At 37.6% G+C, this 63,684-nt stretch overlaps 3 protein-coding genes and 3 long non-coding RNA genes across 7 annotated transcripts; 3 read left to right on the forward strand and 3 right to left on the reverse strand.

The window, feature by feature from the left end:
- Positions 1-2,670: 2,670 nt before the first annotated feature.
- LOC105220562 (tax1-binding protein 3 homolog) lies at positions 2,671-3,626 on the reverse strand. Of its 2 annotated transcripts, XM_011197008.3 has the most exons (4): positions 3,565-3,626; positions 3,413-3,490; positions 3,236-3,364; positions 2,671-3,184 (listed from the first exon to the last, which is right to left on the reverse strand). In XM_011197008.3, exons 2-4 carry the CDS (start codon positions 3,464-3,466, stop codon positions 2,996-2,998), a joined length of 372 nt encoding a protein of 123 aa, XP_011195310.2. In that variant the 5' UTR covers positions 3,467-3,490; positions 3,565-3,626; the 3' UTR covers positions 2,671-2,995. The 2 variants fall into 2 exon arrangements, with proteins under 2 accessions (XP_011195310.2, XP_011195309.2); XM_011197007.3 differs by lacking the exon at positions 3,565-3,626 and having other exon boundaries at positions 3,413-3,558.
- Positions 3,627-6,804: 3,178 nt separating this feature from the next.
- Positions 6,805-8,003, forward strand: LOC105220060 (uncharacterized). The gene is made up of 3 exons (XR_852272.3): positions 6,805-7,440; positions 7,497-7,660; positions 7,725-8,003. It is a non-coding gene; the product is annotated as an uncharacterized LOC105220060 (long non-coding RNA).
- Positions 8,004-9,793: 1,790 nt separating this feature from the next.
- Positions 9,794-11,856, reverse strand: LOC128921626 (uncharacterized). Its single transcript, XR_008471056.1, has 3 exons — positions 11,531-11,856; positions 9,893-11,469; positions 9,794-9,835 (listed from the first exon to the last, which is right to left on the reverse strand). It is a non-coding gene; the product is annotated as an uncharacterized LOC128921626 (long non-coding RNA).
- A 22,908-nt stretch (positions 11,857-34,764) lies between these two features.
- Positions 34,765-36,237, reverse strand: LOC128921452 (uncharacterized). Its single transcript, XR_008470896.1, has 3 exons — positions 36,087-36,237; positions 35,492-35,900; positions 34,765-35,394 (listed from the first exon to the last, which is right to left on the reverse strand). It is a non-coding gene; the product is annotated as an uncharacterized LOC128921452 (long non-coding RNA).
- On the forward strand, positions 35,192-38,456 carry LOC105220062 (myosin-M heavy chain). Its single transcript, XM_011196459.3, has 5 exons — positions 35,192-35,336; positions 35,391-35,927; positions 36,914-37,406; positions 37,465-37,516; positions 37,739-38,456. Exons 1-5 carry the CDS (start codon positions 35,192-35,194, stop codon positions 38,075-38,077), a joined length of 1,566 nt encoding a protein of 521 aa, XP_011194761.2. The 3' UTR covers positions 38,078-38,456.
- Positions 38,457-57,529: 19,073 nt separating this feature from the next.
- On the forward strand, positions 57,530-58,406 carry LOC128921483 (uncharacterized). Its single transcript, XM_054229256.1, has 2 exons — positions 57,530-58,050; positions 58,107-58,406. Exons 1-2 carry the CDS (start codon positions 57,613-57,615, stop codon positions 58,308-58,310), a joined length of 642 nt encoding a protein of 213 aa, XP_054085231.1. The 5' UTR covers positions 57,530-57,612; the 3' UTR covers positions 58,311-58,406.
- The last annotated feature ends 5,278 nt before the right edge of the window (positions 58,407-63,684 follow it).

Here is a 63,684-nt window from a genome sequence, read left to right on the forward strand (position 1 = left end):
ATTGGTCACTTCTCTGCTCGCTACCACTGGGCGCCTGTCAAAAATTTTACATGTGAAAGTAACAACAAAGTTATCTAGTTGAATTCGTGCAGGAGAGTATGCGAATATCTCATTAAAAATTCAATCGTCGCTTGCTGAGTGCTACCAAGTTTTGTTTTACACATTTTAGAACCATTTTACTATTGTGAACGGCTCAAAGGACAAATTACTGTCAAAATAATAAACATTGTTATACACAAATGAAACGGCAGGCGAAGAAAATCCTAATTATTTTTGTATTGAATTCATTGAATAAAAAACTTTAATAAAAATTAAATTTGTTGCAGAAAACAGAGTTGAGTGCGACCAAGTATAGACAATTCGATTTCAGTGCTTCCAGTTCATATACAAATTTGGAAAGTTATTGTTTCAAACAGCTTTTGTTTCAAATGTCATCAAACAAATCACATGCAATAGGTCGAACCACGGAGGGTCGAACATTGATTTGGTTATTTCAAGTGCACTTGTGCAGCAGTACAATATGTACATATATGAAAAACAAAACAAAATTATAGTACAGCAGTAACGATAGAATCTAACACTCGTGTGAATGTACTTTTTAAACAAGTTAAGTAAAATGTTAATTACAAAGCGTTTTGCTCACATTCAGCCACTTTGCTCTAATACGTTTTTCCATAATATTTAAAAACATTGGTAAATTTCGTCAGACTTTTTTCACTGGATTGGGGATAATTACCGTCAGCAAAGAAACGAAGAGTGGCGCATAATTTCGATAAATGTATGAAATGCAGCCCATGCTCGCAGACGTTGTGGAAATGTTCTCTATCTAATTCAATTACAACGTATTGATTCAAAATTTCGTTTAAAGTTTTTATGACGGTTAGATATGCATTTATGACCTAATATACGTAACTTTTTAAATAACTTCCTTTGTACGACTGTATATCTATTGTATTCGACTAATTTTCATCATATATCCGTTTGTTACGTTATAAACATGCCACGAAAGTGATCTAACGACCCCAACAGTAGAAGCTATTCCTCCATATAGCACTGAATTTTATATCTGAAACAGAAATTACCAAAACTTAGCAAGAAAAAAATTAAATAGGGAATGTTTGTAGGTCTACACAGAGAAGTAAGTGATGAAGCTTTGTCTACATGGTCCATATTTTCCAGGAAACCATAAATCGTAGAAATACTGAGACATAATGATTTCACTACGGAAAATGTGTGTGAAAATTTGTGTTTGTACTTTTAAGAAAATATATGTTTTGATCTCAGAAGAAAACCTGACGTGTTATTTTATTTTAATTTACATATGTATTATTGTTTAGTGGCCCTAGTACATTAAAAATTAGATATGAGTTTTCCTATGAAAGTGTTATCTATCAAATCTTCACATTTTTAGGTAGGCAAGCTTCAAATAAAATTTTAAATTCGTAATAACAAGTTTTAGTTAGGTTGATCCGCAGAATCACACTGGGGGAGATTTTAGTTTCTGGGGCGCCAAGATTTGAATTCACTTTTAAGTAAATTAGCCCAAAATAAACACTGTTTATTAAGTAAAAAAAATTGATATCTCGCTCCGTTTACGAGATATCGAACGTTGAAGTTTGTGTTAACAGCAGCCGATGCGCGCACTTACATATGCATTGATGCAGGTGTTATGCGATTGATTTACATATGTGATTGATTTTATTTTCCAGTGCGGAAAGTAGTTGTACGCGAAAAAACTTTCCATTTCCCTCTCTTTGATAACTCCCGGTGTTGGCTCGATCAGGGTTATTTTTTTGAAGCGCGGCCGAAGACCGCCAGTGCGGAAAGTAGTTGTACGCGAAAAAACTTTCCATCTCCCTCTCTTTGATAACTCCCGGTGTTGGCTCGACCAGGGTTATTTTTTTGAAGCGCGGCCGAAGGCCGCCAGTGCGGAAAGTAGTTGTACGCGAAAAAACCTTCCATTTCCCTCTCTTTGATAACTCCCGGTGTTGGCTCGATCAGGGTTATTTTTTTGAAGCGCGGCCGAAGACCGCCAGTGCGGAAAGTAGTTGTACGCGAAAAAACTTTCCATCTCCCTCTCTTTGATAACTCCCGGTGTTGGCTCGACCAGGGTTATTTTTTTGAAGCGCGGCCGAAGGCCGCCAGTGCGGAAAGTAGTTGTACGCGAAAAAACCTTCCATTTCCCTCTCTTTGATAACTCCCGGTGTTGGCTCGATCAGGGTTATTTAGAAAGTAGTTATACGCGAAAAAACTTTCCATTTCCCTATCTTTGATAACTCCCGGTGTTGTCTCGACCAGGGTTATTTTTTTGAAGCGCGGCCGAAGGCCGCCAGTGCGGAAAGTAATTGTACGCGAAAAAACTTGTCAATCAATCACATATGTAAATCAATCACAAACACCTGCATCAATGCATATGTAAGTGCGCGCATCGGCTGCTGTTAACACAAACTTCAACGCTCGATATCTCGTAAACGGAGCGAGATATCAATTTTTTTTATTTAATAAAAAGTGTTTATTTTGGGCTAATTTACCTAAAAGTGAACTCAAACTAGTAAATCGTAATAAGAGTAAATTCGAATTTAAAATAAGAAAATACTGTTTCGTTGTAAATATTCAAATTTCCACTCATGAATCAACTTTCCATTTTGGACACTTGGTAAAACTAGCTGCTAAACGATTTACTTAATCTTTTATTTATCACATGATTTACATTAAACATTGTACTTAAGATATTAGATTTGCAGTTTTAACCACAATACGAAAATACAAATGAGAATACGAAAAGTTGAACTAGTCTAATAAACTAAAATAACTTAAATTTAAAACGAATATAAAAACATTAGATTATACTAAAAGTTCAAACAAAACCTACTGAACGAAGCTACCTTCTTTGCGGGCTACTAAATATATACTCCCTCCATACATTATTAGTGTTTTTAATGAATTTAAGGCGTTAAATAACCCAATTACTCTTGAATGAAATAATAGTTAATACTTATGTAGAGGTTACTCCTTTTCGGGCAACGAGCATGTTTAGTACTGGATTTTTTCGTATATAGCTAACGGCTTTTTTATGTGTTACCATTGTAAAATCATAGCCATTACACTGTAGAATTTTATCATGGATACGAAGACCAGCTCGGGAAGCTGGACTTTTGTCGTGCACTTCTGTAACATATATCCCCTGCAAAATATCATTGATTAAATTACATTAAGCATAACTTTTATTACATACATAATCTGTATATCCTTGAGGGCTTTTTTTGAAGTCTTGATCTATACCACCTCCTATTTTAAATCCACATTTCAGTATTTCTCGACCTTCTTTATCATAATCTTTCTCTTTATGAAGTGTTATAGGGATCTAAAAGACAGTTTGTTATATACGATATTAAAAATAACTTGTGCTTACACTTAAGCATTCCATAGCCGTGCCGGCCTGATGCTGAAAAGCCATTTTTGCCATTACGAATTCCGAGAAATTTTAATCCTATAGAGAGAATATTTCTTAAATTTAAAATCACAAGATTTTGATACTTTATGTATAAGAATAACACAACTCACTAATCGGTTATACACATTGGTCGATAGTTCACTAACCGTGCACATTCCCATACGTTACCAATGTTGCCAGAGTATGTTCAGGAGGTCTCCGCTAATTACAAAAATTATAATTAGAAAAAAATTCATAAGAAAGTTTTTTTTTAAACATGTGTTTATACTAATACATTGTTGTGCAGATTTCTCAGTATTTACAAAATGAAGAGGAGCTAGCATTTTTAGATGAAATGCCTTCATCATCAAGCTTAGAGAAATCGGATAGGGAGAAAACCAATAAATGCCAAAACTTTTACGAAGTCATTGAAGGCTATGGCTAGAATGAATTCAAATACCACATGAGATTGCGGCGTTCGACCGTGGAATAGTTGATACACATCTATCGACACATATTTTAATTTCATTGACTATAGAAATTTATTTTAAAATTTTATTTTCGGAGAAATATACAAATAGCATTGAGCCCAAAACAAATACTGGTGGAAGAGGAATTGTAGCACCTAGAAATAAATTGTATATTTATATTTGGTACATGAGTAACACCGTCACTTTTCGGCAGCTTGCTAATTTGTTTGGAGTGCCTTCTTCAACTGCTTGGACTAAGTAGCATATTTGTAGCCTCTTGGTTTCTTCCACGTTTTTTACGTTTCCTGCAACTAATTTAATTTTTATTGAATTTTTGTATTCAATAAATTCAATACAAAAATACTTACGTTTTATCTTCGCCTGCCATTTTCTATTTCAAATTTGTGTATAACTATTTTTATTATTTTGACAGCAATTTGGCGTACGCCGATGATATTGATATCATCGGAAGCAACAACCACACGTCACTGTTGACAGTCATAACTTCGAAGTAGTAGATAGTTTCGTCTACTTGGGAACCACCGTTAACAACACCAACAATGTCAGCCTCGAAATCCAACGCAGAATCACTCTTGCCAATAGGAGCTACTTTGGACTGAGTAGGAAATTGAAAAGTAAAAACCTCTCTCGAAGAACCAAAATCAAACTCTACAAATCGCTCATTATTCACGTCATGATGTTTGGCGCTGAAAGTGAAACGATGACAACATCCGATGAGACAACTCTTGGGGTTTTCGAGAGAAAGGTTGTGGCCCTCTAAAGATTGGCAACGGCGAATGCACAGTTCCGATTACTATGGCGCCGCGATCTGAGGGCACCGTTGGAAAGAGGACTTCCTCCCGATTAAAAAATAGGGTCGGCTTTAGTATACCGTCCCACGATTTCGGGGTTAAAATGGATATGGGCGGATAGAGGAGGATCTCCAGATCACGAATATATATAATTATTGCCGCCGCAAACTTATAGTGTCTGAGTTATTTGCAATTTAAGATTTAAAATTAATAATTTTTAACTCGTTATTTCTCACTGTATATTGAATTTTCCACATATATTTTGCACTTTAAATATATTCACACTTCACACATTTGTTTATAAATATTTATTTTTAACTAATTATATTAAAATATGCTGTAAATAAGCATTTTACTTTTTGCACAATTTTGTTTATTTTTACAATAAAAAAGGGTTGCATTCTGACACAAAATAGGTGTTACCATATCACATATTTTGTAAACGAATTATAAGAATCACAATAATGAAAAAGAAAGATTATACCCCAAATACAATAAACATAATGCATGTAATGTGTAATGTAAATTATTTTATTATTTCCCATATTTTGATAATATCCGGTATTGGTTCGACCAGGGTTATTTTTTTGAAGCGCGGCCAAAGGCCGCCAGTACAGAAAGTAGTTGTGCGCGAAAAAACTTTCCATTTCCCTCTCTTTGATAACTCCCGGTGTTGGCTCGACCAGGGTTATTTTTTTTTAAGCGCGGCCGAAGGCCGCCTCTGCAGAAAGTAGTTCTACGCGGAAGAACTTGTTATTCCACCTCTTTGATAATCCCCGGTGTTGGCTCGACCAGGGTTATTTTTTTGAAGCACTTATAAATTTTGAAACCGTGGTATTTTTTTGTAGTTAGAATGTTTACTTAATAACTATTTATTGGGTATTTGTTTTCTTCATTTTGGGAATTTTATTCATTTTGATTATTTTTAATCGATGCATGTGGCAACACTTATGTTCTGTCATCTTGCAACCGTTTTGTTATTTTACAAATAAACAGAATTCTGCATAAAATTAAATGTTTATTTACAGCAAATTTTGATATAATTTGTTAAAAATAAATATGTAGAAACAAATTAATGAAGTGTAAATATATTTAAAGTGAAAAATATATGTGAACAATTCAATATACAGTGAGAAATAACGTGTTGAAAATTGTTAATTTTAAATCTTAAATTGCAAATAACTCAGAAACTATAAGTTTGCGGCGGCAATAATTATATATATTCGTGATCTGGAGATCCCCCTCTATCCGCCCATATCTATTTTAACCCCGAAATCGTGGGACGGTATACTAAAGTTTTCCCAAAAAATATTTAGGGTTATAGGTATCGCAGACGCCTAGTTTTCGAGATATTTCGGTTTAAAGATCAAAAAATCTTAATTTTCAACAAGCAATTTCATTCACTTTAACCCAATTTACGCTCTTTTTTCACTTCAAATATTTGAAATTACATTGCTAACACTCAATAAAATTCAAATTTTACGTTTATTTAAAGTTTTTTAAACAAAAATTAGCTATTTTAAAAATAACTTTTCACTTTAAGATTTATTTGTTTACAATTATGCGGAAAACGAGCGCTGCCACATTGTAGATACCATATATAAATTCATCCATAAATTCCTCTTTTTGCTAAAATTCCTCTTTTTTGCCAAAATTCGTCTTTTTTTATTTAGCAAAATAAATTTTTAAAAATCATACCGAGGACAGTATTTTATTTTGCTAACACTTGTATTGGCTTGACCAGAGAGGAGTTCTACGCGAAAAAACTTCGAACACACCTGGTTTTGGCTCGACCAGGGTAATTTGTTTGAAGCGCAGCCGAAGGCCGCCAGTGCCGAAAGGAGTTCTACGCGAAAGAAAACTTTGGACACCCCGGTTTTGGCTCGACCAGGGTTATTTTTTAAAGCGCGGACGAAGGCCGCCAGTGCCGAAAGGAGTTCTACGCGAAAAAAACTTCGGACATTCCTGGAAAGATTTTTTATATACTTCCTTGATGCAGAAGAGTGTTCTACGACAAAAAGCTATGATATGCTAATAAATAAAATACAGTCATTAAAAAATCTATCATCTATGGTTTCTAACATGTGGCAACGATCGTTTTCCACATAATTGTAAACACAGAAATCTTTTCAGCTATGAGTGTGCTAAGTGATTTTTAAAATAAGTAATTTTTGCTTAAAAAATCTTAAATAAATCTATATTTTGAATTAAATTGAATGTCAGTAGTGTAATTTTCAATATGTGAAGTGAAAAATGTGAAAAAATAGTGTTACAGTGTGTGAAATTCCATGTGTTACTTATAGGAAAAATTGGACATTTAAACATGAATATTTTAAAAACTATAAGTCCAATCAAGAATATTTATATATATGCCTACTCTGGAGAGCCTTCTCTTTCCACCGATACCCCATTTATACAGATCGGAGTTGTCACACCCCGACCGCCAAATAATCGGAATCGTGCCACGGCGAATACCGCAGACGATGGAACGATGAGCTGTACAATTTATACGACGACATTGACATAGTTCAGCGAATAAAAAGACAGCGGCTAATTTCCATAATGTGGAATTGAAGAGGGTGATACAATAATACTTCATCGCACTGCCAATTCGAAGAGCGCAGGTACGCAGCCTAATTGGTGTCACTTATTTTTGCAATATTTTTGGACTTACCGGCACCTCAGTTGGCCGTGCCATTAGCAGCTAAAACACAGAAATTAAAGGGTAAATTTAAGTGTTGTGATCATAGAAATTTAAGAACTTCTTGTATGTTTAATTAGGAGGACTTTTTTGATTCATTTTCATATTGAGGAATCATAACGTTGTTGTATCGCTTTACAATAATAAGGATTCACGGCAATTAGATCAATGGAATGACTACAGCAAGAGCATGGATGTTAAGACTAGAACGGTGCCGTGTTATATTTAGAATTCCTGAAACAAGGTAATTATTACCAACTTTAATTACAAACTTTATAAAAATTCAAATTTTACTTTATATTTTATAGAAACCCTCCTCCCAGATGAATCTAGTACTAGTGAAATTAATGAAAGCACAGATCTTATAAAAACTCCGAAAGAAACCAAAAGAGTCCTCACATAATGTGCGCAGCTTACACTTCCAGACCGCACGGGGTATTTGACATTTTCCACTCTTCCTCCTGCCTTTGTCCGATATCAAAAATTGTTCAAATATTCATTTTCATATGTATATAGTGTAGTACGATAATATATCTATAAAGTAAATATAATAATAAACAACTAAATGGCATGATATTTTCAACAAATATGTAATGTAATGATTTTGTTATTAAATTCTCATTTGGGATTTTGGTAGAACTAACCGAAAACAGAGGGTATAGTTTCTGGGCTTTTGTGGGTCGCAGTACTGACAGTGCACGTGCAGTTTTCGTTCGCAGTTTTGGGTCTTTCATCCGTGATTGTACCAATACCATTCCCCAAATTGTGCAAGAGGTATATATACATTGCTAAATGATGAATGTAATGTGCAAGAAAGGGATGAACGATCACACGTACACAATGGTTTCGGGTACTTTTGTCAATTCGCCCTTAAAAATGGCATAGAAACTTTCATTGAAACTGCGGGTACCGCTCCCTGGCATTTCACCAGAGAATTCGCCGGTACCTGTATTCCAGGGTGGTAACTAGGAATATTGATGTCTGGATAAATCTCTCAAGCAATCGATTTCGATTGCTGATCATACCCTGCAAGGAGGTACAGGCGAATTCTTTCGTGTAAAGCCAGGGAGCGCTACTAGCACTTTCAATGAAAGTTTCTGTGCAATTCTTAACGGCGAATTGACAAAACTACGCGAAACTCTTGTGCACGTGTGATCATTTTCTTCCACATTACATTCATCATTTAGCAAATTATATATACCTCTTGCACAATTCGGGGAATGATCTTGGTGCAATCACGGATGAAAGACCCTAACCTGCGAACCAAAACTACATGAGAATTTAATAACAAAATAATTAATTATATTACATATTTATTGAAAATGGTATGCCATTTAGGTTTTATAATAATATTTACTTTATACATGTATTATCGTTCTACACTATATACCTAAATATTACGTATTGAATAGTTGAACAATGTTTGCTATCGAACAAAGGCTGAAGGAGTAGTGGCAAATATCAAATACCCCGTGCGGCCTGGAAGTGTAAGCTGCGCACATTATGTGAGTACACTTTTGGTTTCTTTAGGGACTTTTGTAAGATCTGTTCTTTCATTAATTTGACTAGTACTATTTTCATACAATTTCTGGGAGAAGTGTTTCCATAAAATATAGAGTAAAATTTGAATTTTTACAACATAAAAGTTGGTAATAATTACCTTATGTTTCAGGAATTCTAAATCTACCCTGCAAGACAGATACCGGCGAATTCTCTGGTGAAATGCCAGGGAGCGGTACCCGCAGTTTCCATGAAAGTTTCTATGCCATTCTTAAGGGCGAATTGACAAAAGTACCCGAAACTATTGGGTACGTGTGATCGTTCATCCCTTTCTTGCACATTACATTCATCATTTAGCAATGTATATATACCTCTTGCACAATTTGGGGAGTGGTATTGGTACAATCACGGATGAAAGTCCAAAACTGCGAACCAATACAACATGTGCACTTTCAGTACAGTTCTTGGTACTATCACGGATGAAATATCCAAAACTGCGAAGGAAAACTGCACGTGCACTTTCAGTACTGCGACCCACAAATGCCCAGAAACTATACCCGCTATTTTCGGTTAGTTCTACCAAAATCTCAAATGAGAATTTAATAACAAAATCATTAATTATATTTCATATTTATTTAAAATATCATGCCATTTAGGATTTATTATTATATTTACTTTACACATGTGTAATCGTACTACACTATATACATATATATAACATATTGAATAGTTGAACAATTGTTGCTATCGGACAAAGGCTGGAGGAAGAGTGGCAAATGTCAAATACCCCGAGCGGGCTGGAAGTGTAAGCTGCGCACTTTATGTGAGTACTATTTTGGTTTCTTTAAGAGATTTGGAAGATCTGTTCTTTCATTAATTTCATTAGTACTAGATTCGTCCATTTTCTGGGGGTGGGTTTCTATAAAATATAAAATAAAATTAGAATTTTTACAACATAAAAGATGGTAATAATTACCTTATGTTTCAGGAATTCTAAATCTAGCACTGGCAACGTTCTAGTCTTAACATCCATGCTCTCGCTGTAGTATTTCCATTGAACTAATTTCGGTGAATTTATGTCCTTGCAAAGCGATACAACAATGTTATGATTCCTCAATACAAGGTGAAAATGAATCAAAAAAGTCCTCCTAATTAAACATATAAGAATAAGAATTTTTTTAAATGACTATGGGCGGATAGAGGAGGATCTCCAGATTACGAATATATATAATTATTGCCTGCGCAAACTTATAGTTTTTGAGATATTTGCCATTAAAGATTTAAAATTAACACTTTTCAACACGTTATTTCTCACAGCATATTGAATTTTTCACATATATTTTGCACTTTAAATATATTTACGCTTCACTAATTTGTTTTTACATATTTATTTTTAACAAATTATATCAAAATTTGCTGTAAATAAACATTTAAGTTTGTGCACAATTATCTTTATTTGTATAATAAAAAAGGGTTGCATTCTGACACAAAATAAGTGTTACCATATCACATATTTTGTAAACGAATTATAAGAATCACAATAATGAAAAAGAAAGATTATATCCCAAATATAATAAGCAAAGTAGTTCTACGCGGAAGAACTTGTTATTCCACCACTTTGATAATTCCCGGTGTTGGCTCGACCAGGGTTATTTTTTTGAAGCGATGCCGAAGGCCGCCTCTGCAGAAAGTAGTTCTACGCGGAAGAACTTGTTATTCAACCACTTTGATAATCCCCGGTTTTGACTCGACCAGGGTTATTATTTTTAAGCGCGGCCGAAGGCCGTCTCTGCAAAAAGTAGTTCTACGCGGAAGAACTTGTTATTCTACCACTTTGATAATCCCCGGTGTTGGCTCGACCAGGGTTCTTTTTTTGAAGCGCGGCCGAAGGCCCCCTCTGCAGAAAGTAGTTCTACGCGGAAGAACTTGTTATTATACTACTTTGATAATCCCCTGTGTTGGGGGTGTTTACTTAATAACTATTTATAGGGTATTTATTTTCTTCATTTTGGGGATTTTATTAATTTTGATTATTTTTATTCGATTGCATGTGGCAACACTTATGTTCTGTCATCTTGCAACCCTTTTGTTATTGTACAAGTAAACATAATTGTGCAAAAAGTTAAATGTTTATTTACAGCAAATTTTGATATAATTTGTTAAAAATAAATATGCAAAAACAAATTAGTGAAACGTAAATATATTTAAAGTGCAAAATATATGAGAAAAATTCAGTATATAGTGAGAAATAACGTGTTGAAAATTGTTAATTTTAAATCTTTAATTGCAAATATCTCAGAAACTATAAGTTTGCGGCGGCAATAATTATATTATATTATTCCTCTATCCGCCCATATTCATTTTAACCCCGAAATCGTGGGACGGTATACTAAAGTTTTCCCATGATTTATGTTCCATTTAGCAGCGTTTGCATCCATAGTTCTGAATTTGCTTGCAGCACATATTCCATCGATTCGAAAGTTCTACGATGCTACTATAAGTGGCACCAATTACGTTGCGTACTTTTAACGCGCAGTATGAGGTTTGAAATATCTGTATGGAAAATTTTAGAATTTAAAGCAAGATAATATCATTATATTCAACAATTATTTACGTATTCAATGGTTTCGCCCTTGATGTTGACCACTGTTGGCGTAGCTTCTATTGCGTGCTTCGAATTGACAATGCATTGAATTATTACTGTATCACCCTCTTCAATTCCATATTTTGGCTTTAGCAAACTTTTATTTTACGTTTTACTTATTTAAAAATGCGTGCTTCAATAATTTAAACTTTAATTAGGCTACAGATCACTGAATTAAATAGAACACGCAAAATAATACTTCACAAGCAGCCATGATATAGCTCAAAACAAAACTTGTTTAAACACGAGAACTTTTGTTGTTTCTTTCTATCATTCAGGGTGCTGTACGAAAGAAGAGTTGAGGTAAATGTTTATGCACATTTCGCCCTTTGTTGCGTATGTGTGTATGTAGTGGTATTATTAAAATTTCTTTGAATGTATTGGAGTTGCCAACAATCGATTACGGACAATTCTAACCAAGAATGATAGAAGACAAGATTACGACAGGCTGAAGCGTTCACGACCCACGAATGGGAATAGGCAACAGAAGAATTGTCAAATGGAAAACGGAAATGTGAAACATAGTGAACCAAATTGAATAATGTGCAGATAAAATATCACAAAGAACGTAATTCTTAAAATCTTCATTTATAAAATGATCCAATATAATTATGCATATTTATAATTAAAATTATATGTTTTGTTACAAAAAGGTCGCCATTTTGCCAACTTTTTTGTTGGTTGGAAAAGTGAAAAAAATTCTTTATAGACGACATTTTTGTACTATTGTTGGTTAATTCCGCTATTGCGGACTTCTTTTTCAAGTTAATACATTTTTCACTTACAATTTTAAATAATAATTAAGCACTAGCCTTGACTTCAGCTCTTTGTTTTGGTTTTATTGTTTTGCACCACAGTGCAATTTTGTTTTGCTCGCGTGTTCGGGGTCGTGAAAGTTGTCACTCAACAGGAACTCAAAACCCAAAAAAGCTAACTGTAAACGCCTGTCGTAATCTTGTCTTCTATCATTTTTGATTCTAACGTTTATCTCAAATTTTCAAGTCGGTGGACACGATTTCTCGGAGCGTTATTAAGCGATTTTGTTCAAATTTTGCACTCATCTTTGAAATAGCATTGTGTAGCTAATAAGCCAAATATTTTTTTATATCATTAAAACAATTATTTTTTTCGAGCCAATAATACATTTGACCAATAAAGTGGGTTTTTTTTGTTAAAATTCAGTCAGAAATTCAAGTTTCAATATTTTATTCTTTCTTTTCCTTGTACTATCCAAATATTTTTAGTTTATTGTTTTTAAATGAACCAATCATGAGTTATGAGCTCCACCGAAAGGCCGCCCGTCATGGTAGATGAGGTGCCAACGGCTGAGTTTTTGGAATTTGTAAATAAGAATTTCACAAAATACTGTTTAAATATGGATCTTTGATGTGTTAAATTGTTTAAGTGAAAGATATGATTGTATATATTTAAAAAAATGTAAAAATACTCTTGTTTTTAGTTTCTAAAACCCACCTAACCGCTTAAAACATAAAATTTTTCAAAAAACCTATTTATAGATTTATAGTAATTTTGTTTGTTGTAGTATGCTTTTCTTTGTCCCTTGATGTCTGTATCCCTTGCTTTGGTTACATTTATGCAATCCATAATAATAATGTCATAATTTTTGTTCTTTTAAAATTCTGCCTTTATAGTAAAATTTTAAATTTTGTATTACGCCCTGGTCGAAAAGTTCGGTTTATAGAAGGAAATTTCTATCAAATTTAACTTATATTGCCAATTCAAGAGTTCGAATTAAGGAAGTTTGAGTTATGGAAGGAAATTTGATTGAAATCTGATTTCTAAACGATATTGCCAATTCAAAAGTTCGTGTTATAGAGATCTTCGGTTTATAGACATAGTTTACAACTATGACAGACAAATTATAACATTCCAATTTATGATTTACGAAACAAATAAAGCTTTCTACTGCATGTGGAACGAACGAGAGCAGTCTATATTAAAAAGTAGACATAAGTTCCTAGGACCAGTGCAAACACCATCCACGAGATTGGTATCAATGTGTGCTTCCTGTTCGTAATAGAAACAAAATGGGGTAGGAGAATTGTCTACAGATTTGCTTCGTTTGTTAAAACTATCAATAATAGATTCAGCGACATTTAAGATTCTAAAACTTTTAAAACGTAGTGTTAATTCTATGAAATAACTGAAACATGTGCATCAGATTTATTCCCTTTTTTAGTCATTGGTTGAGTAACACAAAAAAATAGTATTAGTGGATATAAGTCAAAATTCATCATACACTAATGTCCACTACAACATATTTACGCACAGCGCACATAGTGAGAGTATGAATAATGAGTAAGTTTGTCTTGATACGAACCGTAGAAGGGCTCAATTGTCTCATGAGCAAATAATTTAATCAAATTAAACCGAAATGATCGATAGCACCAAGAGTACAGTTGATTGAATAAAGTGATACGAAATATGAGCAAAGTAAAACTGACGAAGGCTGTGTGCCGTGCAGGCAAATGTGTCCTGTGCGAAATGACTAAAGATGTTTTTTTATTTTTCGATGTCGTGTATTACATTTAATGTTTTAAATTATATATTTATTTTAGTAGTAAAATATTGAAAATGAATAAAGATGCACGAAAATCCATGTTCAATGAAAGAAAGAAAAATGTAATGTTACAAAGTTCTCACTGGGTATCATTAATTTCGTGCTCAGCTACACAGTCACAAATCCACTCTTGCCGAAAAGTGTACCGAACTCTTTTAAGTTTATTTTCATCCTGACCAATGAACAATTGAGTAATATCGTTGAAGTTATAAATCGAGGGAACATATAAGTGTGGAAATACTATGGTTTTTTTGTTTGTTTGGTGAGAATGAGTTTTACGTACAGCCGATTTCACGAAATTTTTTCATTGAAAATTAAGTTCTATTTAAATTTAATTTAACTTTGTACTTAAGTTTTCTGGTTTTCACCATTGTTAGAAAGAATAAAGGCATATTTATGTAAACAAAAAATTATATTTATTTGTCAAAATGGAAAAATATGTTGGAAATCAGCTGATGGAAAATCTTAACCATAGTTGCATATGACAATATTTAAATGGCAAAACGAGATCATTTGTATATAAATTAAGTCAAATGGTAAAACTGAAAAAGATAATATTTCACTTAAATTTGTTTCATGAAACAGGCTGTTATTAATTTTTATACTCTCGCAAAAACTTGCTAAGAGAGATATGAAAGTAAAATTTGGTTCAGAAGATCATACTAGGTAGGGAGATATTTGGTGGGTTTGTGGGAAAGTGGGCGTGGTCCCGCCCCCTTATAATTTTTTTGTACATATCTCATAAACTGTTAAAGGTATATCAACCAAAATATATATCAGTATAAAAATTTAGGAAATCAGATTATAATCACACCCACCTCCCATACAAATATTATGTTAAAAATTACTAAAAATGCTTTAATTCAGTGAGTAAAATACAAGAAACCTTTAATTTCAGTATAAAGATGGTACAGAAAGCTGCACTCAAATTTGTATACACAATTTTAAATGGGCATGGTTAATGAAATTCGGTTCATAATATTTTCCTGGCATCCCAATGATATGTTTTGAAAATAAGCCACAACCACGCCTTCTTCACATATACCAGAACTTTGAAGTCGATCTGAATCGTTAACTTTACAATATATGAAGTAAGCACTAGTGAAAATATCGGAACAGACAAATAGTGCATTTATTTTGTGGCATCGCCCTTCTAAAATCGCCATATGTTTTCAAGGCCCAATATATCAAACATAAGAACCTCAGTGCTTCTAATAAATTTTTTAATTCAGAGGAAATGTTTTTCTTCAAATAATATGAGTCCGTGTCAAAAATTAGTGATATCGGGTCATAACTTCCTCTAGCTACCTTCTTTTTCTTGACTCTCCTCCCTCCCTCTTCTTCGGCTTCCACCAACGGGTACTGCATCGAAAACTTTCAGAGCTGGAGCACTTTCATCCATTCGAACAACATGACCTAGCCAGCGTAGCCGCAGTCTTTTTATTCGCTGGACTATGTCTATGTCGTCGAATAACACATACATCTCATCGTTCCATCGTCTGTGGTATTCGCCGTTGCCAATGTTTAAGGGACCATAATTCTTCCGCAAAACCTTTCTCTCGAAAACTCCTAGTGCCGTCTCATCTTATGTTGACATCGTCCACGCTTCTGCCCCGTAAAGTAGCACGGGAGTCGGTGTTGATGCTGGTGCCCAGATAAAAGAAATTATCTACAACTTCAAAATTATGACTGTCAACAGTGATGTGGGAGCCAAGACGCGAGTGCGCTGACTGTTTGTTTGATGACAGGAGATATTTCTCGTTTGGTATCGAACGGCTCGGAGAGGTCCTTCCCGATCCTGACGGAGCTGTTGGTGTTGCTCAACGTCAGCTTACACAGCCGTATTAGTTTTGCGGGGGATACCAAATTCAGACATAGCGGCGTAGAGGCAACTCCTTTTTGTGCTGTCGAAGGCAGATTAAAAATCGACAAAGAGATGGTGTGTGTCGATCCTCTTTTCACGGGTCTTTTCCAAGATTTGGAGCATGGTGAATATCTGGTCAGATGTGGATTCTCCAGGTCTAAAGCCACATTGATAAGGTCCAATCAGTTTGTTGACGGTGGGCTTTAGTATTTCACACAGTACGCTCGATAAAACCTTACGAGCGATGTTAAGGAGGCTTATCCAACGGTAACTGGCGCTTTTTTGTGGATTGGGCAGAGTACACTGAGATTCCAATCGTCGGGCATGCTTTCTTTCGACCATATTCCGCAAAGAAGCTGATTCTTGGAGGTCTAGTTCAAACAAATGAGCAAGCATTGTTATTTTTTGAAGAAATAAATTTAATCCCATCAAGGGATTCAACCCCTCCTGTTTGTACTGTAAAATATCGATGCGAGTAGAAGAGCACATCCAATCCAAGTTAAGTTGGATTTGGAGGTGCCCTTCAAAAGCATCGAAAAAGAAAGGTGCTAAAGATTGTCGGCTTATTATAAATCCCGCCCAAGAAACATTTTTGGATGGAATTTCATGCCGATTAGCACCAAAAGAGATATCGGCAATTATTTGTTGCTTTGTTATTAAAATGAATGTTATGACGGTCCATAATCATCTTAATAACTGGCGTATACAAAACGAGGAGTCTTCTCTGAGCTGTGGTACAATTGTCGATTACTACAGTTATCTCAAAGTTGCTGAGGTAATATGCTCCAATACAGAATTTTGTCTCGGTGGGGAAGGCAAGACGGTCCAGATTGATGAAACGTTTTTAACAAAACGTAAATACAATCGGGGCCGTTTAACTGAGCAAATGACCATAAATGTATTGGGAATTTTGTGTAAGGAAGACAAAATTTGCCGCTTTTTCCGGGTGAACGGGAAAAGCAAAGCAGATTTCTGGCCTTACATTAAAAAATTTGTCCATCCAGATACTTCCCGCATCTGTACTGATGGTGAAAAGCAGTATCATGGAATAAAAAAAATTTGTAGCGCCCACACGTCTTGTTTGACCACCAATCATAGTATTGATGAGTACGTTGAGGAAGGTAATCCCGATAATACAATCAACGATTTAGAATGTCAAAATCGTTGGTTAAAAAATGCGATTAAGAGTCGTCGGAGCTCGAAACTTATCCATCAATACATGGCTCTCTTCGACTATAGACAAAATTTTTTAGAGAAGCATTATCGGGGTGATCTAGGATCACAGGTAATGGAAATGCTCTTGGACATAAAAAACGTTTATCCGGGCTATGTGAATGGAACTCTACACGTAGGAATGGAATTAAAAAATTTAGATGCCCCTACTGTAGAGTCCGAAGATTTGGGTGATATTGTACCCCCACAAAAACTCTCTCGCCCAATGACAATTCAGGATCTAATTGATGATGCACCATCTAATGAAGATAATGACGAGACACCCCAAATTGACGATTTTGGAAATGCGTAACAGTTATAAGGATTTCCGTAGGAGATAATGGCCAAATTCAATGAATTAAAGATACTACAACTTAAACAGGAGTTGAAACAACGGGGCTTAGCAACGAATGGGTTGAAAGCTGAGTTACGAGCCCGGTTGCGAGTGGTCATGGAAGAAGAAAACATCAACGAAAACAAATATGTTTTTAAATCGGTGTTGTAGGAATCAACAACGAAGATTGTAGAAAAGGAAGAGACTCCATGTTCGTCAGGAGTAATAAACATGAACATGAGTTTTGTCGGCAATATCTCAGATGTCGTCGCAGATATTGTGGCAGTTTGAAGTGCAGATGTCGTCGCACTTTAAAGCGCAGGACGCGCGTTGGTCAAAACTAATGGCAGAGCTGTCATCGCCAATGTCAGATCAAGATTATTCACAGTTAAAAGAGCAGGAGGAAAGTCCGTCGAAGGAGGTGATTTCATATATCGCTCAGGTGCCAACACAGCAGGAAACGCAAGACGAGAATTTGCCAACACACTCCGAAGCGAATGAGGAGGAACTTAAGTCAATGGATGAGACTTCAAATAAAGCGGATGTGTCAATACAGCTGGAAAAGCATGAAGAAATTTTGATAACACAGATCGAATCGAATGAGGCGCGTATGTCAAGGTCTTTGGAAGCGCATGGGCAGATTTTTCAAACACAGTCGGAAGCGAATGGCGTGTCTTCAATATCCAAGTATATCCAAATAGTTGGAAGCGAATGATACTTGTATGTCAAGACCCTTTGTAACGCATGAAGAGATTTTGCTAACACCATTGGTAGTGAATGGGATGTCCTCAAAGGTGAAAAAGAGGAGTTGATGGAGGTAACCTTAAAAAGAGAAGAGGTGTCAACACAGCTGGAAGTGCATGAAGAGTGTATAACATCGCTGGTTTCAGCACAGGTGTCTACACAATTGAAGGAGCATGAGGTAAATATATCGAAGCAGGTGACACCAGAGATGGCAGAAGTATCATAGAAAAAAGATTGTATTCCAAAGGAACTACAAGAATCTCAACAGGAAGCTCCAGTAGTATAGTAGGGTTGAACAGACATCTAAAGAAAGAAGAAATAGCTGCAGAACGGCCTTCTGCCGAGATTGGTCGATGTTGTGTTGTTCGAGGTTCCTGGAGAGTCATTCGAAACCCCAATATCTTCCACCACATTGGAAGCATCCCTTGTACTTGGCAGTGACAAAGACGAATGCAAATTCTCAGGAGGCGTACTAATGGAATGTCTGGTTCCATACACATCGTCAAATTCTTCAAAAAACTCCCAAGCACTTGCAGCACGCCCTGTTAAGCTATTTCGCTTTTTAATTCTTTTATATGTGCAGAAGAGATTCACAAATTTACGGGAAATCTGATCCCGTGATAAATTAAGTTCTGGAACTTTTTCTTTAATTATTTCAAGAATTCTCCACCACAGGAATGATTTCTTTTTCCTTCCTTCCTGGAACTCTGACTTCATGTCCAGCCTTGTTCGTATTAAAATTTGTATATAATTTGCTAGAAAATAGTGGGATCTAAATCTAAATAAGGCCTATTATTATTATACATATGTACAATAAGAAATCATTTCACTCACTCTTCCATTTCGCCTTTGGTTTTACGCAGTTTCAAAAAAATTACTGCAATGGCTGCGACAATTTGCCGAAGTGCTGCCAACTGCATGCATTAAAAAACTTTTGACGAAGAGCAGTATTGCCGCAGTTTTTCTTGACGAACGCGTTGCCCCTGCAAATATGCAGTGTAACCAAGTTACTGCGTTTACGAACTAACCCTTAGCTTCTGGCACATTTCAAAATTGTTGATATACACATTCGCTATCTCTTTAGTCACTTGGCTTGGAATTGGGTATTCCTTCGTCCTAATTATCAAAATACACCTGTTTCCTGATTTGCTGGTAGGTGATGAGCCAGCTACAACCATGGAAAATTGCTCAAATGGCGTTCCCGAACTGTACTGCTTCATCTGACCATAACTCTTGGAACTCGACACTTTAGTTGCAATGCAATCTCTCATTGGCTGACGACAACCAACCCCATAATTTAAATTGATTCTTCAATTTTTCCAAGACTTCCGTGATTCTCCAGAATACTCGGTTGGGTCCTTAGTGCGTCTCATTACGAACTTTAAGTAATCTTTCATTCCGGACAATCATCTGTCCTTCTTTACTTTTCCACACTCGATATAAGCGACCAGCCACCCACTTAAAACTGTGCCTTTGAGTCTCTGGAATTCCTTAAGGAAGAAGCTAAAAATGAAAAGGAAAGGCACGATCAGATTATAGAGCTTGAACGGGAAAATATGCAAATAGAGTGCGAGAGAATACAAACCATGGCTAGCTAGCCTTAGAGATATGCTTCAAAAGTTTTTAGACAGATAAGATGATAGTATTCAGTCTTAAATATGAATATGGCTATAAAACAGAGTAATTAGAGTTTTTTTATTTTTACTTACGAATAATTTTAAGTTGTTAATTAGTACACAAATAAATACTCATAAGTATTTTACTTATATTTATTTAAGAACAAAACAACGTTGTCAAATTGCGCCTTTTAGCAATTCCATTTAAATCGTCATTTTCTTGAGGTGCCAGTGAAGTACTAAGGTGATTTTCTTCATTTATGACGTTATTATTTTCTGGTAATCCAACAAGATATTCCGAAGGGTTTCCTCTATTTATAATATAGTTGTGCAATATTGTACAGACAAATATTACCATTGATGCTTTTTTGACTGACCTCAAGTTTATATAATTCAGTATTTTAAACTTTTGTTTCAAAATCCCATACGACTGCTCGATAAAAACACGAGTTGAGCTTAAGCAGTAATTAAAGTTTCTTGCTTCCGATCTTAAATGCCCATTATCTCTGTAAGGTGTGAGCAGGAATTTTGATAAAGGATAGGCAGAATCTCCTAAAATGACTGCATTTTCAGCAAGTTCCACTTCACCGGAAATAATTCCTTTATAAATAGGGCTAGTTTTCCATACATGAGCATCATGGCAACTGCCTGGACATCCAATAAATACATCCAGAAAGCGAAATTTACTGTCACATATGGCCTAAACATAAGAGTTAGCAGAAATTTTGTGTTGATAAAACTGAAGCTTAAATACACAAACATGCAAAATAATTGTATGATTTCCTTTTCGGTTTTATGACGAAATGTTGAAATGCGTCCCATCTACACATCCCACAACATATGGAAAAGGATTGCATCGGCTCCTTTCGAAATGTTCCATTACTTGCCTTTGTTTAACAGCAGAAGGCCATATTATTTCATTTTTTAATGAAGAAATCATTTAAATAACATTAAAAAATATTTTATGCATGGTTCCCTTCGCAACACCAAACCGGTCACTAAGCTCGCGAAACGTGACGTTGCTGTTACCCAATTTCCACAGCGTTACATAAAGGCACATTTCAAGGGAATGCCCCAACCGGTCTGGTCCAATTAGGTTGGATAGAGTTTCGCAATATGTAAAACACAAAATAGCACATTACATACATATCCAATTCAACAACTAAAAGTTAAGCTTACCATAAAAGTTGATCGCGCCATCCGAAAATGCGATTGAAATACATCCTCTGGATAGTTTTTTATTATATTCAGGTAATTGCTCACTTTTGGTACGGACCGCCTTTTCTTTTTTAAATAACTTTTTAGTAAAAGATTTCTTCTCTTCACTTGTTTAATCCTTTTTTTATTGTAATTCAATAAAATATTCTCACTCTGAGTTTCCTGGTTATCAATAATTACGTTAATTAAAAATTCCATTTCTCTGGCGTTCGTAAATGCGAAAAAATTCTTCGCAGCACAATCGCAATGGCAAGGCAGTAGAATCAGCTGATTGTGCAGTAGCAACCACAGCCGGAAAGAATGCAGCAGGGTTGCACAAAATTACTGCGTTTACGAACTAACCCTATGTGTCCGGAAAACATTTGAAGTTACATCACATTCACAATCGGATATCATGGAGGAACGATTCATCCGAAATTTGGAAGAGCATTTAAGGAAGCTGGTGGACAGGTACAGATATATCCTTATTTCTGGCATATCGACGTGTTGTCCAGGAATCAACGATGTAGTCTACTGCGAGGATAATCTTTGGTTGCTGATTGATTTAAAGTTAGGATTAATGCTAATGGAGAAAGGATTGCTAAGGATGACAACAGTCTTCAGATTAGGGGAAGAAATGCTAAGCGTTTGGTTCTGGTAGTGTGTCTAATCGGGACGATCAGACTTAAGTGGAGGGCAGTGTAACAAAAATGATACCAGAGCGACAATCGAAATCGATAACTCGCTAGATTTATCCAGACATTGATATCCGTAGTTACCAGAATGTTCGAGTGGCGATGTATTGCCAACAAACGTATTTAGTCGAGAGCTGCCGGACTGGTAGCAAGACACAATTCTAATAGAGAGAGAGTTGTCGAGTAAAGTGTAAACAAGTTATAAGTTAGAGTTGTAAACTAGAGTATTGTGTAATAAAGTGTTAAGTTATAAGGATTTAGAAATAAAGTGTGACCTTTATTTGACAATCCAGTGATCGAACTCAGGGTAGAGTTTCAGACAGATTTTGGAAATCGGTTACAATATAAACAATAAATAAAATATGTTATCCAGCTAAAAAAAACGCTATAAAATTATTGAATATCATAGCTTGAGACCACTAAATATGAATATAAAATTATATGTATAATATTTATTCAAATATTAATATTATTTTAATTCCAAATTTTTGGTGTCTATTTTATTAAGAATTTTAGTTTTATTTCAATTAATTTTAGAGAACATTTTTTAAACATTCGCTGTTGAAATCGGCGACGTTGTGGATGAATAACCTTCATTATATTTCTGGGTCTTCCAATTGTTTTTATGCGATACACCACATCTTTGATCCATTCAAAAACCTGATAGGTCCTTCCCAACTACATTGAAAATTAGGATTGTGGGTTATATAACAACTTCCAATCTCCTTTCACAAATACTTCAGAGTTCATAGCCTCGTCATATTTTGCCTCATTTTATCACTCATGATTTGTGTGCGCTGTCTCACCATATCATGTATTTCTCTCACCTCGTCTTCTAGTACACTGTTGGCTTCCTTAACATTCTTTCCTCCATTTTCGTTTATTTCAAACTTTAAATCAATCGGTTATCGAAGATGATTACCGAAGATTACCTTTGCTGGAGTCTGGCCCGTTGTTTCTTGTACAGCAGACCGATAAGCCATCAAGAACTAGGCTATATGGGTATTGTATACCACTTTTTCAATGAAATTAACGATTTGGTGTACCTGCCAATTGTTGAATGATGATCACGAAAGCCGAACTGATGTACTGGTATAAGGTGTTTTCGATCTATTATTGATTTGAGCCTCTTTATGAGAACATTCTCGAAGAGTTTCTATTGAGATGGCAGCAGCGATATTGACCGGTAAGATGTGACATCATGTAGTGGTTTACCCGGCTTAGGTATCATAATAACTTCAGATACTTTCCAAAGCGGTGGAGCGCTGTTTAAAATGTTTACAATTTTTTTATACAATTTTTTGGTAGATTGCGTAATATCTCTCCGGTTATTAAATCAAACCCATGAACTTTTTTGAGCTTTGCGTTTCTGATAAGACTTTTAATTTCTTTACTAGTAACTGGAGAAATGACGAGAGGATCCCACCAACTATTTTCACAGTATAGCTTATGTCCATCGTTAGGTGTAAATGTGTTTCTCAAATGATTTGCAAATACTGCAGCTTTTTGTGCATTCGTTTTGGCCCATTCAGTTTCGTTTAATTTTATTGGTGCGACATGTTTTATTTGTTTATTAATATTCCTTGCAACTTTCCAGAGCGAATAATCGGTAGATTTATCAACAGTGAGTTTGGACAAATACGTTTTGAAGGAATAGTTTTTAAACTGTCTAATTTTTATTCTTATTTCCGCTGTACGTCTATTAACCTCAGTTTTGAGAGCAACCGACCTAGTTTGCTGCCATCTTCGTCGAAGTTTGCGTTTATCCAGTATTTGGGATAACGGATTACTTGTTTGAACTGTATTTGTCTGACCTTGTTTAGCCATTTGCGCAAATGTAAGTTTAGATGTGGATGGGAGGGGCTTTCACTGGCTGGCTTTCAGTTCAGTCCAAGGCATACTGGGAATATGACCGCTGAACTATGTCAATGTCGTCGTATAAGTCATACAGCTCATCGTTCCATCGTCTGAGGACCATAAATCCTGCGCAAAATTTTCCTCTCGAAAACTCCTAGGGTCGTGTCATCTGATGTTGACATCGTCCAAGCTTCTGCACCATAAAGCAGGACGGGAATGATAAGCGACTTATAGAGTTTGATTTTGGTTCGCCGAGAGAGGACTTTACTTTTCAATTGCCTACCCAGTCCAAAGTAGCACCTGTTGGCAATAGTGATTCTGCGCTCTATTTCAAGACTGACATTGTTGGTGTTGTTGATACTGGTTCCCAGGTATACGGAATTATCTACAACTTCGAAGTTATAACTGTCAACTGTGACGTGGGAGCCAAAACTGGCGAGTGCGCCGACTGTTTGCTTGATGACAGGAGATATTTCGTCTTGTCCTCATTCACCTCCAGACCCATTCGCTTCGCCACCTTATCCATGCGGGAAAAACTAGAACAAACGGCGCGGTTGTTGCTTCCGATGATATCAATATCATCGGCGTACGCCAGTAGCTATACACTCTTATACAAGATTGTACGTTCTCTATTTAGCTCTGCAGCTCGTATAATTTTTTGCAGCATCAAGTTAAAGAAGTCACACGATTGTGAGTCACCTTGTCTGAAACCGCGTTTGGTATCGAACGGCTCGGAGAGGTCGTTCCCAATCATGGGGATATCAAAATCACATTGTGGCGTAAAGGCAGCTCCTTTTGTGCTGTCGAAAGCAGCTTTAAAATCGACAAAAAGGTGGTGTGTGTCAATCCTCTCTTCACGGGCCTTCTCCAAGATTTGGAGCATGGTGAATATCTGGCCATTGTGGATTTTCCAGGTCTAAAGCGACACTGATAAGGTCCAATCAGTTTTTTGACGGTGGGCTTTAGTCTTTCACACTGTTCGCTCGATAGAACCTTATAGGCGATATTTAGGAGGCTTATCCCACGGTAATTGGCACTGATTGTGGGATCTCCCTTTTTATGGATTGTCAGTTCTTCACCGCCGTATTTGAATAGCTCGGCCGGCAATCTATCGGCCCCCGCCGCTTTGTTGTTCTTCAGCCGGGAGATTGCTATTCGAATTTCTTCATGGTCGGGTAATGGAACATCTGTACCATCGTCATCGATTGGGGAATCGGGTTCGCCATCTCCTGGTGTTATACTTTTACTGCCATTCAGCAGTTCAGAGAAGTGTTCCCTCCATAATCCCAGTATGCCCTGAACATCGGTTACCAGATTACCACCTTGGTCTCTACATGAGGATGCTCCGGTCTTGAAACCTTCGTTAAGTCGCTTCATTTTTTCATAAAATTTTCGAGCATTACCTCTGTCTGCCAGCTTTTCAAGCTCTTTGTACTCACGCATTTCGGCCTTTTTCTTTTTTTGTCTGTAGATGCGTCTCGCTTCCCTCTTCAGGTCTCGTTATCTATCCCATCCCGCACGTGTTGTGGTCGTTTTCAACGTTGCGAGGTTGGCAGTCTGTTTTCTCTCCATTGCGAGACGACAATCCTCATCGTACCAGCTTGTTTTTCGTCGTTGCCGAAATCCAATTGTTTCGGGTGCAGCTGTACGCAGTGAGTTTGAGATGCCGTTCCACAGTTCCCTTATACCGAGATGCTGATGAGTGCTCTCAAAGAGTAGGAGTATTTCGTGGCTGTCTGTTGCGATTGCAGCTTTTCGACGGCGAACCTTCCTTGTGTTTGTTGACCAGCGCATTTTGCTGCACAGAGGCGAGTGCGTATCTTTGCTGCTACTAGATAATAGTCCGAGTCTATATTTGGTCCTCGGAGCGTACGCACGTCTAAAACACAGGAGACATGTCTTCCGTCTATCACAACGTGATCGATTTGGTTACGCGTGTTTCGATTAGGAGACAGCCAAGTAGCTTGATGTATTTTGTTATGTTAAAATCTCGTACTACAGACGACCAAATTTCGGGCCCCAGCGAAGTCGATCAGCCTCAGGCCGTTTGGAGATGTTTCGTCATGGAGGCTGAATTTTCTGACTGTTGTGCCAAAGACACCTTCTTTACCCACCCTAGCGTTGAAATCGCCAAACACGATTTTGACATCGTGGCGGGGCAGCGCTCGTAGGTGCGTTCTAGGCGCTCATGTGGAATCATGTGGAGAAGAATCGTTTCTGGCCACTCCCAAGTGAATGACAATCAAAAACTTTCCTCCCTTACGTGAATTTCTACACATGATTCCATCCTGGCTTTAGACCTGGAAAATCAACAACTGACCAGATATTCACCATGCTCCAAATCCTTGAAGACCCGTGAAAAGAGGATCGACACACACCACCTTTTTATCGATTTTAAAGCTGCTTTCGACTGCACGAAAAAGAGCCGCGATGTCTGAATTTGGTATCCCCGCAAAACTAATACGTCTGTGTAAGTTGACGTTGAGCAACACCAAAAGCTCCGTCAGGATCGGGATGAACCTCTCCGAGCCGTTCGATACCAAACGAGGTTTCAGACAAGGTGACTCACTATCGTGTGACTTCTTTAACTTGATGCTGGAAAATATTATACGACACTAGGAGTTTTCGAGAGTAAAATTTTGCGCAAGATTTTTGGTCCTCAGAACCTTGGCAACGGCGAATACCGCAGATGATAGAACGATGAGCTGTACGAGTTATACGACGATATTGACATAGTTCAGCGAATAAAAAGACAGCGGCTACGCTGGCTAGGTCATGTTGGCCGAATGGACGAGAACACTCCACCTCTGAAAGTGTTCGATGCAGTACCCGCCGGAGGAAGCCGAGGAAGGGGAAGGCCTCCACTCCGTTGGAGGGACCAGGTGGAGAGCGACCTGGTTATACTTGGAATCTCCGACTGGCGCCGAAAAGCGAAGGAAAGAGAGAGTGGCGCGCTCTTATCGATTCGGCTATAACCGGCTAAACGGTTCAACGCCAATTACGTACATACATACATACATATTTGTCTAAATATTTTTTCGATGTCTGCTGTGAATACACACCTATGTTTTCTAAACCCCAGTAAAATGTTAAATAAATCTTTTTGCAATTTGAGTCCAGAATGTATTATTGAATTTAATAAATTATTCTTGTCTGTGGGCTAATATTAGTTGATCCGTATATCAGCCATCCAAACACAGGCACACCAGAGTGCTGCAACGAGTATGATAAAATCAGAACAAACAGCCGTGCAAAAAACACAATCAAATCAATTCAGTTCAGCATAGACAACATTGTTAATCAAATCGAGTAGCCGCCAGCGTCAACTGATCTGATGCAACACAAGCAATCTGTTCTTCGGCAATCACAATCGTGTAAACGGTATGGCTGGCCTCGGTTACAATCGTATCATGTCAGTTCATAGCGTTGCGACGATTGTTTGAATTGAAGTAAAACTTTGGGTAAACTATAAGAAAATCTATGGGTAAATGTATAAGTACAGCAAACAACAACAATTTTCTGCTGCGTAAACAATGGAAATTCCATCGAGTGCGTACATACATACGTACATACATACATACACATTCGCGCTTCACTTGCCATCAGAACACAAAGAAGTTGTAAATAGTAGTGCTTGAGTAAATCAGTGTTTAGGGGATGATATACAAACCGAACGCTGGCGATCATTTCAATCATTGAAGCATTAGTTTGTATCACTTCGGGTATTTACTGCTGATGCGAACATTCATAAACAAATCAGGCATAAGCTGATCGCTAGTGATTTAAATTTGTTCTCTATAGCTGATTTGAAGACAAATGGTACGCTTTGTGTACATGAACCGAAGTGACAGAATCAGACAGAGTAACGTATCAGTACTTAAGTATACACAAACATTTATTACTCGTTGCAGTTCTCTGAGGCACACCAAATGAGGGGTCGGCCTAATGGCAGGCACCTTGTCGCGGTGCAGGGGCTTAATCGCTGCTCAGCCGGCCGCCATCTGACTGCCATGAAAATTCCAACGGGGTCTTTTTGTCTAGTCAGATGGTAGCCGTGGGAGCTGCGATGACCAAGATCTGCCACCTCCTAATCCAGGGTGTTATGCGACTCCCGTGCCCATTGGATGGTTTGCAGCTAGGAGGAACATCCGGCTGTATTCTAACGGAGCCTTCCCAACACCAGGCCGCATTGGGAAGTAACTGTGGCCTTACCACGTCATGGGGCTCTGGCGTGGCGGACCTACCCCTTCCCCACTGAAAACGTAGACCAGGAGGCTAACTCTATGTTAGCCAAATGGTCGTAAGAAACAGAATGGCAAAAACAAACAAAAACAAACACAACAACAACAAACAAAAACAAACAAACAGCGATAAGGGTACTCCCAGCTCAGCGAGAAGACCACGCTTCCTTGATGCTTTAACAGCAGAGGAGCGTTCGCTGTTCGAGGAGTACGCGAGAGACGACGACGTACCCTCAACGAGCAGCGGCAGAGTAGGCAAGCCACTACTCCTGGCATCCCAGACGGGAAAACACCCAAAGGAGGTTCGAGCGAGTACGAACCCCAGTAATGTACCCTCTATCGCAAAGGATAAAGGCAAGGAGCCGGCGAAGAAACGGCCCGAAAAACTGAATGAGCCCAACAGGAGACGGAGGCACAGGAGGGGCAAATACCCTCCGCTACCTGAGGCAGGCTGCCCAGGTGGTCCAGACGATCCCCGCAGGAAAGGAATGAGTGGAGCCACTGTAAAGTGGTACCTTCGGCACCTGGACGAGGGTAAATCGCCTGAAGTTTCCTTGGTTACGTTTCCTTGCCCTTGGCAGAATACGCGGCGACGGAGGAAACAATAAAGAGGAAAACTCTGACACCAGGCGGCAAGTCAGAGGTGAAAGAGCTGGCAAACGTGACAGAAGTCAGGTAACGCCACAAGAACTCCCAAGTTCTAAGCGGCGCAGACCAGCCACGGTTCCGGAGTCGAGCGGGCAAGCTAGGTCCGAAGAAGCGTCCAGGGTGGTAGATAGCCAGCGCAGGTATGCGGACACTCTCAGGAGCGTACGCATTGCAGTACTGCCGCTCAACTACCCTGAGATCGCTCTGGTCCCGGCTCAACTCACCGTCCTCAAGAACCACATCATGAAACGGGTAGCTAAAGGATGGAGACACGCTCTAATGGCGTCTACTTCCGATCAGGCATGCTACTGGTTGACTGTAGGGACGAAGAGACCGCAACCTGGCTTACGGAGACTGCTCCCAAGCTTGAGGGGTGGGACGGTCCAGTCCTCCGCGCCAAACGAGGTGAAGAAATACCGCCTATACATAGTATGACGGTATTCCTTCCTAGAAGCGCTGATGAGCCGCTTGAATTCGTCATGGAGCTGATAACAGCACAAAATGAGGGCATTAACACCTCAGCTTGGCGAATTATAGACAGCGAGAAAGAAGACTCCGGAGTAAGACTAAACATTGGGATACACGACGCATCTTACAAAATACTCCGGATGTCGGGCTTCCGCTTAAACTTCAGGTTTAGCGCCGTCCACATGCGCCCTTGGCGGCCAAAGTCCGTGGAAGAAGCAACGGTAAAGGAAAGCGCCAAAGTGCAAGATGGAGCGGGGACAAATGTCAAATACGCCCCCTTGGTTCCCGCCGCGCAGGCTTCCAGGACTCAGTGAAATGGTCTTCAGGATCTTTCAAGAAATTCAAGGCGCCAGGAGCGGACGGGATCTTCCTGGACCTTCTACAGCATGGAGGAGAATCCTTAATAACTCACCTGGTGGGGTTGATGAGAGCGAGCCTTGCATTAGCATACATTCCGCTCTCCTGGAGGATAGCTAGGGTCATCTTCATACCCAAAATAGGTAGGAAGGATTACTCCTTGGCCAAATCTTTCAGGCCAATCATTCTAACATCCTTCATGCTGAAAAGCATGGAGAAGATAGTCGATAATGAGATTAGAGCAAAGGCACTTAAGGTGCAACCTTTGCACGGAAATCAGCATGCGTACAGAGCTGGTAGGTCTACCAACACTGCCCTGTATCAGCTAACAATTGATATCCGGAAATCTCTAGAGGACGGAGAAGTAGCTCTATGTGCTTTCCTAGACATCGAGGGAGCATTCGATAATGCCTCACACACTAGCATTATCAATGCCATGAAAAAGAGGCAAATTGCCGATCCAATCTGCAGATGGACGGAAGCGCTGCTTAGCTCGAGAATCGCTGAGACCATCTCAGGGGAAAGCACAATTCAGATCGGCACCACTAGGGGCTGCCCTCAAGGGGGGTTCTGTCTCCAGCGTAGTGAAATACCCAGGAATTACCTTGGACGCTTTTCTTCGCTGGAATACTCAAGTGGATAATATGGTTACCAAGGCAACCAAGGCACTCATGGTGTGTAAACGTCTGGCTGGCAGGACCTGGGGCTGCAGCCCACACATTATTAGATGGATGAACACCATGATAGTTAGACCAATTATCACTTATGGCATGGGCAGACAAGGCTTCCCTTTCTGTAGTGAAGCTAAAACTGGCCAAACTGCAAAGGCTAGCCTGCGTGTGCATATGCGGAGCGATGAGGATATGTACCACAGCAGCGATGGAGACTATTCTAAACCTCACCCCACTGCACTTTGTGATCAAACACTGCGCCGACCAGACCATTCTGCAAATGACAGCGGATGGGTACGGAAAAGGCAAAGCAATATCATCCAGGAACATGATGGAGATTGGCGAGAGAATCCCTCTAGCACTCCTTCCTAGAGATGATACTATCCGAGAGACCAACTTTACTAGGAGTTTCACGATCACCCTAGGAAAAAGAGACAACTGGGACAGTCAGCCTTCGAAGCTTTATTGAAAAGCAACTCGCTGCACTGGTACACTGACGGTTCCAAGACATCTGAGGGCATAGGTGCGGGAATAACAGGCCCTCGCACTAAACTCTAGGAAACTCTGAAATAAACATTCAGCGCAGGTATCATAACGAGAGAATTGCCATCATGAGCGATAGCCAGGCGGCACTAAAAGCGCTTTTCTCATACGAAACGAAGTCCCGCCTGGTCAGAGAGTGCATGGATAGGCTAAATTACCTATCAGCATGTAACAAAGTTCACCTGATCTGGGTGCCGGGACATAAGGCGATAGAAGGGAACGAAATTGCAGACGAGCTGGCTCGTACAGCTGCTGCAACTATACCTACTGGGCCAGAACCCTTTCTAGCAGTGGGCCCCCACACTAACAGGGATATGTTCCGGGCAGAGGAAAAAAGGGTTAGGGAGGAGCATTGGCGCCATTCAGCTGGATTGCGTCAGTCAAAAGGCCTATTGGGAGGTTACAATACCAAAAAATTCAAATGCTTAATAAACCTCCCAAGATGCAAACTGAGGGTATTGGTGGGTATATACACGGGCCACTGTAAGCTCAGCACACATCTTATCAATCTGGGCTTGGTCTCGTCGCGGACCTGTCGCTTCTGTGACATGGAGGACGAAACTCCCCTGCACTTACTGCTGAAATGTGCAGCGCTTCACAGAAGCAGGAGCAAAGAGTTGGGTTATACCATCCCAACAGAGGGGCGCATCGTCTTTCTTGGTCCTAGTACTATCCTGGAGTTTTTCTGGGTACTGGGTCTTATGGAGTCGCTGTAGACTTGGAGAGGGCACAATAGACCACTGGTCGCGGTGCTTTCCTCAATATCACTATCTATCTATCTATCTATGCATCTATGGTCGGCAAGCTAGCGGTTGGATCACGTGACACAATCTTTTGTACAACAACGGTATCTAAATTTATCTTAAATGGGTGAACAATCAATTTTAATTGAAGATTAACTATTTCATTTGTGTTGGTGCTGTTTTGTCCAACTCCTTCAATAGTCATAGACTCTTTCCTGGAGGGGAGTTTTAATTTAATTTTTTAGTTCTTTGGTAATGAGGTGAACTTGGGACCCGCTATCATCACGCCCTTTTATACCAACAATTGCTGTTGTCAGCAGGACGTATTCAGATTCACTTTTTTAATTATAATTTTTCTTGTTTTTATTAATTGCGTTTTTTGCTTTAAAAAATTTATCTTTGACCTTGTGAAGCCATAGATGATGGTTTCCTTGACATGTCAGGCAATTTTCGCTTTTGCCATCTTTTATATTATGCCCTATTTTAAGACATTTGGTGCATAATTTATTTTTCATTGCTATATCCCATTTCTCAATATATGATGTATTACATCCCATTATGCATTTAGAAACTGAATTTTGAAATATTGGTGATGTTTTTGAAATTGTTGCTGCTTCAAGTGCATTCCGTTCATGATTCAGAAACGATTATAATGAGTTTAGAGTCGGTATATCCTTAGGATTTTTAAGGGAATTTTCATACCGCAATCTTAAATTGTTGTCCAATTTTTGTACCAGCGTATAACATAATAAAGCTTGTAACAAATTTTCTGAGGACAAACTGAGACTTTCCAATGCTTGTTTTCTTTCAGAAATTTTTTCTTGAAATTTTCGTACACTAAAAGCAGTCTCAGTTACTACAGGTGCATCTAAAATTTGTCTAAAATAATTATTAGCTAGTGACCTCTTATTTGTAAATTTTACATTAAGAAGGTTCCAAGCAACAGAAAAATTCGTCGAGGTTGAAGGTAGAGTTACAATTTATTCTTAGCCTAATTCATGTATGTTACACACACACATATGGTTGTGTTATACATGTAAATATCAAAATCTGTCATTTACGCTGAAACTCTTCCTTGAGTTCGATCACTGAATTGTCAAATAAAAGTCACTATTTAATGGCTACACACTTATCTTTATTTCTTATTCAAAGAACTTAACATTTTATTACTCGTTAAACGAGTTTACAACTTCTTACTTTTTGTACTTTACTCGGCAACTCTCTAATTAGAACTGTGCGTAGCTGCCAGTCCGGCAGCCTTTATATAGTCGATTGTTAGCAATATATCGCTACTCGAACTTTCGATGTCTGGATAAATCTGGTTATCGATTTCAAGTTTTGTTTGGACGCGATATTCCCAATCACAATCAATCACTTGAAAATTTTGATATTTAAAATCGGAACAAAGAGAGAAAAAGGAACAAAGAACTTAACATTTTATTACTCGTTAAACGAGTTTACAACTTCTTACTTTTTGTACATTACTCGGCAACTCTCTAATTAGAACTGTGTCAGTCCGGCAGCCTTTATATAGTCGATTGTTAGCAATATATCGCTACTCGAACTTTCGATGTCTGGATAAATATGGTTATCGATTTCAAGTTTTGAAATCAATTGGACGCGATATTCTCAATCAATATTCCCAATCAACAATATTTAAATATTTTAATTGTTAAGAGTGTTTCTTAACAGTTAGTAGCTCTTGGCTGTTGCTGGCAGAGAGATAAAGAGTGTCAAATATAACTCTCACGAATAATCTGTTTTCTGTGGTTCTGCTTCGACTTCCCGTCTCCAGGTGTTGGCCACACCATGAGGACTCCAATATAGCGCTGTTCTATTAATGTCGTCGTGAGGTTTTCGCAAAGTATGGCCTCTCCACTTCTATTTGCGGAGTCGAATTTCGATATAGATCGGTCGCGTTTTGGTTATGGTTAGCCTTTCGAAGACAACGATTATCTTAAAGATTATAGCGTTTGCAAAACATACGTTGTTATATATTCCACCTTGCAGGCATATATCACAACAGATTCTACGCTTGAATCGATGTATTTCCTGATTTTGTCAGCTGCTGATCACCCATTTATTGTTATAATGCTGCCTAAATAGCAAAACCCATCGATTTCTCCGAGACATATGCCAGTTGTAGGATTGGGAGTTTTATTCCGGATGTCCGTCTGTCCGTCCGTCCATCAGTCCGTTTGAGCAAGCTGTAACTTGAGTAAAAATTAAGATATATTGACTGCCACGCCCACAAAATGGCGAAAAACTAAAACACATGAAGTGCCATTACTAAGCCATAAATAAAGATGGAAATAAAATTTGGTACAAAGGATCGCACTATGAAGGGGCGTATTATTTGGTTGTAATTTTTTTGGAAAAGTGGGCGTGGGCTCGCCTTCTACAAAGTTTTTTATTCATGACTCGTAAACTACCTAAGCTATATCAAGCAAACTTTATAGAATCGTTTCTTTTAGATACTACCTTATACAGTTCAAAAATGGAGGAAATCGGATTATAAAATTAAAAATTAAAATTACTAAAACTGCTTTAATTCAGTAAAGAAAACCACCAGAAACCTTTAATTTCATTATTAAGAAGGTACAGAAGGGTTCCACACAAATTGGTATACAAAATTATAAGGGGGTGTGGCTCCACCCACTTATATGTCAAAAACCATATCTCCGAAACTACTCGACTAATATCAATGAAACTTGGTATGTAATATTTTCCTTACATCCCAATGATATGTTTTGAAAAGAGGCACAACCACACCTGCTTCCTATATACCAGAACTTTGAAGTCGATCTGAATATTTTAATTTACAATCTGTAAAGTAAGCACTAGTGAAGATATCGGAACACAACTTTGCATAAATACTGCATTTAATGTATGGCAGCCCTTTCTAAAAATCGCCGAGATCGGACCATCGGTTTTCAAGGCCCCATAAAATTAAATAAATAAATTGCGAGAGAATAAAATGTTCAGTCGCAACCGAACTTAGCCCTTCCTTACTTGTTTTCTAAATGCTTTAATAACAGTCGTTATACCCATCTCATTGGATTACGAGGTGTGTCTTGCTATACGATGTTTGCAACCGCATAGCTGAATAGCTTCAGAAAAACTTGGTGAGAGCTAGTGTCGATTGAATTTTTAATGAGGTGTCTTTTAAAAATTCAACTGAATAACTTTGTTATAGCTTCCACATGTACAAATTTTTGCCAACGAGCAACGCCCAAAGATAGCGAGCAGAGAAGTGACGAATCGTATACAGCATATATAATATTGATTAACTCTTCGCCAAAATATTTTAAATCAAAACGAATTAATGAAATTAGGGATCGAATTTATAATAAACAAAAAATAAATAATATATGCATTTATGTCTGTATATTATAGTTAAAATCCAATTCTAATTAGTCCAAACACTCAGGAATGTGGATTTCATCGTTATAAAATTTTTATTTCAAGAATTAAAAATTAATTAAGTTGCAAAATATCCCTGATTTACACATGTATTCAAGAGTTTTTATATTTTTGTCACATTTTCTCCTGGTAAAAGTTTTACCTCTGGAAAATAGAAGCGTTCTCCACTGCTTACTCGACCAGCACTCCAACCCCTCCTATGCTAGTTTTTTGAAATGTTTCGAAACGTTGAGCTACCAGATTTGAAAGTTACTTGTCATGAAATATATTTTCCAAATCCTTAGTAGTTGCACTATGCACAGAGTATAACATTAAGCGTAACACTATGCCATCTATACCGTTTGTGGAAATAAGTCTAAGATGTGGAAAAGGGAAAAATATAGTATTCGTTACGCTGACAGTTTAATAATTTTGTTTTGAATTAACGCTTGATAAATATGATTTCGGGTACTAAAAAAATTAGAAAAGATTTTGTTGAGAGTAAAAAAGAGGTACTTCAAAACACAGAAACCATGTTGAACTTAAACAGAGAACTCCAACAAGTTCTACAAGAGCGCAATCGAATGGACATGTGTAATAGAAGTAAGTAAGGAATTCAATGATGTGGTATTAAGCTCAAGTATTATAATTTTAAAGGATTCTATGACGGTGGATTATCCAACAAAGATGATCGTGAAAAAAGAAGAACTTTAAGGTTAAAAGCTGTAGATGAAATAATTGCATCTGAAAAAAGTTACCTTCGCCAGCTGGAAATACTTATGTACTACTTCGTTAATCCCATAAAATTAAAAAAAATACTTGATGTTCACAGTCATTCTTTGTTATTTGGCCAAATTGAAATGATTTATAATTTGAATGGCGAACTGCTGCGGGAATTGGATGATAATAAGGATAATGTTGCTCAAGCTTTTATTAAAATGGCTCCATTTTTAAAAGTTTATTCTGTTTACGCTTTTGGTTTCCGAAATGCAATGCTTATGCTTCAGGAAATTGAAAATAAAAATACAGAATTTCGTAAATTCATGGTTCAGACTGAAACACGCCCCGAAGTACAGCTTACGCTGAATTCTTTAATGATAGTTCCAATACAACGTCTACCTCGATATAAATTACTTTTAGAACAAGTACTATTGTATACCAGTCCATCTGAAATTGATTTTAAATTGTTAAAAGGTAAGAAGGTTTAAAATATTATGAATTGTTAGTATTTAAGGTAAATTCTTGATAAATTATTTAATATGCTAAAATAATTATTTTTATTATCGAATAGTTTATCATTTTTTAGTTCGTTGTTATGGTTCTTTGTGCAATTTAGTGAAACTAATTTTTTACATATTTAATCGATAAGTTAGTTGAGTTCTGTTCTCTTCGTTTCTACAGTATTAAGTATCACGCTTAGTTTTAGATGACTTGACATAATTTTTTTTCGTTGCGTTTTCTTTTCTCGATGAAAAAACTGCCTCTTAATATTTCAACATTATACACATACTGCATTGCCTCTTTGAATGTGTTCAATTTTTACTTGATAAAAGAAGAAAAAAATGAATTCCTATTATTCTCACTAATAGGGCAGAATAAATGTTACATTTTTTGAAAATAGAAAACGCTATGAATATAGTCTCTGACAGGCAACCGTAGACCAAAAAATACATTACAGAGTCTATCTACGAATATAACAGACTACTCAGTTGGCAGAAATCGTAATCTTTTGAAATTTGTGGAATTTTACGCCAAATGTACCAATAAATCAAGTACAAATAAAAAATTACCAATAATTACGATTTTACATTTCATTTAATGTTGAGTTAATGTTGAAATTTGAGACATACTTCCATACTCTTCAAACAGTGCTTCCTAAAAATGTAAACTCATGGTTGTTATCTGGGTATTCTAGGATATTTAACTAAATAGTAATATGTAATCTTGTTTCAATAGCAAGAGTAATTATACTGGCGACTATATTTCAGAATACTTACAAAATTGGGGTGTAAAATGCATATGTAAACGGGTAAACCTATGTATGTATATTATGTTTATTTTAAAGTTTTACAAGTTAAAGGAATATAGTTATTTGATTGTTTTGTTACATAATATCACAATGCAAGAAAATTATTTACATATAAACTTTTCAAATACATATATACACGTTAATTTTTTAGATTCTGTAACGCAAATCACATCGATTGTATCTCACGTAAATTCATGTGTGGAAGAACAAGAAGTAACTTTAATGCTTCTTAATTTGCAAAACTCATTGTCGAATAGATCGCCTAATATTGTAAAGCCTTCAAGGAAAATTGTGAAAGAAGGAAGATTGTTTAAAATTTCTCGTAATGGATCTCAGCTTAAGCGGTTTTGTGTTCTAATGTCTGACATTTTTATGTACTGTAAAATATTGAAGGATCGTGAAATAAATACTGCCGTAGAAAATGCTTTGGAATGCTGTTGCATATTTCCCTTGAAGAAATGTAAAATTTACGAACTGTTCCCAGACAGTTTTAAAATTACTTGTCAAGGCGATGCGATCATATTTAGTTCATCAGATTTACAACTTGTACGTTCTTGGATAAATTGTATTCGGGGTACTATAAACTTACATATCCAGTGTAGAAAGACATTGCGCAAAGAATCTAGTAAGCGCAAACCAACCAGGTGTCTATATTTTTTATTTATATAATAATTGGAAAGAATTATACATATATATTTCTAGGAAGAAGAATATGAAATATTTTGAGAACGATTGCCAGAAGAGAGAATTACCGGTACGGTGAGTTATGGATAAATTGCAATTTGGTTTCGTAAATGATTGTAAGAAATCTCGGTTTGATGCCAATAATTTTTGTAATTTCGTATAATTTTATAATGTTTATTGGGGTTTAATTGGATATTGTAATTTCATACATGCATCATTTCGAACGCGCAATTGCGATTTATCCATTTGAAGGTGCATGTTCGTATTATTAATTAATATTAATATATTTTAGGAACACAATAAACGTAAAAGTTGCCAGGATGTTGGTGATAAAGCGATTGGCTGCTTTCCGTTTAAAAAAAATTGCTATCAAACAAATATAAATACAGAAAGTGATCTTAAACACAAGAGGACAGTGAAGGCACTTTCAGATACCAGAAGTTTTACCACAGAACTTTCAACAGAGCAAGAGCAAGACTATATTTTACAGCCATCACCTCATAAACGAGTAAAATTTGATTTCAAGGAAAATAACGCAAGTTACACAAATGAGCAAAATGCAACTAAAAATGTGGATACAGAAGTGTCTTTGACTGATAAAATATATAATTTTTTTTCAAATATTTTTTAATATATGTACTAGTTAATACCAACAACAATATATTGTTATTCGAACTAATATTCAAATGCATGTCATTGGCATATTGACTATTAGATTCGATCGTCACTTATGGAGTCCGTTAAGTGGACACATGTTAAATTGTAAGATGAACCTTCGCACTTAGCACATATGGTCCGCCCTAAGTTGACATACGTTACACATATTAGATTTTAACCCTAACTTGGTCACTATTTACATATGTAAATATTCGATTTTTAAAATAGCTATTATTTTCACATTTTCGGTCCTATAGAATTACGATTCGGACTCAGTGACTATTTTTTGATGTTTTTCCTGTGAATAGAAAAAAATAAAAATTATAAAGTTAATTTACCGTAACTTTTTTCAATTTTCCATTTTTTCTTCATAATCGGGCACTATTTACATTTGTAAATATTTTTTGTTTTTGCGTTTTTAAAACAATACAATTTATTTATTAAATTATGTGCTTATAAATAAGAAAAAATAAGAAATACATAAATTGCAAATTTAGTTTTTTATACATAGATTGCATTTTGTTTGCACTTTGCTGTGTTCGATGCAAACCGGTTTTTTACACTGGCCACAAACTTTGCGTGTTGAACGCTTCCTTTTGCCTTCTTCTTGATAGCACATATAGCAAGCACCTTTTATTTTCGAATGCCCACGATCATCTTCGTCTGGGACAAAATCATAATTCCTTTCGCTATGCAATGCATGAATAGGTACACCAACAATGCACTCAATTGCACTCAATGTTGGAAAATATGAAATGACACGAGGAATCTGGGATCTTTTCAAAATTGTTGGCAAAAAAATTGTTCTGCTAATTGCTGCAAAAACAAACGACGTCCACCTGTTTTGATGAATAGTACAAATATAAAACGTTCCTATTTACTACAAATGTTATGAAAAATAATTACCATTTCGGGATACAAATTGTGATGGAAAATTTTCTGTATATATTATATAGGTCGCAAGTGCTCAAATGTCCAGAATATTATAAAATAGAGCAAGTGGCCAACGATGTGTTTTGCGTTTTGTGGAATACTGCCGTAGCATATGATCCATTACGTCAACACCTCCTTTCGTCTCGTTGTAAAATAAAATAACATTGGGTTTTTGCTTTATACCCGAGATGGTGTCGTCACATGGCATTGTTAAAAGTAAAACAACGGCTTTGTTCTTTTTGGGAACATAGGAGCAAATTGTCTTGTTTTCTCCATATCCAAATATGCTCGAATGTTCCAACCTTTGCGGGGAGGGCTTGAACTCCGAGGGCAAGCATGCTTTGTTTTTTTCATGGTTCCAACCAAAGACAATTTCCAGCTTGCAAGTGCATCTGCAAGTGGAAGACTTGTAAAGAAGTTGTCGCATGTGACATTTCTTCCAGTATTTTTGTACTGTCCAACCAAATCTTTAACCACTCTTTCTCCTTGGTTTTTTTTCTCTGTCACTGCCCGATTTACCAGTATAAATTTGACCAGTCAGAGGGTAGTATGATTTCGCATCACATACCCACCATAGCTTTATGCCGTATTTGGCTGGCTTGGATGGAATATACTGCGTAAACTTGGTTCGGCCTCTAAAAGGAAAGGATATTATTCTTAAAAGTTACTCTCTTTCTCTCTCTAATTATTAGATTTTTACGGAATATCAACTTCTCTCTAAAATAACATATAAAAATGTACGTATTTACAAATGTAAATAGTGCCCGAAATCGTAGTAAAAAGTTGGTGCCCAAGTTAGGGTTAAGATGAATATTTATACTCTCGCAACAAATGCTGCTAAAGAGAGTATTATAGTTTTGTTCACATAACGGTTGTTTGTTACACCCAAAACTAAACGAGTTAGATATAGGGTTATATATACCAAAGTGATCAGGGTGAAGAGTGGAGTTCAAATCCGAATGTCTGTCTGTCCGTCCGTCCGTCCGTCTGTGCAAGCTGTAACTTGAGTAAAAATTAAGATATTTTGATGAAACTTGGCATACTTATTTCTTGGCACCATAAGAAGGTTGCTTTCGAAAATGATCGAAATTGGACCACTGCCACGCCCACAAAATGGCGAAAACCGAAAACACAAAGTGCCATAACTAAGCCATAAATAAAGCTTTGGAATTTTGGTATGAACGATCGCACTATGAAGGGGCATATTCGGATGTATTTTTTTTGGGGAAGTGGGCGTGGCCCCGCCCCCTACTAAGTTTTTTGTACATATCTCGTAAACCAATAGAGCTATATAAACCAAACTTTCTGCAGTCGTTTTTTTAGCCACTTCCTAATACAGTCCAAAAATGAAAGAAATCGGATTATAACCACGCCCACCTTCCATACAAAAGTTAGGTTGAAAATTACTAAAAGTGGGTTAACTCACTAACGAAAAACGTCAGAAATACTAAATTTCACATAAGAAATGGCAGATGAAAGCTGCAGTCAAATTTTTTTTGCAAAATGGAAAATGGGCGTGGCGTCGCCCACTTATGGGTCAAAAACCATACCTCAGGAACTACTCGACCGATTTCCATGAAACTTGGTTTGTAATAGTTTCCTTACATCCCAATGATATGTTGTGAAAATAGGCCAAATCGCTTCACAACCACGCCTACTTCCTATATACCAGAACTTTGAAGACGATCTGAATCGTTTACATTACAATAGATAAAGTAAGCACTAGTGAAGATATCGGTGCAGAACTTTGCACAAATACTACGTTTATAGTGTGGCAGCCCTATTCTAAAAATCACCGAAATCGGACCATAGATTGTTAAGGCCCCATATATCGAACATGAGGACCTCGGTACTTCTAACCTAATATTAGGGTTTCCAACTTTCAATGGACTTTATACAAAATATACATATGACGAATATGTGGGTGAAATTGTGTATTATATAATGTAAATAAAGTTCCTTACTTGTTATATTTAGTTTTAAGAATTAGAATAAGTATATAAATTATGAAAATAAAGTCAGTCTTTAGGTAGACTCAAAGCGAGTCAGTGTCGTAAAACCCAAATTATGTAGTTTTTTACAACAGGATTCCTTTTTCATATGACACTATTCATGTAAGTGGGAGATATGTACATTAGGATGGAGCGATTTGACCCTTTTGATTTTCGGCATACCTGTAGAAAGTTGCTGTTTGAGGTAAAAATAAAACACAAGAAAAATAAGTAATCTCGTGCTATGTTTGAAGGTTCCCCTATCGACTTGAAGTTTTGACAATTTATCTCAAATATTCATATATTCTTAGCGATACTATGTTATACCCCTGATAGACGGCGGCGTTAATCCGGATCTTCTCAAAATTTTAGAGAGAGTAGTGGCATTTTCGTTAGCAACATTGTTAAACATGGCCGCTTTAAACCTATTGTGAATAAAAATATGCAATACTGACAGCTAATATTCAATTAAATGCAAACAAAAACATACATACATTTTCTAAAATGGAAGTTCTTATAATAACATATTTATGTATATTTTTTAGTAGTTAGTGATTTTGTACTAAGTGTGCGGCTAATACCCCTGACAGACGGCGTCATTATTTCGGGTTAACTGTTTTAATCGGGGTTAATTCGAGAGTTATCTCAGTTAACTCCGTTTGCTAACTCCCATTTAATCCTCAAAATTTTAGAGAGTTAGTGGGAGTTCGTGGCATTTTCGTTGGCAACATTGTTAAACATGTCCGCTTTTTATCTATTGTGAATGAAAATATGCAATACTGACAACTGTTTTTCAATTAAGTTTAAACAAAAACATACGCATGTAATTTTTGCTAAAATGGAAGCTCTAATAATTACGTATTTATGTATATTTTTTTTTAGTAATTAGTGATTTTGTACTATTTGTGCGGCTAACAACCGCAATAATTGCTTTCTATCCAATTTTATTTCACCAAAATGGAAATATTTTTGCCAATCAGCTGTTATGGGAGTTTATAACTCGCTTTGCTGCCGTCTGTCACCCACAAAATCGGAACTGATTAAAAGCGCAGTTAATCCGAGTTAACTCTGCCGTCTGTCTAGCGTATAATACCCCTGGCAGACGGCGGCGTTATTTCAGAATAACTGCTTTAATCGAGGTTAATTCGAGAGTTATCTCCGTTAACTCTGTTTGCTAACTCCCATTTAATCTTCAAAATTTTAGAGAGTTAGTGGGAGTTCGTGGCATTTTCGTTGGCAACATTGTTAAAAACGGCCGCTTTTTATCTATTGTGAATGAAAATATTATGTATGAAAATATTTTTTTCAATTAAATGTAAACAAAAACATTCGCATCTAATAATAACGTATGTATATTTTTTAACAACCGCAATATTTGCTTTCTATCCAATTTTATTTCACCAAAATGGAAATATTATTGCCAATCAGCTGCTATGGGAGTTTATTACTCGCTTTGCTGCCGTCCTTCACCCACAAAATTGGAACTGATTAAAAGCGCAGTTAATCGGGATAACTCTGCCGTCTGTCTAGCGTATATCAACCGCAGTATTTACTTTCTGTCCAATTTTATTTTACCAAAATGAACATTTTATAGCCAATCATCAGCTGGTTATGGGAGTTTATAACTCGTTTTGTTGCCATCTGTTACCTTCATATTTGGAACTGATTAAAAGCGCAGTTAATCGGGGTTAACTATGCCGTCTGCCAGGGCTATTAATAATAGTAATAATTTTGAATTTTATAATTAATTTTTTGTATGTAATTGCAAATACGAAATAAGGGCATGCACCTGGAATGTCCGGACCCTTAATTGGGAAGGTGCCTCTGCCCAGCTGGTTGATGTCTTCGTAAGAGTAAAGGCTGACATCACCGCAATCCAAGAAATGCGATGGACGGGACAAGGACGGAAGAAGGTGGGTCCTTGTGACATCTACTACAGCGGCCATATAAAAGAGCGCAAATTCGGTGTGGGATTCGTGATGGGAGAGAGACTCCGTCGTCGAGTCCTGGCATTCACTCCGGTGGATGAACGTCTAGCCACAATCCGCATCAAAGCGAGGTTCTTCAACATATCGCTGATTTGCGCCCACGCCCCGACGGAAGAGAAGGACGAAGTGATCAAAGATACCTTCTATGAGCGCTTCGAACGTACCTATGTGCGCTGCCCCCGCCACGATGTCAAAATCGTGCTTGGCAATTTCAACGCTAGGGTGGGTAAAGAAGGTGCCTTTGGCACAACAGTCGGAAATTTCAGCCTCCATGACGAAACATCACCAAACGGTCTGCGGCTGATCGACTTCGCCGGGGCCCGATTATGGTCGTCTGTAGTACTAGATTCCAGCATAAGAAAATCCATCAAGCTACTTGGCTGTCCCCGGATCGAATCACTCGCAACCAGATCGATCATGTTGTGATAGATGGACGACATGTCTCCAGTGGTTTTGATGTGCGTACGCTTCGTGGTCCCAACATCGACTCGGACCACTATCTTGTAGCAGCTAAGATACGCACCCGCCTCTGTGTAGAAAAGCGCACACGTCAACAAACACAAGGAAGGTTCGACATCGAGAAGCTGCAATCACAACCGACAGCCGAACGATTTTCTACTCGACTTGCACTCCTGCTCTCTGAGAGCACTCATCAGCATCTCGGTATAAGGGAGCTGTGGGACGGCATATCAAACTCCTTTCGTACAGCTGCAACCGAAACCATTGGTTTTCGGAAAAGTCAAAAAACAGCTGGTATGATGAGGATTGTCGTCTCGCAGTGGAGAGAAAACAGACTGCCTACCTCGAAATGTTGCGATCGACCGCAACACGAGCGGGATGGGAAAGATACCGAGAGCTGAAGAGGGAAGCGAGACGCATTTGCAGACAAAAAAGAAAGAGGCCGAAATGCGTGAGTATGAAGAGCTTGACAAGCTGGACGACAGGGGTAATGCTCGAAAATTTTACGAAAAGATCCGGCGACTAACTGAAGGTTTCAAGACCGGAGCACACTCCTGTAGGACCCCCAGAGGTGATCTAGTTATTGATGACCAGAGTATACTGAGTTTGTGGAGGGAACACTTCTCCAGCCTGCTGAATGGCAGTAAAAGTACAACAACAGGAGATGGCGAACCCTATTCCCCAATCGACGACGATGGAGCAGATGTTCCATTGCCCGACCGTGAAGAAATTCGAATAGCAATTACCCGCTTGAAGAACAATAAGGCGGCGGGTCCCGATGGATTACCGGCCGAGCTATTCAAATACGGCGGCGAAGAACTTATAAGGTGCATGCATCAGCTTCTTTGCAGAATATGGTCGGAAGAAAGCATGCCTGACGATTGGAATCTCAGTGTGCTCTGCCCAATACACAAAAAGGGAGACCCCACAATCTGCGCCAACTATCGTGGGATAAGCCTCCTCAACATCGCGTATAAGGTTCTGTCGAGCGTATTGTGTGAAAGACTAAAGCCCACCGTCAACAAACTGATTGGACCTTATCAGTGTGGCTTTAGACCTGGAAAATCAACAACAGACCAGATATTCACCATGCGCCAAATTTTGGAGAAGACCCGTGAAAATAGGATCGACACACACCATCTCTTTGTCGACTTTAAAGCTGCTTTCGACAGCACGAAAAGGAGCTGCCTTTATGCCGCGATATCTGAATTTGGTATCCCCGAAAAACTAATACGGCTGTGTAAGCTGACGTTGAGCAACACCAAAAGCTCTGTCAGGATCGGGAAGGACCTCTTCGAGCCGTTCGATGCCAGACGAGGTTTCAGACAAGGTGACTCACTCTCGTGTGATTTCTTTAACCTGATGCTGGAGAAAATAATACGAGCTGCAGAGCTAAACAGAGAAGGTACAATCTTCTATAAGAGTGTACAGCTACTGGCGTACGCCGATGATATCCATATCATTGGAAACAACACCCGCGTCGTTAGTTCTGCTTTCTCCAGACTGGAAAAGGAAGCGAAGCGTGTGGGTCTGGTGGTGAACGAGGACAAGACGAAATATCTCCTGTCGTCAAACAAACAGTCAGCGCATTCGCGTCTTGGCTCCCACGTCACTGTTGACAGTCATAACTTTGAAGTTGTAGATAATTTCGTCTACCTGGGAACTAGCATTAACAGCAATAACAATGTCAGCCTGGAAATCCAACGCAGAATCACTCTTGCCAACAGGTGCTACTATGGACTAAGTAGGCAATTGAAAAGTAAAGTCCTCTCTCGACGAACAAAAACCAAACTCTACAAGTCTCTCATCATTCCCGTCCTACTTTACGGTGCAGAAGCGTGGACGATGTCAACATCCGATGAGACGGCACTAGGAGTTTTCGAGATAAAGGTTTTGCGGAAGATTTATGGTCCCTTAAGAATTGGCAACGGCGAATACCGCAGACGATGGAACGATGAGTTGTATGTGTTATTCGACGACATAGACATAGTAAAGCGAATAAAAAACAGCGGCTACGCTGGCTAGGACATGTTGTTCGAATGGATGAAGGTGCTCCAGCTCTGAAAGTATTCGATGCAGTACCCGCTGGTGGAAGCAGAGGAAGAGGGAGACCTCCACTCCGAGGGAGGACCAGTTGGAGAGGGACCTGGCTTCGCTTGGAATAACCAATTGGCGCCAAACTGCCAGAAAGAGGGATTCGGCTATAACCGCGTAAGCGGTGTCTACGCCATTCAAGAAGAAGAAGAATTGCAAATACATATAGAAATAGAGAATAACTATAAAAACTAGTTAATGAAATATATTTTTTTGTTTGGAAACGATGCGGACAAGAAGTTGAGAAACTGATATCAAAGAGAATGAGAGAAAAACATGAACAGAGTTGACGAACACAAATTCCTCGTGTGAACGCAATAGGTGACAATAAAAGAGAATCGCCCGAGAATTTGCAACAGGAGTTGACCTGTGTGAAAGAGCTCTTACAATTTTTCAATTTCATATTCGGATAAACGATAGCGATTTAAGAAGGTGTTTAGAAGTAAAATAAGAATTCACTTATAGAATCATCGTATTTATGCTGAAAATACTTTGTATGTTAAAAAAAGATGTTCGTTTACAAATCGTTTTGCTTTTCTGGAATCCACTTCAAACATTTGAAGCTTAATCCACTTCGGACACAAAATATTTTCTAAAACATTAATCACTTCAGAAAAAATTTTGGATTTTGTGCTGAACGTTGATATGAACCTTCAGCGAAAAACTTAAGACTTGCCGCCAATTTTATTAAATTAGGTGTGGTATATATTCGTTAAAGATATAATTTTGTTAAGTTTTTGGGACTCGGCTATAACCGCGTAAGCGGTGTCTACGCCAGTCAAGAAGAAGAAGAATATTTCTGAAAATGCATGCAAGTTAATACCACCATCAATATATTTTAATAGACATCATGAGAGATGATCGTTATAAATTTAATTCGGAGATATGAAATCTTCACATATTACCGAAATAACGTAATAAACAAGTATGCGTTAAAACGAAAAAAAAAAAATAAAAAAAGTAACTAGAAATGAAGACAAAAATCTCCGAGTTACTGAAAATAATAAAAATAAAAAGAAGAATTGCAAGGCAATCTGAAGCGTTGCCAACGAAGGACTCTACAACAAAGTATAGCACACGAGGTCGATCAGCAATGAAAGGATCAAGGACAATACAGCAAGGTACAGCACACGAGTGAAGTTACCCACGTCAATGAGCACAAACAAAAAAATAAAGGAATATATTTCATTGAATCGGGACGATTCAATTTAGAGGTGAGGGAGTTAATTCCAGCATCAATATATTTTAATAGACAATATGTTCAATGTCCTTGGCACAGTGACTATTAAGGATCGAGGGTCACACGTGTTGTACACATGTTACCATATTACATTATAAGATAAACATTTTCAAGTGGACATTTGTCACACACATTAGAATGTAAGAAGAACCTTAACACTTACCACATGTGGTGCGTCTCAAGTGGAACATATGTTTATAAGATGAATATTAGATTGTAAGAGTATTTGTATTTAGTCTTAAGGATTAGAATATGTATAAAAAGAAGCTAAAATAAAGAATAGCCAGTCAGTCCTTTGGATGACTCAAAGCGAGTCAGTCCTTTGGCTGGCTCAACCATAGCACCCAAAAAATGTAGTTTCTACTACACGACATTCCGGTCGAGTTCGGGAAGTTAATTGGTAATTCTGCCAAGAGACTTCCCCGAACAAAGCACGAATACAAAGCAAATGCATTTGCATCCTTAATCGACATCTGGAAACAAACCTGAAACAAAAAGAAATCATCTCAAGTCGACAAGTAGAAACTTTTTAGTAAAACTCGCGTGGAATCGGGTGCAGACAGGGGGCTCTCAAATTCCGCCTTTCGAATTTACCTTAATAATATCGTTCACAACAAAAAAATGGCCATAAAAAACATTGTTTCTTTAATAAAAACTGTTTAATTTCAAATTATTTTGGACCAACAAATTTTATTTTATTTGTTTTGTCAAACTGTCACAAAGAAATGAGCTGCTTCGAATGGAAATTCGAAATCAAATGAAATCTCCCGAATTGCAGAACACCTAAAACAAAATCGTACAAATTGTAATTTCGAATCCGAATTGAAATCGAGTTTATAACTCGCTTTGCTGCGGTCTGTCACCTACATAAGATAGAAACAAATGACCTTATAAGGGGGAGTGGGTAATACTTTCTCCACTTACATCCATCTGTAGAGAGATAGTGACTTTTAGAGATATCGCGCACTTACAGCAGTTTTCTTGTTCGCCGTCTATTTATTTGTTACATCGAATTTTACAGCTAGAATAGGGAAATTTACTGTAAGTAGTATATATCCATGTATATATGATGCTTGTAGCTTATTTTATATCTGTAATTAGTACTTATTACTTTTCTAAATAACAGAAATATCTCTCAAATTCAAACACGACAAACGGCAAGCTGTCCTGTCTGCTGGAGAAATTAATTGTACGAGTTTCTTACTCGACCAAAGCTCAACAAGAAAAATTGTGATAGGCGATGTAGACAGCCCTATTCTGAAAAAACCCCACAACTGACGTGAGAGGTAAATTTTAAGAGAGCATATTTTGTGAAGCTATTCTGGCTCGAACCTCACAAATTAGATCACGATGAGCTTAAAAAAGTCACCTCGTGAGGTGAAAAGCATTTTGCTGTCAAACAGCTGTACGAATTTGAAATGGATAACCAAGAAATGTAAGTAATTTTGTAAATTTAATCATTTTGATGTAAATATAATAATTTCATCTATTTCTATATCATTGTTCAATTTGAGCGAGCTTTCAAACCATACGGACGTATTCTCGATGCGGTCCGAGAAATCTTTCAAAATACAAAACAAAAAAAAAATAATAACAATAAACAAGTATCTTAAAAAGTGCATTAAAGCAAGCGTTAGGCATTAACGCCGAAAGTGATAATCAAAACATAAAAAATCACAAAAAACAGTGTACAAACAAATAAAATAATAAAATAACAACTAGTGAGTGGTAAATAATAACAATATTATGAGCGCAGCGCAGCCTCACCAACAAGGCCGTAGGCATTCTCTGAATGCTTACTTTAGCTTTGTCGAGCCTGCAAAACCAGCTCCCACCAACAAACAAGGCAACGGTGAGAAGGATGTTTTATCACAGCGACCAACTGTGCCTAAGCTGGTCTTACAAACAACAAAATCAACAGAGAACGGCAGCCCACAGATGCTAGCAACAAGCAAGAACGCCCCAACAAATACGCAGGTACCGGCAAGTGAAATGACAGCGAAAGAAAACAAAAAAGTGGGTGAGAATGTACCTATGAAAAAATGTTCATCTGTTCAGATTGGCATTGACCGCTACGTCAATATAAAAAGGATGTTAAGTCCTTCAAAGTCAGCGGTTAATCCTAAAAAATTTCAAGACGGCACGCCACTCAAGAATAAACCCGAGATTTTAAAGGGCAACAGATTTGCCTTATTAAGCAATGATTCGGAAGACGCTGCGAAGGGTACCACCACAGCAGCCAATGCCAAACCGCCACCAATATATCTGCGAGAGCGTAGCTCAAATGCACTTGTTGCTAAACTAAGTGAAATTGTAGGTAGCAACAATTTTCATATAATGCCTTTGAAAAAAGGCAATATCGACGAAACTAAAATACAGTCCTACACTGAAAAAAGTTTTATGGACATTGTTAAGTTTTTGGCAACTAAAAATAAGAACTATTATTCTTACCAACTTAAGAGCTCTAAGGGCTTAGTTGTTGTAGTTAAAGGCATAGAGTCTTCCGTAGACTCCAGCGAGGTCAAAGAAGCTCTTGAAGAATGCGGCTTTGAAATTAAAACCGTTGTAAATATCTTCAACAGAAACAAAGTACCACAACCCATGTTTAGAATTGAATTGATGCCGAATTCTAACCAGCTTAAAAAAAACGAAACGCATCCTATATATAACTTAAAATATTTGCTACACCGTAGAGTAACAGTAGAAGAACCACACAAAAGAAATGGTCCAGTACAATGCACCAATTGCCAAGAGTATGGGCATACCAAATCCTATTGCACCCTACGCAGTGTTTGTGTGGTATATGGAGATTTACATCCCACTTCCAAATGCACAATTAAGAAAGAAGATTTAACTAAAAAATACAGCAATTGTGGAGGAAATCACACTGCTAACTATAGGGGCTGTCCTGTATACAAAGATTTAAAATCGAAGCTATCACAGGGAATTCAAGCACGTCGTAACCAAATATTACATACACCCCGTAATGAAATTATAGATATCACAGACCACATTACAAAACCCGGTATACTTAAAAATACTGCAGTACAAGGGAGCTATGCCAATGTTGTAAAAGGCAACACAGTACAAATGCAACTACCGCAAAATCCACCAACAGGAGGTATTGAAACCATGATTATAAATCTTACGCAATGTATGACACAATTTATGTCTACTATGCAAAGCATGATCCAAGATTTAATAAAATCACAAAACCAAATGCTGCAAACTTTATTAAGTAAAAAATGAGCGTACTAAATATCTGTATATGGAATGCTAACGGTGTTAACCAACATAAATTAGAGATTATTAAATTTCTGTCTGAAAAAATATAGATGTAATGCTAATATCAGATACTCATCTGACAAACAAAAACAATTTTAAAATACCGGGATTTAGACTGTATCTTACAAATCACCCGGATGGAAAAGCACACGGTGGAACGGCAGTGTTGGTTAGAAATCGGTTAAACCACTATGCTCGGGAATCTCATGCTACAGCCCACTTACAAGCTACAACAATATCCTTAAAAAATCGGAATTGTGATTTAAATCTAACGGATATATACTGCCCACCTCGTTTTAAAATTACAGATAGAGAATTTAAAGACTTTTTTGGTACGCTAGGTCATAGATTTCTAGCAGGTGGAGATTATAATGCAAAACACATGTACTGGGGTTCACGTCTTATTAATCCGAAAGGACGCCAGCTGTACAACACTATTATGAATAAGTATAATAATCTTGATATAATATCTCCTGGCAAGCCAACATACTGGCCCAGTGATCGTAGCAAAATACCAGATCTAATTGATTTCGCTGTAATCAAAAATATAGTTAGATCGCTTATGACAGCTGATACATGTACTGATCTATCTTCTGATCATTCGCCTGTACTAATAAAGTTATGTGAACAACCCATATTTGTTGAAACGAAAGTGGGCCTAACATCTCATAAAACGAACTGGCTAAAATACAAAAAATACGTAAGTAGCCACATTAATATTGATCTAAAAATAAACACAGAATGTGACATTGACGAAGGCATAAGAGAACTCAATGATATAATAACTAATGCAGCAGTCTCAGCAACACCAAATAAGAATTATAAGCCTCTTGGTCGCCGAAAAATCACTAATAGCGAAATTGAAAAGCTTGTAAATGAAAAAAGGCGAGCTAGACGTGAATGGCAAATTAATCGTTCCCCTTCTACTCAGCTCCAACTGAAATCTGCTGTGCGTAAACTAAAAAAAGCACTTAAAGGCGAGGAAGAATATAACACTCAAAATTATATAAAGAAACTGTGTCCAAATTCAAGTAAACGAAAGTCCCTTTGGAAAGCCGAAAAGTCTACGAAGCCTCCAGTCGACTCCAACATGCCTTTAAGAGGCTTGGGTGGAAAATGGGAACGAAGTGACGAAGATAAGGCAAATTGTTTTGCAAATCACCTAGAAAAGGTATTTCAATCAAATTGCCCAAAGAACAATTTTAAGTTGCCAATCATCCACAATACCGCAAACGTGTCGCTTGGGTCTATTAAGACTTCAACTACTGAAATTGTTAGTATCATAAAAGAGCTTAATCCAAAAAAATCGTCAGGCCACGATAATATTACTCCAAAAATGCTAATTGAGTTACCAAATATTGCTTTAACAGTGCTCTCCTTGCTCTTTAATGCAATTTTTAATTTCGGATACTATCCTATTTCATGGAAAAAGTCGCAGATAATCATGATAGATAAACCGGGGAAAGACCTGACACAGCCGTCTTCATACAGACCAATCAGTCTCCTACCCTGTCTTTCTAAAATATTTGAAAAAGTGTTACTATCAAAGATGTCTCCTTTCCTTCATGAAAATACCAACGCACCAATTCGGTTTTCGTGCAAAACATGGCACTGTAGAGCAAGTAAATAGAATTACTAACGAAATTAGGAAGGCATTCGAACATAGAGACTACTGTTCTGCTATATTTCTAGATGTGGCTCAGGCGTTTGATAAAGTGTGGCATGAAGGACTTTTGTATAAGATTAAAAAAAGTTTACCTTTCCAATTGCATAAAACCTTGGAGTCCTATTTAAAAAATAGAAAATTTGCTGTAAAAGTAGGTGATTTTATATCTGATGAACGTTCAATAAGGGCTGGAGTACCACAGGGCAGTGTTTTAGGCCCAACTCTTTACATCATATATACAGCTTTAGTGAGTCGTAACAAATGCCCCATTATAGCATCAAGAATATTAGCGAAGCACTTAAGTTCTGTCGAAGAATGGCTAGTAAACTGGCGTATAAATGTAAATGAACAAAAGTGCAAGCATGTTACATTTTCCCTAAGACCAAAAACGTGCCCGGTTGTAAAAATGAACAATATTCTAGTGCCTCAAGCGAATGAAGTTACCTATCTTGGTATTCACCTAGATAGAAGGCTTACGTGGAGAAAACATATATCTAGTAAAATAACGTGCATGAAGATAAGAGCTGCAAATTTGAATTGGCTTTTAAATAAAAACTCTAAACTTAGCTTAGACAACAAAGTGCTTTTATACAATGCGGTCATAAAGCCAATTTGGATGTATGGCATTCAACTGTGGGGTACGACCTGTGCAACTAATATTGATATAATACAAAGGTTCCAATCGAAGTTGCTTAGATCAATCACGTGTTCACCAGTACATGGTACATGCGCAATGAAAATATCCATAAAGATCTTGGTATCCCTATGGTAAAGAAAGAAGTAGAGGACAGCAGATTGAAATATTTATCTAAACTCCGTGATCACCCAAACCCATTGGCTAATGCTTTAGTACATTCCTGCGATCAAACACGCCTAAAAAGAAGGGAAATGCCTGCGAACTAAAGAGCAACGTTTCACCAATACAGCTCAATCACTTGGTTGAGCTTGTCTAGTTTTTAAATAGATTTAAGATTTTATAACTTGTTGTTAGGCTTAAAGTAAAAGCAGATTCAATAAATAAGGAAATATTGAAAAAAAAAAAAAAATCTATTTCTAGGCGTACCAGAATAGAAAGGACAACTGAGGAGCAGCTGTAACCTTATATAATGTTTTGCAAGCAGCATCCTGAGTTTCAACGGGGGAACGGATTCGCTAAATCGTGCGTGGAATACGAGATTGGATTGGATTTGTGATCTTTAACACACCCCACCTCCCATAAGGCATTTGTCGTGTCTACGCTGGACGTGGCGTAAGAACGCTGGACGGGGCGTCAACGCGTACATCAGGAGGTTGATTAATTAATAAGTATTTTATAGCCAAGACAGACGGCAAAGTTAATTCGGATTAACTGTGTTTTTAATCAGGCAAAGCGAGTTATAAACTCCCATAAACAGCTGATTGGCAATAATATTTCCATTTTGGTAAAATAAAATTGGATAGAAAGCAAATATTGCGGTTGTTAAAAAAAATATACATATGTTTTTGTTTACATTTAATTGAAAAACAGCTGTCAGTATTGCAAACATATTTTCATTCACAAAAAGTGGCCACGATCAACAATGTTGCCAGCGAAAATTCCACGAACTCCCACTAACTCTCTATAATTTTGAGGATTAAATGGGAGTTAGCCAACGGAGTTAACTGAGATAACTCTCGAATTAACCCCGATTAAAGCAGTTAATCGGAATTAACGCCGTCGTCTGCAAGGGGTATTAGTTAAATAATTAACAAGTATATTATACGATATTGTTATACAAGTTATTAATAATAAAACACTCAATTATTAAAAAAAAATGTTTTTATTCAAACTTAGAAGGAAGTAAAGTCTACAAACACCGTAAGTAGCATGTTTATTGCAATAAAAACCCTAGTTACATTTATGGTACATAACGCCTCTGGAAATATGTATATTATAAAGACATGATATAGCGTTCTCTAACTCTAGTTCCCTCCCTAAAATTGGGGCTTTCGATAACAATTTCGGGGTCTTGTGATTCTTCTAAAACTTCTTCCAAGGTCTGCAGCCACACCATGCTTCAGTAAAATGTTTGAAGAAGTGTACACTCGTAAATAATTATAGCCGCTTTTTCAGGGCTGTAATGAAGAATGCGGAGCTTTGAGAGGAATCGAAATCGTGACTTCAAAACACCAAAGGCTATGTCAATGGTATTGCGTGCTTTGGCAATATTTTTGTAACGCACTTACCTTGCATTTGCAGGTTCATCGACTGGCATTAACAGCCATGGCTCCATTGGATATCCTTGGTCACCTAACAACCACGAATCACTTTGTATGTTATATGTATGTATTTATGAGGTGCATACGTTTTGGGGATGTGGTTCAAGTATCAGAATCGTGACAAGACCCAGGATATCTCGCGTTGACAGCGGTGAAAAGAAGTCGATGATCACAAACCTGTCAAAAATGCAAATACATACATACACATAAACAGAAACATTAGGAAATAGTTTGGATGATATAGAATAAAAAGTGTTAGGGGAGTGGTGGCGACGGTGCTCGGGAGTGAAACAATCTCTAATAACTAATTACACACTCCGACAAAATTAAAACAAATTTTGCTTTGAATTTATCAGCGGTTAATTTGGGCGCGCTGAATTCAAATCTTTAATCAGTTTGTCTCTATCAGTTTTCATGATATAGATATTTTCTACCCTCCACTTAAATCATATTTGAGCTTTTGAAATTTCGCCAGAAAATGTAATCATCACAAAATTCAAAAACTTCTCAGTAGTGAGTGAAGTAATTTTTGTGAGGGCATGAGGATAGGGCTGTTGGTTATCTCGCATAATTTGACAACCACAGATTTGTGGTGCTTAATTTAATAGTTTTTGTTAAATTGTTGTACAATATGGAAATAAAGAAAGAAATGTTTCTATCTATGGAGGAAAAATCCAAAATCGAAGTGCTTCTTGAGTCTAGACTATCTCTGTATAAAATTGCGAAAATCTTTGAAAAACAAATTGTACAATATGGAAAGAAAGAAAGAAATGTTTCTATCGATGGAGGAAAACTCCAAAATCACAGTGTTTCTTGAGTCTAGACTTTCAGCCCTATTCTATGCACTTGACAAAATAACAAAAAGGTTAAAAATTTTTTAGATTTTTATCAAGTAAGAACTTTTTTGGTATTCTGTGACAATTTTGATAAAATAAAAAGCTTCAGTACGCATAGCTTTTCCCCACACGTGTGGGAAACAAAATAATGTAAACAGAAACAGCTGATTCTGTCCAATTATATTCGGATTGAATTGGAAAATTGATTTGAATTATTTTTTAACGTAAGTTTTCAAATACATTTCAATATCTGTTGCAAAATAGTTAATAATTTAACTTCAATTTCACAATAAATCCATTGATTTTGGTCTAGACTTTTCTTAGGGTGCGCAAATATTCCATGCTCCGAAGCTGGCACTATTTTTCATGCAAAAGGCCGTTATTTGGATGAGTGTTTAGCTCCAGTTACCGATGCTTGACTTGACTCAGCTTCGAAAAATTTTGTTTGGAAAACTTAGATGCAGTTATACTTCACACAACTTCAGCTTCAGCTGTTATTATTATAGTTTCTGGGTAGAGTTGTCAGATGTGCAGATTTAGCTTTAAAATTAAGTTTTTTAAATTAAAATATCACCGAGATTGAAGATTTTAAAACTAGTATACAAAAAAATCTTCACTATTAGGAAATCTGTGAACACGTGAAGATTTTCTGTTTGAAAGAAAACTCTTTAATAAATATATGAATATAGCTTTGAACAGAATAGCACAAAAGAAACGTGCACGCGTAGTTCAGTTTTTCGATATTTAGAATTGTTAGAAAATGTAATAAATTGGAGCCAGCCAAGCTTATAATTGATAGGTGAATAAATAATTTATTCAAATTGTATTTGAAGATTTACAATAAATTTTTCATTACATAAATTCGCAAATAGTTATGTTTCTGTTGCAAAAATTACCCTCATATCGTACCTATTTGATTTGATTTGTTTTTTGCACTTAAAGTTAAACAAGTATTTGCGTTATAAATAAAATAAAAGATTTTTTATTAAACACATTAAAAATAATTGTTGTGAAAAAAGTATTTTCCTCTGAATTATCTTATTTTTTCTTTATTTGAAATTTTATAAATATTAAACATTAGAATTTTAACATATTTAATTTAAAACGAAAACATTCAGGCAACACTGGAATAGTGTCATAATGAGAATGAAAAAAGAGCATTCAAATGTCAACGTAACTTAGAGTTCTAAATTCAACAGACTTTCAAGTCAAGTCATGCGTTCGGTAATCAAATACATGCAAGGCCCATTAAACGGATCTTTTATGTGACAGTTCTCAAATCTCTCTAGGACAAGTCAAGCATGGATAACTGAGCTTTTTGTTTTAACCGAGCCTTCTTCAGTGTGGCTTCGTTGATAAATTTGGTTTATGATTGACCAAAGAGTTATCAGCCTATCTATCCGATTCTGATGTCGAGATATCGACTGAAGCCTTTCAGACCTGATGCAAAGTATTTGGTTTGGTTTCACAACTCCATTTACTCTATATAGATGACAGGGTTGTACCTAACCAAACAGGGAGTGCCGCGCGTAAATAAAGTTGATTGATAATCAAATGGCAGAGCCTATATATTCACTTCTGCATCCTAGATCCTCCATAGTCTTTTGCTCCCCCGCAAAGCCGTAGAATACTTCATAATATAATACATATACATATGTCCTTTATAATATATTTAAAACTGTTTGGAATGCAATTTTGATTTAGTTGGTTGTTATGTTTAGCTTCAGAAAAGTTCCTTGGGGACTACGAAATCTAAACTTTGATCTTTGTTGGTAAAAATTTGCTAAGCTGTAATCGCATGCAATATATAGAAAACAATTTCGTCAATGTTACCCTCATTATCATCATTTTTTTATACAAAAAACAGAAAAATAAACTTCTTAATCTATATATATAAAAATGAAATGGTGTATAATTGTAACGCTAAAACTCGAAAACGGCTGAACCAAATGAAATACTTAATTTGGGGGATTTGTTTGTTATTACCACGCGCAGGTCATGTCTTAAAATCAGAACAAAATATAAAGGGGGCGTGGCACCTCCCATACAAATTGAAATTTTCAAGTCGAATATCTTCAAAAGTGTTTAAGATAGGAACATGCAAATTGGTACAGAGCTAGGATAACAACACCACTCTCACCTATAAAACCGGGGGCTATCGATTAAGGGGGCGTGGTACCTCCCATACAAACTAAATTTTTTAGGCAGAATATCTGTGAAAGGGTTCAAGGTAGGGACCTGAAAATTGGTATAGACCTATATGGTATCAAAAGCCTTCTTACACATAAAAGAAGGGGTAATCGGAAAAGGAAGCGTGCCACCTCCCATACAAACTAAATTTTTCAAGATGAATATCTTCAAAAGTGTTTAAGGTAGGAACATGAAAATTGGTATAGAGCTATAGGAAACAACACCATTCTCACCCATAAAACTTGGCGTTATCGAAAAAGGGGGCGTGGTACCTCCCATACAATGTTTAATTATTTTGGTTGTTAATCCACCATATATTTATCTCATTTTCCACCTTTCTTGGAGTTTTCAGAGGTAAGTTATTGGTCCGTAAAACCTCATATGAACTTTATGCAAATGAATGATCATTTCCAATTAGATATTTGTTACGATGCCAAGAATCAGTACGTATGGTAACACTTCTCGGAGTTCCCAGGCCGCAAGGAGAACACAAAATAGCAGAGCACGTCAAAGGGAAAGTGTTATTGAGAGGGTATCACCACGAAATAGACTGCTGGAGAATAGCACGCACCAGTTAGAAGATGTCAAGATGTTGAGAAGAAGGGAAGTTCACAATCAGCAACAACGATCGAGAAGAAGGGAAGTTCGTGCTCGCCAAAGTGATGAAGTAAGATCACAACATGCGATTATTCGACGACAACAGCGGCAACATCTTTCTTTTGTGAACATTGAACGGGCAGGTTTTCGATATGATCCAAACATTCAATATAGCGCATCTGTTCAAATCGGTCAGATGTCAGTAGTTTGTCAATATTGCAATGCAGTCAAATTTAAAAATGAACCGTCAGGGTTATGTTGCGCCGGGGGAAAGGTTAAGTTGCCAGAATTGCTTCCACCACCACAACCATTGTTCCCGCTGCTTTACGGCCATTTCTTAAAGCACACTAAAATGTACAACGATAGTTTTCAAATGACGTCGTTTGGCGGTGAAATTGTAAATGAACAAAACTACAATCCAACGTTTAAGGTATTTTTGCAAACAATATTCGACAGAAACTACAGAGCTTTCCTCCAATTATACAGGTTCATGGGCAAATTTTTCATCTCGCTGGATCGCTGTTGCCGCATCCAGATCAAGAACACAAATATCTCCAAATTTACTTTCTTGGAGATTCAAATGATGAAGTAAATCGGCGTTGTGCTATCTTCAATACAACGAACACAATGGCCTCATTAAACTGTTTACGATTTCGTTGGCACGTATGCCAACAGGTGATCATAGTATAATCATACAAGCGGACAAAAGACCAACAGGGAAACATGAAAGACAATATAATGCATCTACAGTTAGCGAAATATCAGTTGTTGTTGTTGGAGAAAATTTGAAGTGAGTGAAAATTAAGTGAGACACATCGGTCTTACGACGCAATGCAATATCCGCTCATGTTCTGCCGTGGAGAAGACGGATATCACTTAGGATATAAGATGATAAATCCGGTGAATGGTTAATAAAACAAAATTTTGTTTGCTACTTCATATAGGTAATTTAAGCTTTTAGGTGTCGAGACAAATAAAAAAGTCAGTTCAATGAAGTTTTACGCACACTATGAAACTATGACAACCATGACATGTTGACATGTACGTTAAAGTTGAGACAGAACGATACAATCAGTCGAAGTTACGATCTGAAGAGTATATTCAGAGTATATTACAGATATTGGTCGACTCTATATTTTGCCATCGACATACATTGGCAGTACTAGACACATGCATGAGTACTCCCAGGATGCGATGACTTACGTGCGCAATTATGGACGGGCGTATTTGTTTGTTACATTTACTTGCAATCCAAAATGGCCAGATATTACGAATCTATTGCATCCCGGTCAATCACCAAGCGATCGCCACGATGTTACAGCACGCGTGTTTCAACAAAAACTCAGATGTTTGATGGACTTTATTACGAAACGTGTATATGGCACTGTTCGATGCTGGATGTACTCAGTGGAGTGGCAGAAGAGAGGTTCGCCCCACGCACACATTCTTCTTTGGATGGTGGAGAAAATTACACCTGACCAAATTGATGACATCATTTCCGCCGAAATTCCTGATGTTGAAATAGATCCAGAGTTGCACGAAGGTGATGGCCAATATGGTTCATGGGCCATGCGGAGAACACGATCCATCTTCGGTTTGTATGTCGGACAGTAAATGCAAAAAACGCTATCCCCGTGCTTTTATTTCGGAAACTCAAACTGGAAACGAGGGATACCCTCTCTATCGGCGTCGCTCACCGAATGGCAGAACATTCATCACTCAATTGAAATGAAAGAATTTCGTGGTTGATAACACATGGATCGTTCCATATTCGCCAATTTTGTCTAAGGCATTCAAAACACAAATAAATGATGAGTATTGCAGTTCAATAAAATCAATTAAGTATGTCTGCAAATATGTCACCAAAGGAAGCGATATGGCGGTTATTGGCGTTGAACGAGATGAAATTAGCAAATTCCAAATGGGCAGATATGTGAACTGCAATGAAGCAATCTGGAGAATATTTTCATTTGCAATTCATGAACGCCATCCTACTGTTGTGTATCTGGCAGCTCATTTGGAGAATGGCCAGCGAGTTTATTTCAACGCAGATAACATAGTACAGCGAAAGGAAATACCACCAGCAACCACTTTAACAAGTTTCTTTGCAACTTGCGCCAGTGATCCGTTCGCAAGAACATTGGTTTACTCGGAGATGCCTCGGTATTATACATGGAATGCATCGTCGAAGAAATGGTTGCGCAGGAAGAACAGCTATCCGGTAGATGGTTATCCAGGTGTTTTTTCAACTGATGCATTGGGAAGAATTTACACAATCCATCCAAAGAACGATTATTGCTTTTACCTACGTTTGCTTTTGATTAATGTACGCGGTTCAACTTCATTGAGGACTGTAGATGGTACCATTTGTGCAACATTTCGAGAAGCATGTCAACAATTGCAATTGCTTGAACACGACAGTCATTGGAATCAAAAGCTAGCGGATGCAATAGCTTCTTCACCATCCACTGCAGTTCGTACACTTTTCGCTATTATAATTTCGACATGTCAGCCTTCAAACCCGCGTCTATTATGGGATACGTACAAAGATGACATGGCAGAAGATATTTTGCATCGCCTGCGATTAGCGACGAGAAATGTCGACAAATGAACGCTGACATCTACAATGAAGCATTAGTCCTTATTGAAGATTTATGTTTACTTATGAGTGGAAAACTATTGATTGAAGTTCATATGCCGGCACAAAAAAGGCATTTAAAGTATACACAATGAAATTAGGAAAAATCGTTCATATTCTATTAAAACTAATACCGGTGTAATTTTTGAAATGAATTAAAAAATCTATTTTGGGCAGAACGAAGTTTGCCGGGTCAGCTAGTATATTATAAAAACGGCTCAATAACGCGAGCCATCCACATGTTCATATTTTTCCTCTTTGTATAAAACTAATGACAAAAGTAAAATATCTCCATTGCAACAAATTCACTTTCACAACTATCCACAGCGAGATATTTTATTTGTCAAGAGCATTTTACTTCTTAACAACTTATAAAGAAAAGAGCTTTTAATTTTAGACACAGAATACGAAATGCTTGATAAATTTCAATGTTTTACAAATTAGAAATTTGTTGAATTTGTAAAGTGCACAGAATAGGGCTGTTTGTTTGTATAAAATTGCGGAAACCTTCGAAAAATAGGCGCCATATTTTATAATTAAACAAACCTATGGAAAGGACTTCAAGTGCAGCAATAATTGTCTAGTTGCTGAAGCAGATCTATAGTTCATAATCAAAGAAGCTTCCATATCCAACGGCTTATACGATTAGTGAAGAATTATGATTTGAAAACTGCTAAAATGAGCCAATCAACCCATATTCCGTACCTGGGAGCTTGAGAAGTTGTGGTCCGATTTTGGCCAGTTTTAGATGATTGGTACCATATCTCGAAGGAGCTATCCATTAAACTTAAATGAACATAAAGTTCATACAAGTTATTGTTACATCTACGCCTTCGCCTTCATCATAAAAATGTAACGACAACGAAGTTACAATGCCGATTAGTAAACAAGTAAGGAAGGGCTAAGTTCGGGTGTAACCGAACATTTTATACTCTCGCAATTTATATATTTAACTTTATTTATATTGGAAACCATAATATTAGGTTAGAAGCACCGAGGTCCTCGTGTTCGATATATATATATATATATATATATTTGGCGTAGGAACCGCTTTAAGACGAATCCACCAGATCGCGCCACTCATTCCTCCTTTTTGCTTTTTGGCGCCAACTGGAAACACCAAGTGAAGCCAGGTCACTTTGCACTTGGTCTTTCCACCGGAGTGGAAGTCGTCCTCTTCCGCGGCTTCCTCCAGCGGGTACTGCATCGAATACTTTCAGAGCTGGAGTGTTTTCTTCCATCCGTACAACATGACCTAGCCAGCGTAGCCGCTGTCTTTTTATTCGCTGAACTATGTCAATGTCGTCGTATAAATCGCACAGCTCGTCGTTCCATCGTCTTCGGTATTCGCCGTTGCCAATGTTTAGAGGACCATAAATCTTGCGCAAAACCTTTCTCTCGAAAACCCCAAGAGTCGTCTCATCGGATGTTGTCATCGTCCACGCTTCAGCGCCATACATCAGGACGGGAATAATGAGCGACTTATAGAGTTTGATTTTGGTTCGTCGAGAGAGGACTTTACTTTTCAATTGCCTACTCAGTCCAAAGTAGCACCTGTTGGCAAGAGTGATTCTGCGTTGGATTTCAAGGCTGACATTGTTGGTGTTGTTAATGCTGGTTCCCAGATAAACGAAATTATCTACAACTTCAAAGTTATGACTGTCAACAGTGACGTGGGAGCCAAGACGCGAGTGCGCTGACTGTTTGTTTGATGACAGGAGATATTTCGTCTTGTCCTCATTCACCACCAGACCCATACGCTTCGCTTCTTTATCTAGTCTAAAAAACGCAGAACAAACGGCGCGGTTGTTGCTTCCGATGATATCAATATCATCGGCATACGCCAGGAGCTGTACACTCTTGTAGAAGATTGTACCCTCTCTATTTAGTTCTGCAGCTCGTATTATTTTTTCCAGCAATAGATTGAAGAAGTCGCACGATAGTGAGTCACCTTGTGTGAAGCCTCGTTTGGTATCGAACGGCTCGGAGAGGTCCTTCCCGATCCTGACGGAGCTTTTGGTGTTGCTCAACGTCAGCTTACATAGCCGTATTCGTTTTGTAGGGATACCAAATTCAGACATCGCGGCATAAACGCAGCTCCTTTTCGTGCTATCGAAGGCAGCTTTAAAATCGATAAAAAGATGGTGAGTATCGATTCTTCTCTCTCGGGTCTTTTCCAAGATTTGGCGCATGGTGAATATCTGGTCCATTGTAGATTTTCCAGGTCTAAAGCCACACTGATAAGGTCCAATCAGTTCGTTGACGGTGGGCTTTAGTCTTTCACACAATACACTCGACAAAACCTTATATGCGATATTGAGGAGACTTATACCACGGTAATTGGCGCAGATTGTGGGGTCTCCCTTCTTATGGATTGGGCAGAGCACACTGAGATTCCAATCATCAGGCCTGCTTTCATCCGACCATATTCTGCAAAGAAGCTGATGCATGCACCTTATCAGTTCTTCGCCGCCGTATTCGAATAGTTCTGCCGGTAATCCATCGGCCCCCGGCGCTTTGTTGTTCTTCAAGCGGGTAATTGCTATTCGAATTTCTTCATGGTCGGGTAATGGAACATCTATTCCATCGTCATCGATTGGGGAATCGGGTTCGCCATCTCCTGGTGTTGTACTTTCACTGCCATTGAGCAGGTCGGAGAAGTGTTCCCTCCATAATCCCAGTATGCCCTGGACATCCGTTACCAGATTACCTCCTCGGTCCCTACATGATAATGCTCCGGTCTTGAAACCTTCTGTAAATCGCCTCATCTTTTCATAAAATTTTCGAGCATTACCCATGTCGGCCAGCTTTTCAAGCTTTTCATACTCACGCATTTCGGCCTCTTTCTTTTTACGTCTGCAAATGCGTCTCGCTTCCCTCTTCAGTTCTCGATATCTATCCCACCCCGAACGTGTTGTGGTCGATCGCAACGTTGCGTGGTAGGCAGTCTGTTTTCTCTCCACTGCGGAACGACAATTCTCATCATACCAACTGGTTTTTTGGCGTTGTCGCAGACCAATTGTTTCGGCTGCAGCGGTATACAATGAGTTTGAGATGCCGTTCCACAGCTCCCTTATATCGAGATGCTGATGAGTGCTCTCAAAGAGCAGGAGTGCAAGTCGAGTAGAAAATCGTTCGGCTGTCGGTTGTGATTGCAGCTTTTCGACGTCGAACCTTCCTTGTATTTGCTGACGGGCGTTTTCTGCTGCACAGAGGCGAGTGCGTATCTTTGCTGCTACTAGATAATGGTCCGAGTCAATGTTTGGTCCTCGAAGCGTACGCACGTCTAAAACACTGGAGACATGTCTTCCGTCTATCACAACGTGATCGATTTGATTGCGCGTGTTTCGATCAGGGGACAGCCACGTTGCTTGATGAATTTTTTTATGCTGGAATCTGGTACTACAGACAACCATATTTCGGGCC

Source organism: Zeugodacus cucurbitae, chromosome 4 (assembly GCF_028554725.1).
Source record: "Zeugodacus cucurbitae isolate PBARC_wt_2022May chromosome 4, idZeuCucr1.2, whole genome shotgun sequence".
NCBI lineage: Eukaryota > Metazoa > Arthropoda > Insecta > Diptera > Tephritidae > Zeugodacus > Zeugodacus cucurbitae.

Excerpts from the sequence above, each read along its gene's own strand:
- LOC105220562 (XM_011197008.3), bottom strand. The coding sequence starts at position 3,466 with ATGGCAAAAATGGCTTTTCAGCATCAGGCCGGCACGGCTATGGAATGC. Across the intron at positions 3,365-3,412 it reads CGGCTATGGAATGCTTAAGT|ATCCCTATAACACTTCATAA; the intron begins GTAAGCACAAGT and ends ACTGTCTTTTAG. Across the intron at positions 3,185-3,235 it reads CTCAAGGATATACAGATTAT|GGGATATATGTTACAGAAGT; the intron begins GTATGTAATAAA and ends GATATTTTGCAG.
- LOC105220062 (XM_011196459.3), top strand. The coding sequence starts at position 35,192 with ATGATTTCGGGTACTAAAAAAATTAGAAAAGATTTTGTTGAGAGTAAA. Across the intron at positions 37,407-37,464 it reads AGTAAGCGCAAACCAACCAG|GAAGAAGAATATGAAATATT; the intron begins GTGTCTATATTT and ends ATATATTTCTAG. Across the intron at positions 37,517-37,738 it reads GCCAGAAGAGAGAATTACCG|GAACACAATAAACGTAAAAG; the intron begins GTACGGTGAGTT and ends AATATATTTTAG.
- LOC128921483 (XM_054229256.1), top strand. The coding sequence starts at position 57,613 with ATGTTGAGAAGAAGGGAAGTTCACAATCAGCAACAACGATCGAGAAGA. Across the intron at positions 58,051-58,106 it reads ACTACAATCCAACGTTTAAG|GTTCATGGGCAAATTTTTCA; the intron begins GTATTTTTGCAA and ends CCAATTATACAG.